Raw genomic sequence first — 72089 nt, forward strand, 5'->3', positions numbered from 1 at the left:
TCTTTGCTCACTTATTGCTGTTAATTCTATGAACATTTGCCCATTTAGCGACTGTTTTAATGAATAGGGAAGTGTGACGATGATTTACCATCGACACTCCAAGGAGATAAGTGAATAATCTTCAACATGCCAAAGGAGAATTCCAAAAGGGTACAGACTGTGTGTTCACAACAGATACTTTTGAACTGTAAATGTAATACAACATTTATACTTTGCTAATCTTTGTATATTGAGGCAGCATAAAAACATAAAGTGTGGACAACTGTGCAGTTGCAGAACATAAATGATTTCAAAAGCCAGTGGAGTAATGGTTTTAATTAGATTTCCAGTCCTGTGCTGCCTGAAACTAAAACATCTTTCAAAGCAAATATTGCACATCTGCCATTAATGAACCCGGCAATATATATTACAATTTCACGGATTTGAAAAACAGTGTTTGATAGAAGCCAATTTTATAACCACTGTCTCCCAGCAATTATAGAAGCTTGGATTTACAAAACATCAAGCATTCAAAATCTTATCTACAATGGTGAGAAAAGACCAAATGGTTTTGAATGACATTTAAAACATAACTTCAAGTTAAACAATGACTCAGAGTTTCCTGGAGACTTGCACTATGACTGTACGAAGCACATCTATAACATTTTATTTGTTTTCTCGTGCCAGAAAACTATACAGTAAGTGAGTTCTGCATGACATTATGAGTTGGGAATGGGTGGGAGTAGTGGATAGAGAATGGCAAATGAGATGGGATTAGGTGCTGACCAGCAGAGGCCTACAGAAATACTGTGAAGTCAATAGGCGCACTTCAGAAGAAATAAGCGTAGAGCTGAAAGGTGACAAAATGTTCAACAACCTTATAGAATAAAGGGAGTTTAAAGATGGGTTGTAACTGGCAGAGTGGGATTTTTCAATGAGAAAGAGTGACAACTTCAGTTTTAGAAAGGCAAGTGAATTTATTCCTGAGGAAAACAAGTCCCTTATAATGACAGCTAAGATGAGACATGGACACATGAGTTAATGCATAGAAATTGAGTGCGGAGGGGAATCAAGAGAGCATCAGCTGGTTTTTAGAGAACACATAAGTTTGGAGAGACCCCATGAAGTCTCATGGCATCAGGTCAAACATTGGCAACGAAAATTCCTGCTTATTACCATATACCATCCACCCCACCCCCCCACCCCCAGCTGATGAATCATTACTCCTCCATGTTGAACACCATTTGGAGGAAGCACTGAGGGTGGGAAGAGCACAGAATGTACTCTGGGTGGGGGACTACTATGTCCATCACCAGGACTGGCTTGGTAGCACCACCACAGACCAACTGGACATAGCTGCTGGACTGGGTCTCTGACAGGTGGTGAGGAAACCAATAAGAGGGAAAAACATACTTGACCTCATCCTCACCAACCTGCCTGCCACAGATGCATCTGTCCATGAAGAGTATCAGTAGGAATTACCACTGCACAGTCCTTGTGGACACGAAGATCCATCTTCACATTGAGGATACCCTCTATCGTATTGTGTGGCACCTGCAATGTGCTAAGTGGGAGAGATTTCAAACAGACCTAGCAACTCAAAACTGGGTCACCATGAGGAGCTAGGGGCCATCAATGGCAGCAGAATTTTACTCAACCACAATCTGTAACCTCATGGCCCGGCATATACCCACTCTACAATTACCATCAAGCCAGAGAATCAAACCTTGTTCAATGAAGAATGCAGGAGGGCATGCCAGGAGCAGCACCAGGCACACCTAAAAATGAAGTGTCAACCTGTTGAAGCTACAACACAGGACTATTTGTCTGCCAAACAGCATAAGCAGGAAGCGATAGACAGAGCTAAGTGATTCCACAACTAATGGATCAGATCTAAGCTCTGCAGTCCTGCCACACCCAGTCATGAGCAGTGCTGGACAATTAAGCAACTAACTGGAGGGGAAGTCTCCACAAATATCTCCATTCTGAATGATGGGGGAGCCAGCACATCAGTGCTAAAGATAAGGTTAAAGCATCTGCAACAATCGTCAGCCAGAATTGCTGATTCATCTCGGCTTCCTCCGCAGGCCCCCAACGTCACAAATGCCAGTCTTCAGCCAATTCAATTCACTCCACGTGATATCAAGAAACAGCTGAAGACACCGGATACTGCAAAGGCTATGGGCCCTGACAATACTCCGGCAATAGTACTGAAGGCTTGTGCTCCAGCAATTGCTGTGGCCCCTAGCCAAGCCGTTCCAGTACAGCTACAACACTGGCATCTACCCGGCTATGTGGAAAATTGCCCAGGTATATCCTGTACACAAAAAGCAGGACAAATCCAACCTGGCCAATTACTGCCCCATCAGTCTACTCTCCATCATCAGTAAAGTAATGGAAGTGTTCATCAACAGTGCTATCAAGCAGCACTTGCTTAGCAATAGCCTGCTCAGTGATGCTTAGTTTGGGTTCTGCCAGGGCCACTCAGCTGCTAACCTCATTACAGCCTTGGTTTTAACATGGGCAAAAGGGTGAGGTGAGAGTGATTGCCCTTGACATCAATGCAGCATTTGACTGACTGAGTGTGACTTCAAGGAGCCAACAAAACTGGAGTTAGTGGGAATCAGGGGGAAATACTATCCGCTGGTTGCAGCCCAACCTAGCTCAAAGGAAGATAGTTGTGGTTGTTGGAAGTCAACCACCTCAGTTCCAGGGCATCATTGCAGGAGTTCCTCAGGGTAGTGTCCTAGGCCCAATCATCTTCATCTGCTTCATCAATCACCTTCCTTTCATCATAAGTGGATATTCACTGATGATTGCACAATATTCAGCACCATTCATGACTCCTCAGATAGTGAAGCAATGCATGTCCAAATATAGCAAGACCTGGGATGGCAAGAAACATTTTCACCAGACAAGTATCAGGCAATGATCATCTCCAACAAGAGAGAATTTAACCATCACCCCTTGACATTCAGTGGCATTGCCATTACTGAATCCCTCACTATCAACATCCTAGGGGACACCATTGACCAGAAGTTAAACTGGACTACCCATATAAATATTGTAACAAAAACAGAATTACCTGGAAAAACTCAGCAGGTCTGGCAGCATCGGCGGAGAAGAAAAGAGTTGACGTTTCGAGTCCTCATGACCCTTCGACAGAACTTGCCTAGGAGGGAAATGGAAAGCAAAGAAGGTGAGCAAGACAACAGAGAGATACGGAAATCTTGTCGCAGAGAGGAACAGAACTTCTTCAAGGAGGTAGGCATTTCTTGAAGAGCAGTAGCAGTCAATTAAACACAGAGATAAAAACAAAAAAACAAAAAAACTGCGGATGCTGGAAATCCGAAACAAAAACAGAATTACCTGGAAAAACTCAGCAGGTCTGGCAGCATCGGCGGAGAAGAAAAGAGTTGACGTTTCGAGTCCTCATGACCCTTCATGAGACCCTTGGCAAGTTCTGTCGAAGGGTCATGAGGACTCGAAACGTCAACTCTTTTCTTCTCCGCCGATGCTGCCAGACCTGCTGAGTTTTCCCAGGTAATTCTGTTTTTGTTTCGGATTTCCAGCATCCGCATATAAATATTGTGCCTGCAAGAGCAGGTCAGATATTCAGAATTTTGCAGTGAGTACCTCACCTGCTGATTCCCCAAAGCCTGTCACCATCTACAAGGCACAAGTCAGGAGTGTGATGGAATACTCTCCACTTGGCTGGATGGGTGCAGCTCCAACCAACACTCAAGAAGCTTGACGCCATTCAGGACAAAGCAGCCCATTTGATTGGCACTCCATCCACAAACACCCACTCCCTCCAAAGTGCAAAGTGGTAGCAGTGTGTACCATCTACAAGATGCACTGCAGGAACTCACCAAGCCTCCTTAGTGCCTTCCAAACTCACAACCACTACCATCTAGAAGGTCAAGGGCAGTAGACACATGGGATCACCACCACCAATAAGTTCCCCTCCAAGCGACTCACAATACTGACTTGGAAATATATTGCCATTCCTCCACTGTTGCTGGCTCAAAAACTGGAACTCCCTCCCTAACAGCACTGTGGGTGTACCTACACCTCATGGACTGCAATGGTTCAAGAAGGCAGCTCACCACTACCTTCTCAAGGGCAATTAGGAATGGGCAATAAATACTGGCTTCGCCAGTGAAGCCTACACCTCATGAATGAATTTTAAAAAAGCATGGGAAGGATGGAAGCCAACTGTGTGACAATGAATCAGGTCAAGAGTGGGTGAAAGACAGAGGCCTGTAACTTCTGATGGAGTGGCAATTGAGTCGGATTGCCACTCCACTCAAAAGGACTAACCTGTAAATCCAGGCAAAAACAAAAACAGAATTACCTGGAAAAAGTCAGCAGGTCTGGCAGCATCGGCAGAGAAGAAAAGAGTTGACGTTTCGAGTCCTCATGACCCTTCGACAGAACTTGAGTTCGAGTCCAAGAAAGAGTTGAAATATAAGCTGGTTTAAGGTGTGTGTGTGGGGGGCGGAGAGAGAGAGAGAGAGAGAGAGGTGGAGGGGGGTGTGTGGTTGTAGGGACAAACAAGCAGTGATAGAAACAGATCGTCAAAAGATGTCAACAACAATGGTACAATAGAACACATAGGTGTTAAAGTTAAAATTGGTGATATTATCTAAACGAATGTGTTAATTAAGAATGGATGGTAGGGCACTCAAGGTATAGCTCTAGTGGGGTTTTTTTTTTAAATAATGGAAATAGGTGGGAAGAGAAAAATCTATATAATTTATTGGAAAAAACAAAAGGAAGGGGGAAGAAACAGAAAGGGGGTGGGGATGGAGGAGGGAGCTCAAGACCTAAAGTTGTTGAATTCAATATTCAGTCTGGAAGGCTGTAAAGTGCCTAGTTGGAAGATGAGGTGTTGTTCCTCCAGTTTGCGTTGGGCTTCACTGGAACAATGCAGCAAGCCAAGGACAGACATGTGGGCAAGAGAGCAGGGTGAAGTGTTAAAATGGCAAGCGACAGGGAAGTTTGGGTCATTCTTGCGGACAGACCGCAGGTGTTCTGCAAAGCGGTCGCCCAGTTTACGTTTGGTCTCTCCAATGTAGAGGAGACCACATTAGGAGCAACGAATGCAGTAGACTAAGTTGGGGGAAATGCAAGTGAAATGCTGCTTCACTTGAAAGGAGTGTTTGGGCCCTTGGACGGTGAGGAGAGAGGAAGTGAAGGGGCAGGTGTTACATCTTTTGCGTGGACATGGGGTGGTGCCATAGGAGGGGGTTGAGGAGTAGGGGGTGATGTAGGAGTGGACCAGGGTGTCCCAGAGGGAACGATCCCTATGGAATGCCGCCGGGGAGGGTGAAGGGAAGATGTGTTTGGCGGTGGCGTCATGCTGGAGTTGGCGGAAATGGCGGAGGATGATCCTTTGAATGTGGAGGCTGGTGGGGTGATAAGTGAGAACAAAGGGGACCCTATCATGTTTCTGGGAGGGAGGAGAAGGCGTGAGGGCGGATGCGCGGGAGATGGGTCGGACACAGTTGAGGGCCCTGTCAACGACCGTGGGTGGAAAACCTCGGTTAAGGAAGAAGGAGGACATGTCAGAGGAACTGTTTTTGAAGGTAGCATCATCGGAACAGATGCGACGGAGGCGAAGGAACTGAGAGAATGGGATGGAGTCCTTACAGGAAGTGGTGTGTGAGGAGCTGTAGTCAAGGTAGCTGTGGGAGTCGGTAGGTTTGTAATGGATATTGGTGGACAGTTATCACCAGAGATTGAGACAGAGAGGTCAAGGAAGGGAAGGGAAGTGTCAGAGATGGACCACGTGAAAATGATGGAGGGGTGGAGATTGGAAGCAAAATTAATACATTTTTTCAAGTCCCGACGAGAGCATGAAGCAGCTAGAAGGCTTGGTCCTTCACCTTCTACCACCATCACTGGTAGTTGTGCTGTTTGATGTCTATAATAAACATGTACTCTGGTGATACCTTTTACCTGGATTTCTTCATCTATGTACATTTTCAACTTGGCAGATGTTTGTTCCAAATTCAATTGTCAAATACCTTTATTTAAATATCTGAAAGTGTGGTCTCATATTACAGTGGTAGAAGCACCTGTGTCTACTTCCATTTTTAAGGGTTTACCATTTACTTATAATGTGACAGTAATTGGCTCTGTCTTCCCAACTTTCATGTTGAATATTGAATAAATGTCAGAATTGGCTGTTTCTGGCTCTTCTACGCTATATACTTCATTGGACTTTGTTTGTTCCCTGGAAGCCTGTTTTAATTTTGCTTTGCAATGTTTCAATATGTGCCCACTTTTGTGACAAAAAATAAGGCTGCCTTTTTAAATTGCCAATTGTTAGGAGTATGATTGTTTCTACACCAATAAAAATTAGTTTTCTCGAATTTGTTGCTAAGTTGTTTCCTCTAAATTTTCTGTTAGCGGGCACTGTTACTGCTTCGTGGCGGTGTCTCTGCTTTTTGCACCACTTTTGGCTGACTGTTCCATTTAACTAGGAAAACAGCACCATTTTGCAGATCTTGAATCACTTGTGCATCCTTTTCAGTGCTTTCCATCGCAAGCACTATTTCTAACCCTTTCTTAAAATCAAGATCCACATCAGCCAGCAATCATTTTATATCATCCTCTTGCATGCCACAGACCAAACAATCCCTGTGCATATCATTCAGAGTTTCACCAAAATCACAATATTCCGTCAGTTGTTTTAATTTTAACATATAAGTAGCAATGATCTTCTCCACAGCTCTATTCCATGAATTGAACTTAAACCTCTGCATTGTGACTGAGGCCTTGGGTTGGAAATGTCCCTTGATGAGATCCACAAATTCGCTGAAGGTCTTCAAATCTGAGACACTGGGGGCAGTCAAGTTTCAAAGTAAACTGTAGTTTTTGCTCCCACAAATACTCAGGAGAATCACTCTCCACTTTCCCTCCCTGGTAATTTCATTGACTTGAAATTGGAACTCAAGATGTTAATATACTGAGACCAGTCATCTGTGGCTGTCTCAAAGGAATTGGTTCTGCCAACCTGTGGCATCTTGGACGAATATATCTTTCTTTCTTTTTAATTATCTTAGATACTCACAATCACTGGGTGAGGGACAGAACCAGATCTGATTTATCCTCATTGCTAGTTTGCTATAGAGTTGATTTTCCAGGCAACTTTTCTCAGTGGAAACACTAAACTTTATTTACAAGACAGCAGCAGCTACATATGTGCATCTAACTCTATAACTAAAGAAGAACTCTCTCCTAGAGCTTCCCTATGCTGCTAACTTATTGGTTTACACAGATCACATGATCTTACAACACAGGATTATTTTTAACAGTCCTATGTTTACCAGAACTATAATTACTACAGGTGGGACGGTCGCGGTCCAGGTACGGCAAGTATAGCACTTAACAGGGGGGTCATTAAGGGGGACAAGGATGGTGAAATGGACTACAGGAGTTGGGAGGATCAGCGTGGACACAGGAACAGTAACGGGTGGGGCTGGGGGTGGTGGGTGTTCATCAGAGAGGGAAGGCATTTACAGATTACAAGTGATTGGGTCCAGGATGATGGAGGGGGGCTCAAGGGTAACCGAGTGGAGATTGAGAGTGACATCGGGGAGGGTCAACAGTGAGGGCAGGAAGTTGATGGGTGACAGGGGTGGGTAAAAGGTGGTGAAGACAGTTTGAAAAGAAACATGCACCATCCTGAGACAGGGCCAGCTCCAGACGAAGGCAATCCCCTCGATGTCCAAGTGCAAAACATAGCGGCAGAAGGAGGGTCTGCTCAGGTGGATGGAGTTGAAGGTCAGCACAATTGGACAACTAAAGGCAAACCCTAATGATCGTGTGGTGAATGTATGAGAACTCTCTCATTTTCTACTCCTCACTATTTGGTGAATGCCGCAAGGCAGCAGGTCTGGCCCAGAGGGTTCTCAAGACAATGAGATCTCAGCAAGGTGTAGAGCTGTCGTTCACTCTGATTCATGGGCCATCTGCTCCAGAAAGAGTTAGGGAAGAAGGAGGGAAGGGAAGGAGACAGATGCCGGCAAGGGGCATGCAGGTGAATGGCAGCCAAGTCACAACTTCAGCCCTACTGGGGGAATGGACCTGCCCAACAAGGGCTCATGTGGCTACTCTTTCCATTGTGACAAGGTCTCTCTATAGAGTCTGAAGGATACTGGGTGCAAGCAGAATCATATGAGTGGGAGGCCTCTCGCACATGGCAGTCATTGCCCTTGTCAAAGAGTAATGTTTCCATGCACAGCCATGTATTAGGGGGACGAAGACCCATTCTTGGTCCACCCCTGGGAAGGATGGAATCTCCATGACCATTAAAACAACTAGAAGCAACAATGAATCCAGGAGACTTCTAAACAGTGCAAGATAACATAGATATTTGGGAGTGTAGATACTACTTAAAATCACTGAACATCCATGCCACCAGTGCTCAGCCAATACTTTTAATTTTCCTTACTCTACCACTACACATAGGTGCTTCCCTGATATCCACAGCTGAGGTGGAAGCAGCCTGTTCACAACCACATCCCATTATCTGTGATGATTTTGGCGGGCGTCTTTTGGAGGGCTGAGGCCTGGTAGTCCCCAGCCTGTTAAGGTCTCCTGCTCAGGGGCAGGTGCACCCTCCTCAGCCTGAGAAGCTGGAGCTGATGGGGTCACAAGCAGAGGGGATTGGGAACACCTGGATACCCTTGGAGATTCCTGGGTGGGTGCCCCTGGGGTAACCACTGATGCTACTCCTCCTCCCTTTAGGTGCCCAAGGGCCTGTCCCAGACTGCTTGAAGAGAAGCGGCAACAGGAGATAGGTCAAGGTGCCCCATCCCTCTCTCGTATAGTCACTAGGGAAGGTCACCCATGCTTACAACAATGGAGCGTAAGTCTGAGTGTATCTCCAGCAGAAACTGGGCATTCTGCTGGACTGGTTCTCCATGGCATCTATCATCCTCCCCCATGGAAACTTCTATGTGCTCACATGTCAGAGCCAAGTCATCAAAGAGCATGTGGAAGGACTCCTCCACCTCGCATGCCACTCTGTTGAGGGCCTCTGACACCTCTGCCTGATGTTCCACTACGTCTCGCTGATACCCCAGCATCATCTCCATGGCTGCTTCCAGAGGCACATCATCTCACTCAGACTTAGCAGTGGCATCTTCTCCAACAGTCCTCTGAGTGCTGCGGACCTTGGCTGTCACTGTCTCCTCCTGCTGTGGACACATGTGTGTAAGGTGACCTCCAGAGTGTGAGCCTGAGTCTAAGCTAGATATAGTGCCCACTGAAGGGTGTGTCTCTAGGTTGGTGGAGGGTGCAGGTGAGCTCTGTGATGGCTGTACAGGTGAGAAGTCGTCCTCGCCCTCTTCTGAGGTCTCCTGTGGGCTAGGGCTGCATTCAGGTGCGGGGGCTGACCTTACCCTCTTCCTGCTGGCATTTAGAATGGGAGAGGAGAAAATGAGTGATTGTCTAGGCTGGCTCAGTCTTGGCACTCAGCAATCACCTTGATTTTCTGAGGTTTTCTGGATTATGCATGCTTCCTCACTAAATGCTTGAGGGATGCCAACCTCACCATTGGCACTGGCACGGTCACTCACATACCTCCTCTGCCACTGCTTTTCGAATTGTGTGAGGGGCCTGAGCTTGGGCAACCATCCCTCCCATTTTCTCTCTCTCCCTCCTGTTGTGGGCCACCTTGCCCTGCATAAAGACAGATAGATGGATTGTGAGCACGTAAGACATAAAAGCAGCTTGCAGGCTGCTAATTCTGAGGCTGCTAGCTGACCTTGTGACTCCTCAAAACCCGACCACCATGTGCATGGCACAAGTGAGGAATGTGATTGAATCATTTCCATTTGCCTGGATGAGTGCAGCTCCCAAAACACTCTGGAAGCTGGACACCATCCAGGACAAAACAGGTCGCTTGATTGACACCCCATCCAGCACTCTCAACATTCAGGCCCTCCACCATCAGTGGACAGTGGCAGCAGTGTGTATCAAGTACAAGGTGCACTGCAGCAAGTCACCAAGCTCCTAGAACAACATCCTCCAATCCCACGAGCTCTACCAGCTAGAAGGACAAGGGCAGCAGGTGCATTACAGCTGCAGCACCTGCGGTTCCTCACTGCGCCTTCACTGTGGCTGGGTGAAAACCCTATGGTTTCCCCACTAATAGCACAGCACATGGACTGCAGGAGTTCAATAAGGCAGCAGCCTTGTCAGGGATGGGCAAGAGAAATGCTGGCCTTGCCAGTGATGCCCAATTGCCATGAGACAAATACAGATGCTGTGAGGTAGATTGGAAGGGTAGAAGGTTCACTTACCCTAGTGGCATGGACTAAATCATTGACCTTTTTCCAGCACTGCAGAGCAGTCCTCCTCTACACCCACTGGGCGCTGACTGCACAGGCTACCTCCTCCCAGGCTGCAGTAGTCAGCTGGGAAGGCTTCCTGCAGCCATCTCCAGGCAAAAGGACATCCTGCTTTTCCTGAACTGAGTCCAGGAGATGGATCAGTGTAGTTTGGGAGCCACAGCTTGCTGCCTTCTCCTACACATCCTTTCCTTCTTCCCGTTAGTGAAGAGCTGTCCGGGTACCTTTTAAATATGGTGCCCGCACATGATGGCAGGACGTCTGACTTCCTGCCCACCCTGCCTCTACGCAGAATGTGCACGTGCATGATCAATAAGGTGGGAAGCATATGATTGTACCTAAAAGCCTGCCCCGCTCCGTGGCATGAATTACTCCTGTTTTCTCATCCCACATGCTATGGGCGGAACCTTCCCATAGATTCCACCCACAGATTTCTAACTAATTATGCAGGCAACTTTCTTTGTGCTATAGAAATGAAATACCACAGCTGGAATACAAGTACATACTAGACAAACAGGAGTTGCTCTCCTTAGGGAAAAAGAAAGACTTGCATTTATATAGCACATTTCACAACCAGAGGACATCTCAAAGTGTCTTACGGTCAATGAAGTGCTTCTGAAGTATAGCCACTGTTGTAAGGTAGGAAACGTAAGAGCCAAAAACAACAATATGATAATGACCAGGGAATCTGTTTTTGTTCTGATCTGATGAAGAGTCATCAACCTGAAATGTTGGGCTGGATTTTTCCTGTTCCAGTGATGCTGGTCCCCCTCACCAGTTGGAGAACAGGCAGCAACCCAGTGCAAACTGAACTGGGCAGCATCAGTTTCCATGTAATCAAACTCCTAGTGGGTTGGAACTCCCACCCAAGAGCCACTGGTCAATCAGGGGCAGGCAAGTCTCCACTGCCCGCAGCTCCATCAGGAGCGATGGCTGCTGCTGGTGATGCGATGAGGCCGAGACCCAGGATTGTCATTGGATCCCAGGACACCGGTGAGTGAGGGCAGGTGGGAGCCATGGGGAGTGGGTCACTGGAGGCGGAGGGCAGGAAGGTCAGAGCCAGGGTAGAAGAGTGAGTTTCAGTGCCCCCTCCTTCCCGATGTCAAGTCCCTCATTCAGGCACAGAGTGCCTGTCATCAAGGGACACAGCCCCATGAGGCTGCAGACAAACCTGACAGGGTTTGCTGGGGGACCTTCAGGAGACATGGGACAGAGACTGTGCCCCTGTGTTCTAGATGGCCCAGCCAGGGGAAACAACCTTTCAGTGTCTACCCTGTCAAGTCCCTTCAGAATCTTGAATGGTTCATTGAGGTCACCCCATGATTCTTCTAAACTCCACAGAAAATAGACCCAATTTACTCAGCCTGCCATCACAGGACAACCCTCTCATCGCAGAAACTAATCTAGTGAAACTTTGCTATACTACCTCCAGTACAAAAATATCCTTCCTTAAATACGAACAACGGATGTGTCTGCTCCGAGGCGAATATCCAGTGGGCTGCCTTGAATTTTGAGTGTTGCACACATCTTACTAGAGCTTATTAACATCTTCCTAACTGTATGCCGTTTTTGTCCACCCGTGCCTTCTGCTGACTGTGTCAGTTATCGCCAACCAGGCTTGCATAATGTGGGGTGGGTGGCCTTGTCACCTGTAGTATAAAGGTCTGGCATATATAGGGTTAACATGGGACTGCGTACAGTAGCACCCACACGGTGATGTAAGAAAACACATGACCCGCATCTATGGGTCAGTCTATTGTTGGACAGATCCATGTGCATAAGCAAGCATGGAGCCAGCTCCTAGCTTGAACCCTTTACTCTATATATGTACATAGTTCTTGTAGTCAATAAATACATATAGTTAACCTTTTAAGGCTACGATGACTTCATTAATGCCTACCAAATGGAATTCAATACCCTACAACACCACCCTCCAGAAAGTGGATCTTCTCTACTGTGGGCCTCGAGGAGGATTTCTGGGTCTGCATCTACAAACTAAGGGGTCGCCTTGCCGCTGTTTCCAGACCTCTGCCTCACCTGAGACATTCTGTGATTTGAAAATTCTATTACATTCAATGCTGAGGATAAAGCAGTGAAGAGGCAACAGTCTGTTTCAGTTGGGCTTGAACTTGAACAATCCCAGCCCATGAAGGCTAACTGGCCACCAAACCCATCTTCATGCTAATTAAGGGGCCACCCCTATGAACATTTGGACTATTAACTGTTTCACCCCAGCCTCTGGATTTGGGACCAAAAAAATGGTCCTAACTTCTGTTTCCTTCCCTCAGCAGAAAAATTCTGCCCCATATTTCTCATCCACGTGACATTCTACAAACACCTATTAGAAGAACCCTTGGCATGAAGCCATTAAAAATAAAATGCATCCCACTCATGAGCTGGGATAATCATTTAATTCAACCTAACAGGCTCATAAGTTACTCAGCGCTCTTTCTAATGGAATTAATTCTGCACTGGATTTCTTTTCATTGAACGTCTAGTGTTTATTCACTCGGGATCGGGGGAAGAAAATTTATACCAATCATTTTAAAAATAGACCAAGAGAACAGAAGTAAATGGAAATGACAATGTTGAAGCCATTTGCAATTCACTTTGTTCAGTGAGGGCATGTCAGATTATGCACAAGTCAAATCTGCCAACCGTTTCTATTCTGGCACATTGTAGAATTTATGAGATCAGACACCAAGCTGTTGCAGTTTGAAGGTACTCTTAATTAGTCCAGACCATTTCACTTTCATCCTTTAGGAGAAGTAAACCAATCTACAGCAAAGCTAACAGTTGGTCAAGCATACAAGATATTTCAGGCAATTGCCACAAGAAGTCCAAGAGAAGTAATTCGTACAGTAAGAGCTAAAAGAAAAAAAAAATGCTGTTATATAGCACCTTTCACTCAGGATACCCCAAAGCGCTTATTGGCTAATTATCTACTTTTGAACTCCTGCTTTAATAGAGGTAAGGGTTATTGATTCTTTCCTTTGCAGTATCCATTATAAATTAGCAGATTATGTTTAAAAAAACTTTCTCATGTTATTTATAAATAGTCCATTATCATTGTGCTCACAGGTAATGAATTGTTAATATTTCAGAATTGCAGTAACTGAAGTTATAACTGGCTTTATAACTGTTCATTTGTAAAATGTGTTATGATTTCATAACATATGCAAAGATAAAGTTCAGTTTATTTTCCTAACTGTGTACCCAACCTATTCCCTGGGGAAAAGCAAAGGTAAAATGGGTTGGTTATCCTTCAAGCCTCCTGTGATGCAATGAAAAGTATGCAATTTTTTCATCACATTTACTAAATTTGCCCTGCCTCAAATTTCTTTAATGGTTAATTGCTTTGATATTGAAGTGTATTGCTCCTTTTGGCTCAAAGAGAATAGCTTACTGACAAATGTTGGGGAGAATCACAATGACAGAACTGTTGGACCACACCCTGATCGTTTAGATACCACATTCCTGTGATCTGAGATGGGATCTGTCCCCTTGTGTGCCCAGGTAGCGGTGTCCCATTCCAAGACACTTTCACTGCTGAAAATAGAGCTGCAGAATTTCAGGGTCAGAAAGTCCAGCATTTGTAAACGTAACTATGCAGATGTCACACTTGGTTACTGAAGCAAAACAATTTTAAAACACTGAGTGCTTCAGATCACCATTTCTAATCGACAATCCTAAAGCTGATAAACTGCCAAGCACCTTAACTAAACAATAATTAAACTCTGAACACCTGAGACTCTATGATGTAATAACAACTAAACATTATGCTCTTAAGAAAACACAGGTCTCCTTTAGGAAAGTAATATATCATAGGATTATCAATGTATTACATGTGATATCACTAATATTTAAATAAACCCTTAAAGTGTAAAAAAAAACACTTAATACATTATTGAATTGTGTCGCTGGCTGCAAATACTCTAACTTTATTGTAACATTATTTACAATTATGAGAACACCCACTTAAAGTAGTCTCTTCCCTATCCAAAAATTTTGATGTTATTCTATACACAGCAGTGTTCATTTGTACTCGTTCACAGTTATCTGCATTACAAAGTCATCTTTCAGTTGTTATTTGACATCCAATAGCAGTCAACTGAAACCACTAACATGGAATAAAATCACACAGTGCTCAAACTACATCAGTTGCAAACATTTATTGGCCTTCAAAAAGTGGTCAGAAGTGATCAACTGACATCCTTAGAGCTCAGCCAACATCACTGGTGATCAACTGACATGGAATGACGCTAAAACAGCATCATTAGTATCAGCAAAGGGCATTCAGCTGACCAAAGCTTAGGCTGTGGGAAATTGTTAGTGATCACAGTTAACAGATATCAATTTTTTCTAGGTGCCCAGTGTGTAGATTGTTGAACATCAGTGCAAATTCACTGTAGTAATTATTATGGGGCACAAATATGCCCACCTCCCAATTTTCAGGCGATTTCGCCATCATCCCCCTCTCAAGCCGCACCCCCCTCCCACCCAAGCCTAGAGCCACTTCTCCCTCCTGCCCCCCACCCCCGACCAAGCCTCAGGCTGCTCTTACTACCCCCAAATCTCGGGCTACTTCCCCTCATCCCAAACTTTGGGTCACTCCTCCTCCCCCACAACAAGCCTCGGGTTGCTCCCAACTGCCCTCAAGCCTTGGGCCACTTCTCCCCAACTCAAGCCTCAGGAGTAGGAGAAAACCGAGGTTGCGTAGGGGTGGAGTGAGTGAGGGGGGTGAGGAGTGGCCAGAGGCCAGGGGGTTGGTGGCTGCCTTTTGGGAAGGGAAGGAGGAGTAGCTCAAGGCTTGAGGGAGTGGATGAGCAGCCTGAGGCTTGAGGGTGGAAAGGAGCAGCCCGGGGCTTGTGGGGCTGTGGAGCGGTTCAAGGTTTGGGGGCAGGGGCACAAGTCTTGAGGAGGTAGCCCAAGGGCTTCAGGGGCAGTGGCAGGGAAGGCAGCCCAAGACTAGAGAGGAAGGGATGGCCCAAGGCTTGAATGGCGGATGTGGTGGCCTGAGACTTAATGGGGGGGCTCAAGACCTGGGGTGGAGGGGGGGTGGCGGTGGCCCAAAGCTGTGGGGGCTGCCCAAAGCTTGTGCGAGAGCAGACCGACGCTTGGGAGTTTGGGGCAGAGGGGGACAAAATCACTAGAAAATCACCGTTATAATAATCACTACAGTGAATTTGCACTGATGTTAAACAATCTACACAATGGAGACTTAGAAAAATCTGATATCTCTTAACTGTGATCACTAGCAGTTCCCACAACCTAAGCTTTAAGATGTAGGTTGAATGCCTTTGCTGATGCTAATGATGTTGTTTAGGCATCATTCTATGCCAGTTGAACAATAATGATGTCAGTTGAATGTTTCTGACCGATTTGAAGGCACAGTTCACAGTTTTTGTGGCTTGAGCACTGTGTGATTTCATTTTAGGTCAGTGATTTCACTTGATCATTATTAAATGTCAAATGATGTGACTGAAAGCTCAGAATGCAGATCATCACAAATGAGTACAAATGAACATTATTACATGCAGAATAATGTTAAAAGCTTCAAATAGGGGCTTGGTGTTCTTGCAGAGATTGAAATATGTCCCCAATACATGACTTCAGCATATATGGTTCTACAGTCATCAGTTCCCAGGGTAACCAGGATGTCGTCCACGCAGTTGCCTATTGCGTGCAAAAGTGTATTGAACTCCTCACAGTGTGACTTTGCTGCATGACCCACAGTGTGAAATTGAACAAATCTGTTGTCACACTTTGGCTATGCTTTGGACTGATTTAGGCCTACAACTTTCTTAAAACTCTCTGGTAGAAGTAGATTTTTCTATCGCCATCTATATCCCACTTGCAACCATATATTATTGTGTGGTTGAGTTAGAATAGTTTCAATGACTCTTGAAGAGTGCCAGCTGCAAACACGCTAAATACATTGTACCATATTTACAGTTATATGAGAATATTCCCTTACGTGAGCTTCTTTCCATGTTGCTTTCTCCTAGACTCTCAGACCACATGAGTATATGGCATTTCCTTCTATGATATTGTGGTATAGAGCTTTAGTCAGCTAAAGTGTCTAATGGGTTAAATGATCTAAAAGTGATTACATTGCAGTAAGGAATGATGTAAACTAATTGAGCAGTATAAACTAATCAAGCAGTGTAAACTAATCATGCGGAGTATCTTTGAAAAGTTTGTGGTTACAGCTGCATCCTGTTATATGCTAGATGAAACAATGATGCCCTGATTGAATCTGCTGATTTGGTAATTTATGTAATCTTTATCTACGTGGTTGTAGTTAAACTGTCTCCTGTCTTATTGTGAAATGTACCGTCTCCCTGTAATTGTATTACTGCGCTCGCACTATGTATGTGCTAACCATGGCATAACAGTGATTTCCTGATGTACGGACCTTATATGGTATGAATTTCCTGTTCTGAGCTGTATAAACAACGCTAGATTCTCGGTTTAAGGTAGTAGAATGACTAGGAAACACGTGTGGTATCCTGAGCAGGCTACTCCCAAGCATGCTTGAATAAATATAGTTTTGCTTCTAGTAAGTCAGTGTTCTCATAGTTGTGTCATGATTTGACAATTTCACAAACTATTACAGTTAACCTTTTGTGGGACTTAGTCTAACATACTCTATTATATTATGCATACCAGTGTATTGCTCTTGCATGCACTCTGAGGCATATGGATCTCCATGAGGTTGACCACACTCTTAACAGAGGAGGTCATACAATCAAAGCCCTAAGCCAGTGTCAGGCACATGATCTGATTGGACTCCTGCATTCTCAAACCATGGCAGTGCACGGCCTCAGGGAAGTCTGACATGTGGGACACATCTGTTGCTGCTGGTCAAGTAAAGCTTCCTTTTCTGTGATGGGCTTGGCTGTGTGAGACCTCCATCCTCTGAGGGGGACTGCCTACATCTGCCTCTGCAGCTGCGTCACTGGCTAGGCCAGCATTTATTGTCCAACCACAATTCCCCTTGTGAGCTGCCTTCTTGAACCGCTGCAGTCCATGTGGTGTAGGTACGCCCAAAGTGCTGTTAGAGACGGAGTTCCAAGGTTTTGATCCAGGAACAGTGAAGGAATGGTGATATAATTCCAATTAAGGATGATGAGTAGCTTGGAGGGGAACTTCCAGCTGGCAGTGTTTCCATGTGTCTGCTGCCCTTGTCCTTCTAGATGGTAGTAGTTGTGGGTTTGGAAGGTGCTGTCTAAGGAGCCTTCGTGAGTTTTGGCAGTGCATTTTGCAGATGGTACACACTGCTGCTACTGTGCGTTGGTCATGGAGGGAGTGGATGTTGAAGGTGGTGAATCAAGTGAGTTGCTTCACCCTGGAAGCTTCTTGTGTGTACCCATTCAGGCAAGTAGACAGTATTCCACTTTTGATTTGTGCCTTGTATATGGTGGACAAGCCTTTGGAAGTCAGGAGGTGAGGTACTCAGCCCCTGACCTACTCTTGTAGCCACAGTATTTACATGGCTGGTCCAGTTCAGTTTCTGATCAATGGTAACCCCCAGGATGTTGATAGTGTGGGATTCAGTGATGATAACGTCATTGAATGTCATAGGCAAATGGTTGAAATCTCTCTTGTTGGAGATGGTCATTGCCTGGCATGAATGTAACTTGCCACTTATCAGTTCAAGCCTGAATGTTGTCCAGGTCTTGCTGCATATGAGCACAGACTGCTTCAGTATCTGAAGAGTCATGAATGACTCATAGAGTCTTATAAACTCATAGACATTTACAGCACAGAAGGAGACCATTCAGCCCATTGTGTCCACGCTGGTCAACAAAGATCTGACTACACTAATCCAATTTCCCAACGCTTGGCCTATAGTCCTGGAGGCTATGACAACACAAGTAAATACCTAAATACTTCTTATATGTTACCAGAGTTTCTGATTCAACCACCATTTCACGCAATGAATTCCAGACTCCCACCACTCTCTGGGTGAAAAAAATTCTCCTCAACTCTCATCTTAGCTTTCCTGACCTCTTACCTTAAATCTATGCTCCCTGGTTATTGACCCCCCCCACTAATGAAAAATGTGCCTTTCTATCCATCCTATCTATGTCCATCATAATCCCTATACACCTCTATCAGGTCCCCTCTCATCCTTTGCTGCTCCAAAGAGAACAACCCCACCCTATCCAATCTTTCCTCTTAGCTCAGACCCTCCAACCCAGTCAGCATTCTAGTAAATCTCCTCTGAACCTTCTCCAGTGCAATCATGTCCTTCCTATAATGTGGTGACCAGAACTGCATGCAGTGCTCCAGTTGTGGCATTTTATATAGTTCCAGCATAACCTCCCTGCTCTTGTATTCTATGCCCTAGCTAATAAAGGCAAGTATCCCATATGCCTTCTTAACCACCTTATCCACTGCCCTGGTGTCTTCAGGGATCTGTGGATATGCACTCCAAGGTCCCTCTGATCTTCAGTACTTTCCAGGGTCTTACAATTCATAGTGTACTCCCTTGACTTGTTATCCCTCCCCAAGTGCATTATCTCTCGCTTTTCTGGATTGAATTCCACTTGCCACTGCTTTGCCCACCTGACCAGTCCATTGATATCCCTGATTAACCAGAGTCTCTCCAAGTGAAGATATATTCTGTCCCTTAGAATTCATTTTAGTAACTTCCCCACCACCGAGGTTAGGCTGATTGGTCTGTAATTTCCTGATCTATCCCTTCCTCCATTTTTTAATAATAGGATAATGTTAGCAGTCCTCCAGCCCTCTGACACCTCACCTGTGGCCAAAGAGGATTTGAAAATTACTGCCAGGGCCCTTGATAGCTCTTCCCTTGCCTCCCTCAATAGCTTGGGATACATCTCATCTGGGCCTGCGGATTTATCCACTTTTAAGGCCACTAAACCCGCTAGTACCTCCTCCCTCTATGTTAATTTCCTCTAATGTTTCACAGTCCTCCGCCCTGATGTCTATACCTGCATCGTCCTTTTCTATTGTCAAGACCAATGCAAAGTATTCATTGAGAACTGTACCCATGTCCTCCAGTTACACACACAGATTACCTCTGTAGTCCCTAATTGGCCCTCCTTTTTCGCTAGTTAATCTCTTGCTCTTTATATATTTAAGAACCCCCTTTGGGTTTTCCTTTATTCTACCCACCAATGCTTGTCTCATGTCTCTCTTAGCTTTCCTAATTTCTTTTTTAAGTTCCCCCCTGTACTTTTTATACTCCCCTAGGAACTCTGCCATATTGAGCCCTCGGTATCTGCCATAAGCTTCTCTTTTTTTTCTTAACCCTAACCTATATGTCCCTTGATATCCAGGTTTCTCTGGATTTGGTCCCCCTCTTTGTCTTTGCGGGAACATAGTTGCCCTGGACTCTCGCTGTTTCCACCTTGAATGCCTTCTACTGCCCTGATACTGTTTTATCTGCGAATAGCTGCTCCCAGTCCACTTGGGCCAAATCTTATCTCATATTAGTAAAATTAGCCTTTCCCCAATTTAGAACTTTTATTCCCGGCCCAAACTTATCCTTTTCCATAACTATCCTAAATCTAATTGAGTTATGGTCACTATCTCCAAAATGCTCCCCCACTGATATGCCTTCCACCTGCCCAGACTCATTTCCAAATATGAGGTCCAGAATTGCCCCCCTCCCTTGTTGGGCTTTCTGTGTACTGGCTAAAAAAGTTCTCCTGGATGCAACTTAATAAAGACAGAATTACCTGGAAAAACTCAGCAGGTCTGGCAGCATCGGCGGAGAAGGAAAGACTTGACGTTTGGAGTCCTCATGACCCTTCAACAGAGTTCTGTTGAAGGCTCATGAGGACTCGAAACGTCAACTTTTTTCTTCTCCACCATTGCTGCCAAACCTGCTGAGTTTTTCCAGGTAATTCTGCTTTTGTTTTGGGTTTCCAGCTTCCGCAGTTTTTTGTTTTTATATTTGCAACTTAATAATTTAGCTCCCTCTCTCCTACACACTAAAACTATTCCAGTTAATATTTGGTTGGTTAAAAACCCCTACTATTACTGCCTTATTATTCTTACACTTCCCTGAAATTTTGGTTACATATTTGATCCTCTCCCTGACTGTTTGGAGCCTATAGTACACACCCAACAGCATGTTTGCCCCTTTTGTGTTTTTCACTTCTACCCATAATGGTCTCATTTGATGATCCTTCCAGGATATCATCCTCCTCACTGCTATAATTGATTCATTGATCAATATTGTGACCCCCCACCCCCACCCCACCTCTTCTTCTATCCCCTTCTCTATCTTATTTGAATACCCTATATCCAGGAATGTTGAGCTGCCAATCCTGCCCTTCTTTTAGCCAAGTCTTGGTCATAGCTATAATATCATATTCCCATGTGTCTATCTGTGTCCTCAGCTCATCTGTTTTATTCCTCAAGCTCCTTGCATTAAAATATATTCCATTTAGCCTTGCTAAACTCACTTCTTTCTTATCTAGCCTATATTTCCTCTGCCTTCCTGACTCGCTTACTAGCGTTTAACTTCTAATTCCATCTCACCTTTCCTACCCTTTGAACTACTTTTCAGGATCCTAACACCCTGCCAATTTAATTTAAATCTGCCCCAAGAGCATTAGTAAACTTCCCTGCAAGGATGTCACTCCTGTTCCTATTCAGGTATAACCTGACCAATTTGTACAGGTCCCACCTCTCCCAGAAATGGTCCTAATGGCCCAGGAATCTAAATCCCTCCCTCCTGCACCATCTCTGCAGCCACACATTTATCTGCTCTATCATTCTGTTCCTATACTCACTACTGCATGGCACCAGGAGAAATCCGGAGATTGGTTCCATTTGAAGTCATGCTTTTCAGTTTCCTACATAACTCCCTAAAGTCTTTCTTCTTATGGTACTAAATATTGTGCAATCATCAGCAACCATTACCACTTCTGACCTTATGATGAAAGTAAGGCCATTGATGAAGCAACTGAAGATGATTGGTCCTAGGACATTACCCTGAGGAACTCCAGCAGTGATGTCGTGGGACTGAGATGATTGACCTCCAATAACTACAACCATCTTCCTTTGTGCTAGGTATGACTCCAGCCAGCGGAGAGAGTCTGATTCCAACAATGACTCCAACTAGTGGAAATCTTTCCCCCGATTCCCATTGATTTGAGTTTTGCTAGAGCTCTTTGATGCCACACTCCGTCAAATGCTGCCTTGTGTCAAGGGCAGTCACTCTCACTTCACCTCTTCAACTCTTTTGTCCATTTTTGGACTAAGGCTATAATCAGGTCAGGTGCTGAATTGACCTTGCGTAACTCAAACTGAGCGTCAGTGAACAGGTTATTGCTATGTGCATGCTGCTTCACAACACAACACTTTCCATCTCTTTGCTGATGATGGAGAGTAGACTGATGGGGTGGTAATTGGCTGTGTTGGATTTGTCCTGCTTTTTGTGGGCAGGACATACCTGAGCAGTTTTCTACATTGCCAGTTAGATGCCAGTGTTGTAGCTGCACTGGAACAGGTTGGCTAAGTGTACAGCCAGTTCAGAAGCACATGTCTTTAGCACTATTGCCTGGAATATTGTCAGGACCCATAGCATTTGCAGTATCCATTGCCTTCTGCCATTTCTTGATATCACATGAAGTGAATCGAATTGGCCAAAGACTGGGATCTGTGATGCTGGGGAGCACCAAGATGGATTATCCACTCAGCACTTCTGGCTGAAGATTTTTGCAAATGCTTCAACTTTATCTTTTGTACTGGTGTGCTGGTCTACCCCATTATTGAGGATGGGGATGTTTGTGGCGACTCCTCCTCCTGTTAGTTGTTTAATTGTCCACCACCATTCAAAACCGGATGTAGCAGGACTGCAGAGCTTAGATCTGATCCATTGGTTGTGGGATCACTTAACTCTAACCATCACATGCTGCTTTTGCTGCTTGGCAAGCAAGTAGCCCTGCGTTGTAGCTTCACCATGTTTTGACACTTCATTCTTAGGTATGCCTGGTGCTGCTCCTGGCATGCCCTCCTGCACTCTTCTACACTCTTCATTGAACCAGGGTTGATCCCCTGGCTTGACGGTACTGGTAGTGTGGTGGGTATTCTTGGACCATAAGGTTACAGATTGCAGTTATATACAATTCTGCTGTTGCTAATGGCCCACACTGCCTCATGGATGCCCAGTTTGGAGTTGCTAAATCAGTTCAAATCTCTCCTATTTAGCACGGTGCTATTGCCACACAACACGATGGTGGATATCCTCAATGTGAAGGTGGAACTTCATTCTGCAAAAAGACTGTTGGCGGTCACTCCTACCAGTATTGTCATGGATAGCAGCATCTGTGACAGGTAGATTGGTGAGGACGAGGTCAGGTACGTTTTATTCTCACTACCTGCCGGAGATCCAGTCTAGCAGTTATGTCCTTTAGGACTCGGCCAGCTTGTTCAGTAGTGGTACTACTGAGCCAGTCTTGGTGATGGACATTGAAGTCCCCCACCCAGCGTACATACTGTGCCCTTGCCATCCTCAGTACTTCCTCAAAGTGATGTTCAACACGGAGGACCACTGCTTCATCAGTTGAGAGAGGTTGGTACATGGTAATCAACTGGAAGTTTCCTTGCCCGTGTTTGGTCTGATACCACGAGATTTCTTGGGGTCCAGTGTCAATGTTGAGGACTCTCAAGGCAACTCCCTCCTGACTGTATACCACTGTACCACCACCCCTGGTAGGTCTGTCCTGTTGGTGGAACAAGACATGCCTGTGACTGTGACAGTGATGGTGATGTCTGGGGACATTGTCTGTCAGGTATGATTCCGTGAGCATGACTATGTCAGGCTGTTGAGACAGCTCTTCCATTTTGGCACAAGCCCCTAGATGTTAGTAAGGAGGGCTTTGTACAGTCGACATGGCTAGATTTTCTGTTGTCATTTCCAATGCCGAGGTCGATGCCTGGTGGTCCATCCATCAGGTGGTTTCATTCCTTTTTGTAGGCCTTGTAGCAGTTTTGATACAAATGCTAAGCCATTTCAAGAGGCATTTAAGAGTCAACCTCATTGTGAGCCTGGAGTTACATGTAGACCAGACCAGGTAAGGATGGCAGATTTCCTTCCCTAAAGGGCATTTGTGATTGGTTTTTACAATTGACAAAGGTTTCATGGTCACTATTACTGAGACTAGCTTTTTAAGTTCCAACTGAATTTAAATTCCACCAGCTGCCATGTTGGGATTCAAACCCATGTCCCCAGAGCATTAGTCTGGCCCTCTGAAGTACTAGTCTGGCAACTTTACCACTATGCCACTGCCTCCCCCTCATGACTGCTCACTCATGAAATGTCCTTCAACCCATGTCACCCTATCTAATCACACGCGTTATCCACCAAGGTGACTGTATCTGAGCTGGTGGAGGGTGCATATGTGAGACGTGGCTGTGGTTGCTCTGATACCAGCACTTGCTCCAGTTCTGACACAGGGATCTGTCTTCCCCCCTCACACTCCCGTCAACCCCCGGCCCTGATGTCAGAACCTGTGGGAATCTCAAGGAGAGATCATTAGAACTAGCCTAGGGTGCACTGCACCCACTCTATTTAAGGATTGCAATATCATTTCACACTCTGCACCAGGAATGTGCAACTCACCCTCCCCAACTTGCTCCTAGGAGAGTCATACTGGCAATCTCCATAGATCCCTCCTCCATGGCAGACTTCATGTGCATGTAGCATATCTCCTCCTGTCAGCACCAATTCTCAAATCCTTTTGTCCTGTAAGGATAAAACAGAGAGAGAAGGCACTGCTGGCTTATGTGATCGATGCCATTGGTTTGTTGATATAGGAAGCTGCATGTATCAATTCTGGCAAATCCTTAGCTGTGCAGAACTCTGAGTCTTGTTGAGAGGTGAGTAGGTAACCTGGACACACAGCTCTCCCATGTTCAGGAACAACATGTGTCCTCAGACTCCTCAGCTGTTGTGTCTGCTGGAGGTTGAATATCTAGAGGCTAATCATGAGGGGTCCCTGAGGATGCTAATTAAAAGTGAATGACAAAAAAGCCAGAGGCAACATGAGGAAAAACGTTTTTGCGCAGCGAGTTCTTAGGATTTAGAATGCACACCTTGTAACTGGTGGAGGCAGATTCAATCGTGGTTTTTAAAACAGAATTTGAGAATTACCTGAAGTTAATTTTCAGGAGTATTGGGAAAAGGAGGGGGAGGAGGACTAGGTGAGCTACTGTCAGAGAGCCAACATTGACACAATGGGCTGAATGGCCTCCTTCTTTGCTGTATGATTGCTGGGTGGAGTATGCGCACTGCAAAATATTGTCTTATCATCATGCTATTTTGGAGTTTATTGAATAAGATATTTGCAGGGAACATTTAGCTACAAAAACACTTGTAACTTTTACTTTTCTTAAACTTAATCTTCTAGAAATGCTCAACCAAAAACCCTTGCTCCTACTTGTTGCTCCATGGTGCAGATGCTTATGAATACACTTATGGTGGCCTGCTGCATGGCTACCCTGAGATCAGTATGTCTCTTAACAAAAAGAGGTGGTACATAAATGGTGTGTTGAAGTGAGCTCTGTCAGCATGATTGTATTTGAATTATTGGCCAGGTTGGCCTAGAGGGTGCAAAGTAAGTGAATGAATTAGAGACAACTCCCAGCTCAGAACCTGTATTTTCAATTTCTTGTTCTTTAACCTCATGGCACTCATACTTACAGACACTCACCCAAGCACAATAACTTGTGACACGGCACCAGATCAAGGTAAAGTCAGTGCTGGTATGAGGACCGAGCCATTTGGAGACACGAGCCTCATCAGCATATGGCCAACATCCTGCAGGTGTTGACTGGTTTCCATGCAGAGCCAACAGGCAGGTCCTGGCTTGAAGAGAGGGAGGGTGATCCTTGGGGAAAGGGACAAGCTTTAATTAGTATCATAGAGGAGTTTGGGCTCACATAAGAGCCCACCTAGAGCTTTTCCTGAGTAGCTTCTTTAAGGTCCTCTAGTTAGACCACACAATAACTTGTACAACTGAATGAAGAATGAACAGTATATTTTTACTTAAAATTGCAAGTGGGGCCCTGCAACTAGCATAGGGCTTTTCTCAGGTAAGGAGTTGAGGTTGCCCCACCCCTAACTCTGATTTTAATTGCTGAACACTCACTTTTCAGATGAGCAATAGATGGCTGGCAGACCCTCAGCGTATTCGCATATGAAGGCTGGATGCAATGTGTTAAAATATTGTTTGGCACAATGCATTCAATTGACAATAGCATATTAAACTCAAGTTATTTAACAGAACACACATTTCAGAGGCACATTAATTTTCTTCAACATTTCAGACAAGGATCTTTAATCCTTTAATTTACAAAAACAACCACCAAAACTTATACTAACCTTGTGCATATCATAGAAGCCAAAATAATCTAACCCAGAAAAAAAATCTGGTTTTGAATCCCACCATGATAGATAGTGAAATTTAAATTCAAAAGTCTGAAAATGACCGTGACACCATTGCTGATTGTCATAATAAACCCATCTGGTTCACTAATATCCTTTAGGGAAGGAAGGAAATCTACTGTCTTACCTGGCCTGACCTACATGTGACTCCAGTCCCACAGTAATGTGATTGACTCTTAAATGCTCTCTGAACAAAGGCAGTGCAGTTAGTGATAGGCAATAAATGCTGGCCTAGCCAGTGATGCCCACATCCCATGAATGAATTAAAAAAAATTGTTCTAAGTTGGTTCATTTGATCACAGTGCTGAATGGCTGGGAGTTTCTTCTAAAACTCAGTAACATTTGCATGAAATTGTATTTACACCCATAATTGATCTATTAATATGCTTTATGTAGCCTATTACCAGCAGCAGCTTTAGAAAAGTATCTCCTAATTCTTGCACAAGTAGTGTGCAATTTAAACTTGTGCTAAAAATAGATTCCAAGTTTGCTTCGACAAAAGGAACATGAAATTCAGTGATGTGTAGATTATAAGAATGGCCACTGTTCAGTGAGCTTTAAATCTTGAAATGCTGATGATCACTGTTTCAAGATCTTAGCAATTACCTATGCATTCTGTCTGGGTTTCTAATTTGCAAGTATGGCATTTTAAATAAAATGTATAAAAAAAAATATTTGTTAGACTTGCTTCAGTTTCCAATGTTTGCAGGAGCTTTCCAGATCCATAACAGTGACAAAAGGACATGTCTCCTCTATGTTGAATATTGCTGTAGATTATCATCCATGATGAGACATAGCCATAATGCAAAATATAAAATCAAAATGATTTGATCTGAGAAAGATTCCCCACAGACTTTTCCTGTTCATTCTATACTGAGAGCACATTGGAAGCTTTCTTCTTGTGCTGGGAATTGAAACATGGTCTTTAATGAGGTCTTAATGGAGGGGTGGGGGGGATCATTCAATGTGCAATTTTCATCCTGTTTCTTATTAACACTTCACTTCAGTCAGTATTACCATTAAGCATTAACTTTCCCTTTTCCGCGCCTACGTTCGCTGCTGGATGTCCCTGGAGAGGGAACATGCGGTGTCTGCTGGCACGCTCGAGGCCTTCCGTACTCGGTGGGCACTGCGGGGACTGGGGTGTTTTGTTGACCCCTTTAATCACATTTTGATTTAAAGTTTGTAAGATTCCTTTAAATTTTGTTCTTGGTTTTACAGCTGACCTGAATTAGGGGCTGTGCCTGATTTATCCCAATTTTGTTGATTTGGTTTAATTGGTTTCACCTGAAAGATTATTAAGCATTAACTTACCTCCATTATTCTCTATGTAGTTACCTGTGGGATTTGGGTCATTTGAATACGACCTTGGCCATAATTTAATGAATAAATACAGAAACACATTACACAGACATGTTTTGCTGCTAAATATAATAAAACATACAAGCTCAACTTCCAAAAGATCAAGTCTTTTTAATAAGCATTATCACATGTAGAGAATAATTTCTTGTGCAACTTATTATTCATAAGGTCAAATCCCACTTATGTGCCTTATATTTTCCATTAGGAAACAAGGCAGCTGTTAACACTGGTGAATGTGAAGTCTTGCTATTTATAAACCAGCAGGTTTAATGATAGTTAATATGGAAGATTAAATCAGGTGTCATTAATGCAAAAAAAATTAAGCAGCCATAGAAGTGATTTATTAATGCATTTATATTATTAATACATAAGATCATGAGGAACAACAGACTGCCATTACAAAACACACCACAGTCAGAACGTCATATCTGCAGGTACTTACAGCTGCATCATTTACTTTTGGGAGCAAAAAATATACATTTAAAGTATCTGTTCTTCCAAGAATGGATGGATATATTTTGTGTTTTTGCATAGTCAGACAAACCAGGAAAGCCTTATGTTTGATAATAGGTCCGTGCTGAAGCATTGCAGCTATTAAACATTGGCTACAAAAACAGGGTTTCCATTTTGATTACCATCCAGTCCTCATTGAATTAGATTTTTTACAAAACAGCATTTGGAGCCCCTGTCTGCATTGATTGTGTTTGGAGCCTCAAATCAATGGGAATTCATTCTTCTGTTCACATCTTTTTAGGCACATCCATTGCATTTCACAGCGAGATCAACGGGTTGAGAACCAGAAATGTATCGTCTTTAACCTATCCAACCAAAACGTATCTGTTGAGCCTCAACATTTGGTATCAGATCCCTTCAAGCGAGGTCCCATTTCTCAAGCAACAAGAATTTCAAAAGAGAACGCAACCCTGGCCCAATCACCAAGGATTCTGCGTTCTCACCTGAATCCTTAGCTTACCTGCAGGAGTGCATGTTCTTCTGTGTTGCTGGCATTGCATTTGAAAGGATTACAGAATTTCCAGCTGTCTCTCTGAAGTTGGAATAGACCTTCTTTACATTTAAAACTGTGGCATTGGGTTTTTCGAAATCTCTGACTTTCCACTCCCTACCTATGTTTGATGAAATGCACCTGTATCTCATTTCATGACACAGCATGTCATTGACTTAACGTTTCTTGACCTAGCACAGAATTATTCACATCCTGCTGAAAATCACTGATTGATATATGCAGGAATATGATTAAAATATTTTGTTATAAAGTTGTTATTTCAGATTTAATGCCATTTATTATTTAACATAACTTGTAATTTAGAAATAAGCTACAGTTTCCGAGAATGATAATTTACCAATGCTGAACAGGAGGCTGGATCAGAAGCATATTTTTTCTTCTCATTACTCACAAAATGGGGAGGTGATAGCATAGTGGTGTTGTCGCTGGGTTAGTAATCCAGAGACCCAGGGTAGTCCTTTGGGGATCAGGGTTCAAATGCCATCATGACAGATGGTAGAATTTGAATTCAATAAAAATATGGAATTAAAATCTAATGATGACCATAAAAACCATTGTTGATTGGTAGGAAAATTTCATCTGATCCACTGATGTCCTAAAGGAAAGGAAATCTGCCATCCTCACCTTGTCTGACCTACAGAAATGTGGTTGACTCTGAGATAGCCTAGCAAGCCACTCAATTGCATCAAACCACTACTAAGCCTAAAAGGAATGAAACTGGACAGACCACCCGGCATTAACCTAGGCACTGGAAATGACAATGACAAAGTCAGCTCTGTCGACCCTGCAAAGTCTTCCTTACTAACATTTGGGGACTTGTGCCAAAATTGGAGTGCTGTCTCACAGACTAGTCAAGTAACAGCCTGACATTGTCATACTCACTGGATCATACCTTACAGACAATGTCCCAGAAACCATCATCGCCATCTGTAGAGGTGGTGGCATAGTGGTATACAGTTGGGAAAGAGTTGCCCTTGGAGGTCTCAACATCAACTCTGGATCACATGAAGTCTCATGGCATCAGTTCAAACATGGGCCAGGAAACCTCCTGCTGATTACCATGTAACATCAACCCTCAGCTAATGAATCAGTGCTCCTGCATGCCGAACACCACTTGCAGAAAGCACTGAGGTGGAAAAGGTGAAGAATGTACTTTGGGTGGGTACTTCAATGTCCATTACCAAAGAATGGCTCAGTAACACCATTACACACCAAGCTCACTGAGTCCTAAAGGACATAATTCCTGGACTGGGTCTGTGGCAGGTAGTGAGGGACCGAACAAGAGGGAAAAACATAATTGACCTCGTCCTCACCAATCTGCCTGTCGCAGGTGCATCTGTCCATGACAATATCAGTAGGAGTGAGCATCACACAATCCTTTTGGAGACAAAGTCCCATTTGCTGTGTGGCATTACCATCGTGGGATAGATTTCGAACAGATCTGGCAGCTCAGGACTGGGCATTCATGAGGAGCTGTGGGCCATCAGCAGCAGCAGAATTGTACTCAAGCACAACTTGTAACCTCATGGCCTGGCATATCCCCCACTCTACCATTAACCCCAGGCCAGGGCATCAATGCTGGTTCAATGAAGAGTGTAGAAGGGCATGCCAGAAGCAGCACCAGGCATACCTGAAAATGAAAAGTCAATCTGGTGAAGCTACAACACAGAATTATTTACGTGCCAAGCAGAATAAGCAGCAACTGAACTGGACTAGCCATATAAATCAAAAACAGAATTACCTGGAAAAACTCAGCAGGTCTGGCAGCATCGGCGGAGAAGAAAAGAGTTGACGTTTCGAGTCCTCATGACCCTTCGACAGAACTTGCCATATAAATACTGTGGCTACAAAAGCAGGTCAGAAGCAGGTCAGAAACTGACCTCCGCACACCCCAAAGTCTGTCCACTATCTACAAGGCACAAGTTAGGAGTGTGATAGAATACTCTCCACTTGCCTGGATGACTGAAGCTCCAACAGCACTCAAGAAGCTTGACATCATCTAGGATAAAGCAACCTGCTTGATTGGCAAGATACACTGCAGGAACTTACCAAGCTTCCTTAGACTGTGGCTTCCAAACACATGGCCACTTCCATATAGATGGACAAGGGCAGCAGACAGATGGGAACACTACCACCTTCAATTTCCTCTCCCAGCCACTCACTATCCTGCCTAGGAAACATACCACCATTCCTTCACTGTCACTGGGCCAAAATCCCAGAACTCCCTCCCTAACACCCTCCCTAACAGTGCTGTGGGTGTACCTACATCACGTGGACTGCAGCAGTTCAAGAAGGCAGCTTACGTCCACCTTCTCAAAGGCAATTAGGGATGGGCAATTACTGGGCCCACATCCCATGAATGAATTTTTAAAAATCCAGTTGATAAAAGCAGTTCACTCCATCTGAGTTCTCCTTCCTATGAGTCCCCTACACAGACCAACTGTCTCTTTCTATGTAATCACCCTTAGGGTGGGGTTTTAACGATAAAGCAAGTGGGTTTGGATCGGATTGTGGGTGGTGGGGGTGGGTAGTGAGGGCAGGGAGGGCGGTGTTATGATCCACAAAGAACCATAAACCAAAATAAACAAATTTGTCAAACGGCTCCCAAATGAAGCAATTATCAAAAGATTTCGCTCTTTATAACTTCTCCTTTAACACAAATCAGAACCAACATAACATTCCCATTGATTAAACATGAAATATCAGGCAAATGACATCACAAATAAAAAGTAAAATTTAACTTTAAGTAGTTGATAAACAAACAGCCATCTTAACCAACCACAAGCAGGTGCATCACTTCCCACAGACATGTGGTTCCATGTGCAGTTCCAAAGTTCCCTATCTTGGCCTCTGACACATGTGGAAGAATTTTAGTCCTGTGGGCAGGCATGCACCTGGCCCGATCGGGTGTAAAATAGTGTGTGATGATGTTGGGCAAGCGTCCTGTGATATTTCGGTCAGCGAACGCACACGAGAGTCGGCAGTGCACCCGCTGACAATTAATAGAGAGATTTTTAAGAGAGATTTTCCACTGCCCGTCCAACCTCACGGTTGGTAGGTGGGCGAATCAACTAGGCAGCCTTTGCATTTTTGAGGAAGCTTCATCCATGGGTGGGATGAGGTGTCTGACATTAATTTTAAAATATTAAAATTTTTTGATATCATTTTTATTATGTTCATGTGAGTGAGTGAGTCCTATGTGGGGACATTTTTTTTCCAAATTTCCAACTCTTTATTTTTGATTTTAAAATCCTCCAGCTCCCTGAGGCAGCTCCTTCAGCACTCGCCCTCCACCCATCCGGTCCCCCAGCAGCGCTGAGCCTTTCAATCAATTTGGCCCCCAGGCCATGTTTGCCAGCAGCTGCATTCCATCTGGGGTCCGTGGAGACTGTCATCACCCAAATGGCATACTGCTGCAGAACCTCCTTAGTTAGTTTCACAACAGTCTTGACGGTACAGATTCACCAGAGATTCCTTTATCAACTCCCTTAATAAACTCCATTAAACAGTCAGGTCGGCTCTGGCAAAACCAAAGCAGTAGCAGCAGCAAAATTGTCCAATTCATGATCTCTGACCTAACCCTGTCTTTGGCTTTCTGTCCTGTTTAAATATATGTCTTAAATGGGTATATGTGCCTTTCCTGTTCTCCCCTCTGCTGCAGCTTTCCTAAGTCTGCAGCTCTCTTTTCTGTCTGCCAGTCACAGGAGTTTCATATGCTAACATCCTTCCCGTTAGTACTGTTTTCAGGTAAAGAGTCGCCAAGCCACATGGACCTGTATTTCTTATTGTTAAAGAAAATTACAATTGATCCCTTTATAGTTGATGAAGAGCCCTTTTCAAGCATTCTTAAAACCAATTATAAATTCTATGGACATTTTAAATAAATTGTGAATTTTCTTTTCTGTACTGCTTCCAGTTCAAAGGTTGTCACATGGGTAAGTCTTAAAAAATTAGATTGCCAACTCAAATCCATCCCCAACCTGCTCACTTTTATCTTTAACTGAGGCTGAAAGGTGGATGGGCAGTCTACCTACTCTAATGTGACTGGTTGGAATGTGGCTGCTAGCCTCATTGTCATTCAGATTTTCAACTTTAACCCTGGTCTCTGGATTTCCTGAGCATCGAAGAACCTGGCATCTTCACAGAGGTGAGGAATTTGCCGATTCAAGAGGTATCTCCTGGATCGATTGTACCTGCCTGAGGAGCTTCCATGATCATGCACCTGCCCATGACCACCCCAAACGCCTCCAATTCTACCATATTGCCTCCAAACTGCACCCTAATCTAGACTGCCAATTTTCTTCTAGCACCACTGCCCCCCACCCTGAACACCTGCACACTCAGAGGCCTCAAATTTTCAACAACCACCCCCCCCCAAGGACTAAGATTTTTTTTTCCTTCCCCCCTCCCCCCAATACCACTATGAGGCATCCAGTCCCCTACCTCAGGCCCCAACCACATACCCACACTCAACCTCGCGATCGACAGTCCACCTAATTGATTCCCCACCCTCCATGATCATCCCATGGATTTACCTGGCACTACAAGCTTCACCAACCAGTTTCCATAACCAGCACCCACACACAACTCTCTCTCTCTCTCTCTCTGTCTCTTTGTGCAGTCTTTCCCCACAATGCTCTGTTAATATCGAGGGAAAGTAATGTAGAACAAATTTGTGTTTTCACAGCACAAATTGCAAATCCTCAGGTAAGGAGAGCGACATACATCAAAATCTGATTCATTGCAGTGCATCAATAGAAATTCTAATCACTAAGGATGTTTTCTGAAGAGAATTTTTCAAAGAATAATTAGCAGAATGCATCAAAAGATTGTGGGGGCTTCAGCTGTGTACATTTTATTTTAACTAACATGTTAGTGATTTAATACTATTTTCAATTTAATTACCTTCTCCTAGACTTAAATATATCTTTAATATTTTAGTAAAATTGAATTTGTTCAAAAATACAAAAATATTTATTACATTCATGATTAACATTTAAAAGAAAATATTGGGATTTCTTAGTTTCCACATTACAACACTATTATAAACAATTAAACTTCAACAGTTCTACTAGACACTGACATTTACACAAATTCTGGTGTGGCGCAAAATCAATAGGGCTCGATTGACCTTTTCATCAGGGTAAATTTATTGTAATGTGGGCTAGGTTGAACTTTTTTGAACCTCCATTCCTTGTTCACATTCTTTGAATGTCATAAAATGCTCTCAACAGTTTTCTTTAAAGGTTTATTCTCAGTGAAACATACTCGTGTGCAGTTTCCAAATCTATTTTTTTGTGTTCATTGGATGTGGGCATCACTGGCTAGGCCAGCATTTATTGCCCTTCCCTAATTGCCCTTGAGGAGGTGGTGGTGAGCTGACTTCTTGAACCGCTGCAGCGCATATAGTGTAGGTATACCCACAGTGCAGTTCGGCAGGGAGTTCCAAGATTTTGACCCAGCGACTGTGAAGGAAAGGTGATATATTTCCAAGTTAGGATGGTGAGTGGCTTGGAGGGGAACTTCCAGGTGGTGGTGTTCCCATCTATCTACGACCCTTGTCCTTCTAGATGGTAGTAGTCATGGGTTTGGAAGCTGCTGTCTAGGTGGCTTGGTGAATTCGTACAGTGCATCTTACAGATTGTACATACTGCTGCTATTGTGCGTAGGTGGTGGAGAGAGTGAATGTTTCATGGTGGGGTGCCAATCAAGTGGGCTGCTTTGTCCAGGATGGTGTCAAGCTTCTTGAGTGTTGTTGGAGCAGCACTCATCCAGGCAAGTGGGGAGTATTCCATCACACTCCTGACTTGTACCTTGTAGATGGTGGGCAGGCTTTCGGGAGTCAGGAGGTGAGTCACTCACTGCAGGATTCCTAACCTCTGACCTGCTCTTGTAATCACGGTAATTATATGAGTAGTCCAGTTCAGTTTCTGGTCTATGGTAATTCTCAGGATGTTGATAGTGGGGGATTCAGCAATGATAATGCCATTGAAAGTCAAGGGGCAATGGTTAGATTCTCTCTTGTTGGAGATGTGTGGCACAAATGTTACTTGCCAATTGTTAGCCCAAGCCTGGATATTGTCCAAGCTTGCTGCATTTGGACATGGACTGCTTCAGTATCTGAGGAATCACGAATGGTGTTGAACATTGCGCAATCATCAGCTAACATCCCCACTTCTGAAGGTCATTGATGAAGCAGCTGAAGATGGTTGGGCTGAGGACACTACCCTGAGGAACTCCTGCAGCGATGTCTTGGAGCTGAGATGACTGACCTTCAACAATTACAACTATCTTCCTTTGTGCTAGGCATGACTCCAACCAGTGAAGAGGTTTCCGCCTGTTTCCTATTGACTCCATGTTTGTTAGGAACCCTTGATGCAACACTCAGTCAAATGTGGCCCTGATGTCAAGTGTAGCCACTTTCACCCCACCTCGATGTTTCAGCTCTTTTGTCCATCTTTGAACGAAGGCTGTAATGAGATCAGGAGCTGAGTGGCCTTGGCGGAACCTAAACCTAAGTAATTGCTGCTTGATAATACTATTGATGCCTCCTACGGTTACTTTACTGATAATCAAGAGTAGACTGATGGAGCGGTAATTGGCAAGATTGAGTTTGTCTTTCTTTTTGTGTACAAGACATACCTGGGCAATTTTCCACTTAGCCAGGTGCATGCCAGTGTTGTAGCTATACTGGAACAGCTTGGTTAGTGGCTTGGCAAGTTCTGGAGCACAAGTCTTCAGTACTATTTACAACAAGAGAGTGAGAGGGAAACAACGTGGTAATTTACAGTGAATGAGTGTGAGAGAAACAACATGGTCATTTACAGTGAGAGATTGTGAGAGAAACAAAGTGGTCAATTACAGTGAGACAGTGTTTTGGGCTTAGGACACTGTCTGAGGAACTCCTGCAGTGATGTCCTAGAACTGTGAACTGAGAACTGTAACTCCTGTAGTAATGTCCTAGAGAGTGAGATAGAAACAAAATTGATTTACAATGAAAGAGTGTGAGATAAAAAACGTGGTCATTTACAGTAAGAGAGTGTTTTGGGCTTAGGACACTGCCTAAGGAACTCCTGTAGTGATGTCCTAGAACTGTGATGATTGGCCTCCAACAACCACATCTATCCTTTTTGCTTGGTATGACTCCAACCAGTGGAGAGTGTTCCCCCTAATTCCTCTTGTCTCCAGGTTTTCTGTGGTCCATAATGCTACACTCGACCAAATGCTGCCTTGATGTCAAGGGCAGTCACTCTCACCTCACCTCTGGAGTTCAGCTCTTTTGTCCATGTTTGAACCAAGGCTGTTAAGAGGTCAGGAGCTAAGTGGCCCTGGCAAAACCCAACTGAGCATCTATGAGCAGGTTATTGTTAAGCAAATGCCACTTGATAGCACTGTTGATGACCCCTTCCATCACTTTACTGATGATCGAGAGTAGGCTGATGTGACAGTAATTGGCCAGTTTGGTTTTGATCTGCTTTTTGTGTACAGGACATACATGGGCAATTTTCCACATAGCCAGGTAGATGCCAGTATTATAGCTGTACTAGAATGGTTTGTATAGGGGCACGGCAAGTCCCAGAGCACAAGTCTACAGTACTATTGCCAGAATATTGTCAGGGCCCATTGCCTCTGAAGTATCTAATGACTTCAGCCATTTCTAGATATCATGTAGAATGAATCAAATTGGCTGAAGACTGGCATCTGTGATGCTGGGGACCTCCAGAGGAGGCTTAGATGGATCACCCACTCGGCACTTCTGGCTGAAGATTGTTGCAAATGCTTCAGCCTTATCTTTCACACTGATGTGCTGGGCTCCCTCATCATTGAGGATGAGGATAGTTGTGGAGCTTTCTCCTCTGGTGAGTTGCTTAATTGTCCACCAGTATTCACGACTGGATGTGGCAGGACTGCAGATTTTAGATCTGATCCATTGGTTGTGGAATCACTTAGCTCTGTCTATCACTTGGTGCCTATGCTGTGAGGCATGCAATTAGTCCTGTGTTGTAGTTTCACCAGGTTGACACCTCATTTTTAGGTATGTCTGGTGCTGCTCCTGGCATGCCCTCCTTCATCACTGAGCCAGGGTTAATCCCCTAGCTTGGTGGTAATGGTAGAATGGGGGATATGTCGGGCCATTGTGTTACAGATTGTTGCTGAGTGCAATACTTCTGCTGCTGATGGCCCACTGCGCCTTATGGATGCCCAGTCTTGAATTGCTAGATCTGATTGAAATCTATCACATTTAGCATGGTGCTAGTGCCACACAACATGATGGAGGATATCCTCAATGTGAAGGTGGGACTTCATCTCCACAAGGATTGCACGATGATCACTCCTTCCGATACTGTAATCGACAGATGGATCTGCACCAGCCAAGTTGGTGAGGATGAGGTCAAGTATGTTTTTCCCTCTTGTTTGTCCCTCACCACCTGCCACAAACCCGGTCTAGCAGTTATGTCCTTTGGGACTAGCTAGTTCAGTCAGTTGTTTTACTTGCGAGCCGCTCTTGGTGATGACATTGAAGTCCCCCATCCAGAGTACATTCTGTGCCCCTACCACCCTCAGTGCTTCTTCTAGGTGTTGTTCAACATTGAGGAGTACTGCTTCACCAGCTGAGGGTTGGAGGCCTTATCAATAATATTAATTAATTGATATGTATTATTAATAAGGCCAATATATTACTGACAGAGTATAGGGTTACAGTACACAGTGAATAAGGTTGTCAATTAATTCTGAATTCAGCCACATTAACTATTTTATAACTTATTGTTACGATCGGCCCTTGAGCGACGTTCGCCCAATTTGTTATGATGCTGGATGAGATACCTTGAATTGTTACGCTCCCGGGTGAGAAGCGAATGAATTAGCTCCCTTTCTTTATACAGCCCCCATGGTTGGTCGTAACATGGTTAATTTAAAAGGGATCCCTTCCCCTGAGGATATCTTTCCCAAGTCCAAATGTATTTATATCTTAAAAGGAACCAAGTTAACCAGGCTGTCTTGTGTTAAAGAAAGAGTGACTTTATTAGTTACTAAAACGTGAGAAAATAAACTAATAAAAACTCAACACACATACACAGAAATGAGAAATGAGAGTAAGTCCAGAAATACAAGTTAAAAAGAAATACGAATTGGTCTTTGGCTGGTCCATGAGGGGTAGATGATGAAACGCTCCGGCTGTTAAGTTGGATGATTCCAGTACAGCTAACTTTGGGCAGTTGAGCAGTTGGGTTTGGAGATGCTTGGTTCTGCAAGTTAACTGAAAGGGATTGTCGTGTTTCCTTTTCAACTGTGGCTTTCCTGACTTGTGACTTGCTTCCAGCAATCAGAGAAAGATTTTTTTTACCTGTAGGCGCAGGGATGTCTAGTTGATGTTCCTCAGCTGTGACCTTCATAGCACACCCTCGCACAACAGGCCTGGAACACCAAAACCAGCACGCAAAGATCAGCATTACAGTTGACTTTTTAACCCCCTTTCTTCTGTATACCTGGAGAGGAAAAAACAAACTTGTCTTTCGCCCAGAAACTGCTTTCTTTCAACTCACATCATGTCCACAGCCTAGGATATAACTCACAGGAGATGGTTTCTGCTAAGATGGGTAATCAGCCTCCATTATCTCTGCAACCACAGGAGATTACAGTTCAGATGTTTGCATTGCATCTTTTCTTTTGAATTGTCTCTGTCTGAAGTAGACCTTGACACCTTTTTAAGTGCAACATTTCGTTTTCCGGACCAGTTGGTCAAGTGTAATCCATGTAGGAATTATCCAGTAAGTGGTTACTTTATGGTTTCAGCCAGCTTTTACTTGTATGTTCTTTTACTTAAGCATTCAATATGCCCGTAAGTAATTTGGAGCTATGATCCACGGTCATGACATTATATATAATTTGTGTATTAATCTGCCACATGTGAACATTTAAGGATATCTGTCAACTCGAGACCAGGAGCCAGGATATTTTGTCCAGAGACAACCCATATAAATTGTACAAGGTTTCTGTACAACATTCATATATCAAGCTAGATTTTGTACTATGCATTTGGCCTTTCAGTTCAAGGGATCAGTTTTACATTAGTAAGTTGCTAATCAGTGGCACCTTATTGCTTTCGAAAATGCTTTCATAAAAACAATCAAGCCTCTTTGCCTGAGTTTTTTTAAAATTCATTCATAGGATGTTGGCTTCACTGGCTGGGCCAGAATTTATTGCCCATTCCTAGTTGCCCTTGAGAAGGTGATGGTGAGCTGCCTTCTTGAACCACTGTAGTCCATGTTGTGTAGATACACCCACAGTGCTGTTAGGAAGGGATTTCCAGGATTTTGACCCAATGACAGTGAAGGAATGGTGATATATTTCCAAGTCAGGATGTTGACTGACTTGGAGGCGAACTTCCAGATGGTGGTGTTTCCATCTATCTGCTGCCCTTGTCCTTCTAGATGGTAGTGATCATGGGTTTGGAAGGTGCTATCTAAAAACCCTTGGTGAATTCCTGCAGTGGATCTTGTAGTTGGTCCCCATGCTGCTACTGTGCGTCGATGATGGAGGGAGTGAATGTTCGTGGATCTTGTGCTAATCAGCCGGGCTGCTTTGTCCTGGACAGTGTCAAGCTTATTGAGTGTTGTTGGAGCTTCACCAACATCCATCCCCACCAACCTCCACCCCCACCCCTCCCCCTGGCATGGACGTATCTGATCTTGCGGCCTTGAGCGACCGGCTTTTGGCCCAACTGATAGCCAAGCCTGTCGACCAGATTTGACCACCAGGTAGGAACTGGTCAGTGACAACACCCACAAGGAGTGGAATAAAAACTCCACAGCATGTTAGGGTGGCCCAACTACTAGGTCCCCTGTAACTTTCTGACTCACTCACTCACATCAGGTCAGTTAAGAAAAAGTTCAACCCTTTGTATTTTAACTAAGTGATGGATGCCTAGCTGTGTTGTCAGCATCCCTACTTTGAAATTGGCATAAATGGAAAGTCCCCATATTCCTACAAAGTCACGTCGGAAACTCCCATGACCTGTTCTGCACTTATCCAATATGCTATGCCTGTACTTCACAGACATGGAGAACTAGAACAGCCTGAGGAGGTGAGGAAAGCTGGATCAAAGTTGAAATTAGAATTGTAAAGCAGTATCCAAGTGCTAAGCAGACCTACTTCATACCATAAGTATAAAAATGTAGGGTACAATTTTCTGTGCCCGCTGGTGTTGGGCATTATGGCAGGCTTAAGTGGACAATATGGCAGGAAGGCCAAAAATCAGTTTCACAACTTCGTTAACAACTGTCCGCTCTGCCTGTCAATAACAGGCAATGTTTCCCACTGTCAGACGTCAGGAACTTGGACGCCGACATGTTTCATGACAGCACTTAAGGGGTGCGCCTGGCGAGTTGCACTTCAAGGGGAACATGGAGGTGAGCGCACAGTAACATTGCATAGCGCTCACGAGGATTGCCTGTTGGGCCTCACAACAAAGGCGCTGCTCATTCAGGCAAGGGCACAGGCAAGTTGCTTTTTCCCAGCTGGTTGAGAGTGCGGTGCCAGGGCTGTACTGTGGTTAAGGTGGGTTAGGGGATGGGCATGATCTGCTGAGCGGTTGAGGCAGGCTGTGGGGTGGGCAAAGGCTGCCCTGCAGTTGAAGTGAGTTTTTGGGGGGCAAGGGCAGTACTGCTTTTGAGGAGAGTTGCGAGGGAAAGGGCTGCCCTGTGGTTGAGGAGAATTTTGCTGGGGGTAGGGCGGCCCTGCAGTTGAGGTGAGTTGTGCAGGGGCTAGGGCTGCATTGCAGCTGATGTGTGGGGAAAAGAAGCAGCAACACATTAGGGAAATTTTGTATAAAGTGACCATTCCTCCACAGCTGAGACAGTTCTGGCAAAGCCACCTTGATATGATTGGAGTTGGAATTCTACCTTATCTGCCCACTCCAGCAACAAAGAGGCATGAAAGTGCCACCTAGTGCTCCAGAGCTTTTCACTCCTCGGGCACAGACTGTAAACTAATGAGCGTTTCAGTGGACTGCAGACCAGTTGGACGCCTGCGCATATTGTACAATCTCTTTGCTAAAGCTGGTCATGGAGCTGCCACTGGTGGAGGTGCTCACAGTCCCTTGCAATGTCATCATTCAGGTTTGGAACAGTCTCCCTCATGGTTAAATCTAACAGTGCAGCCTTTCAGTGTGGGTTCGGAGAATGCCTGCGCCTGAGCTGAGAGCACAGCATGCAGTCAAGTGGAGTGGAGTGGAAGTGGGATGCGTTAAGGGGCCTTCACGCTTAACCAAGAGAGGTTCTTAGTACACCCATGCTAACCCTCGGGTCTCTCTCTTTCATTCTGCCAGAGGAGTACATCAGGAGCACAGAGCCTGGTGACCTAGCTGTATGCCTCATGGCTTACAGAGAGCGGAGGTGATGGAGAAGAGAACAATGGAGGCACCTGGCCGCACAGAGGGAGGAGCAGCACCCTCAGGAAGAAGGGGCAGCTGGGGATCCCGCAAATGCCACTGAAGAGCCACAGTGAGCTGTTGCTGGTTGGCACCGAGCTGGTCCCAGGGTCTACAGATACAACATTTCGTCTCTGCAGATGACCGAGACCAAGTGTGGCTGAAGACTGCACAAGTCCACAGAACTAGTCGGTCACACCTGCCACCTGCTGCAGGGTTTGGCGCTATGGAGGGCATCCACTCAATTTTTACGTCAGTGGCTCCTTTCAGGGCTCCACAAGTGTCCTCTGTGGGATATTGCGAGCTTCCACACACAAATGCATCCAATAGGTCACAGATGTCATTCTCGCGACAGCACACAACTTTGTGCATTTCGCCTGGGACCAGGAAAGACAGGAAGCAAGAGCGCCGGGGTTTGCCCAGATCTCAGGTTTCCCATAGGTGCAAGGTGCCATTGACTGCACTCATGTGGCATTCAGATCTCCGTGGCAACAAGCGGTCAGCTATGTCAACAGCAAGGGCTTCCACTCATTGAATGTGCAGCTGGCGTGCGCCCACCAGAAATGCATCCTGCAGGTCTGTGCATGGTTGCCAGGGATTATCCATGAATCCTACATTCTCAGTTGGTCTCAGATCCCTGATATCTTCCAGGATCCACAGAGGCTGTAGGGGTGGCTCCTCAGGGACAAGGGCTACCCACAGAGGATGTGGCTGATGACACCCATACGGCGGCCTCAGACTGCAGCAGAGCAAAGGTATAATGAGGCTGATACTGCAACTCGCACTTTGGTGACAGAAACCATCGGAATGCTGAAAATGAGGTACCAGTGCCTGGACCGGCCTGGTGGAGCCCTGCAATATAATCCACAGAAGGTGTTACACTTCGTAGTCACCTGCTGCGCCCTTTACAACTGGCGCTGTAACGGGAAGAGGAGCTGGATGAGGAGGAGATGCAGGAGCTGGAGATCTCCAATGAGGAGGACGTTGACAGGGATGAGGGTGAGGAGGTCCTCGAAGGTGAGGATGATGGCGATGAGGCCCTTGCATTGTCCAAATGAGGCAAGTGTGCTTGGGAGGCCCTCAAGGTGCTAGATTCATGGAGGATGGTGACGACATGCAGTGAAAAGACACCATAGATTCTCACATTGTACCTGTGAACGTTTGACTCCAGCCTGGCTTTTAACAGTGCACATGCCCTCTGTGATAAGGCGCCTGTCATGGGGACACAGCAGAGGCCCTAATAGTTGTTAGAATCCAGGAGGACAATGACAACATGGAATGAGGATGCTCCATAGATCTTCACATAGCCTCTGAGAATGTCTGACTCCTGTATGGCCAAGGGCAGCTCACTTGTGCCCTGTGATCAGGGTCATAACATAGAGACGCAGCCGCAAAACTTTAAATGCACCTGATCCTTTGTCATCCTTCGGCACCTGGCCGCTTCAGGAGCACAGCATCACCAGTCACAGATGTGGTAGAGATGGGGGTGCCAGCCCCCCCTCAAAGGTGCTGAGAGCACACAGAGAGAATGACAGAACTCTAGGACACTTGTCTACGACATTCTGGCAGTAATGACAAGCACTGTAACGGTGCAGGCATCAGGAATGTTTCAAGGCAGTGTGGCGCCGGACCATCACTTTGGTCTGAAAGCTCCACAGGGAAGAGGCCCTGAACTGAGGCACCTTCCTTTATCTTGTGCAGGAACCAAGCTTTCACACCTGAGTGAAACGAACACTGCTCATCAGAACAAAGAGCCATAGGCAGGGAGACATTCTTGAGAGTTCATTTACAATAGTGAACATTATGTACAAGTGATTAACACCTGAGCCCAGGCTGCACAATTACATCTTCTTCACCTTCCTACCCCTGTTGCTATGTCTTGGTGCTCCCAGACATCCACAGCAGAGGTGGAGGCAGCCTACTGATTGCTACTCCTATGTGTGATGACCTTGACAGATGTCCTCTGGAGGCCTGAGATCTGGAGGGCCCTGCTTACTTTTGGGGTCCTGCTGTGTGGCAGTGGCTCCCTCCTCGGCCTGTGGAGTTGGAGCTGCTGGGATCATAGGAAGAGGGGACTCGGAAGAGCAAGACACTCCTGGAGTCACCTGGGTTGATGGCCCCAGGGTGTTCACCTGCCTATGCTCCTCCCTATGGGTGCCCAAGGGCCCCTGGCTGACTCCTCGAGGAGGGGGAGTAGCTGGAGTGAGGTCAAGCTGCCCCCCACCCCTCTCACATTGAAACTACTGGAGGCCAACTATGGAGTCAGCGATGGAGTTCAGCCCACGCAGCAATGCAGGAGCAATGTACTGGACCAAGGCCTCCATGGCAGCCGCCATCCTACTAGTGTTGACCATGGTATGCTGGCGTGCGAGCGCTATCACCTCTGACTAAAGGTAGATGGACTCCGCCATTGTGCCTTGCAATCTGAGGAGTGCAGTGGCATCCCTTCCAGAGGTTCCTGAGCTTGCTTTTGCAGCTCCAGCAACTGAAGTATGACCAAGTCCAGAGGATCATCACCTGACTTGGACTTAGTGGATTTCTGGCCTCCAGCAGTCCTCCGAGTGCTGGAAAATTGGGAAGTCCCTGCCCGCACCTGCTGTGAGTCAGACAGTGCGATGTGACCCCAAGGCTACTCATCAGATTGTGACCCCAAGGCTACTCTAGAACTAAATCCCACCGAGGTGTGTGTCCCTGCGTTGGTGGAGGGTGTGGGTGAGCGCTATGACAGGTCTTCAATGAGGATGCCTTCAGATTCTTCTTCAGAGGTTTCTTCAGGGTTTGATTGGAGGCCCTGGGTCATGGACTCCCTCGGCCCTTTCCCAGATGTGCCTTTGAAAGCAAGGGGAGATAATTAGTGCATGTCAGTGGCCTGTGAAACAGGACACATCACTCACATCATGGTTGATTGATAGTTGTTGTACTGTTAGATGCTCACTTTTAGAGCACCGCTGAACTCGCTATCAGCACAGGAATGGTCCAGATCCTCGCTGGCCAGCTGGATAGCTCGATTTTCCAAGTCTCTTAGACCTTGATGTCGGGCACTCCTCCACCAGTCTGTGACCTGTCCCTCTTTTAATGTATCAGCTTGTCCTGCACAAGTACAGATGGAGAACGTGTAAGCAGGATGCCTACCAGGCTTGATGATCTGCTTCTATCACTGCTTGTTTGTCCCTACAACCACACCCACCCCCCCACCTCTCTCTCTCTCTCTATCTCTCCACACCCCCACACACACACCTTAAACCAGCTTATATTTCAACTCTTTCTTGGACTCGAACTCAAGTTCTGTCAAAGGGTCATGAGGACTCGAAACGTCAACTCTTTTCTTCTCCGCTGATGCTGCCAGACCTGCTGAGTTTTTCCAGGTAATTCTGTTTTTGTTTTAGATGACAAGTATGCCTGGCATGTGTGGGTGGTGAGTGGTCCCATGGATGGGATGAGGACAATAAGAGGAATGTGTGAGAGAGTGAATGGTGATGTCCCTTGAACTGGCAGTGAGTGTGATCCCTGCGGATGTGTGATGGGTTTGTGAGTGTCTGAGTTGAGAGTGACCAGAAGAGTGACTTACCCTGATGAAATGGAAGAGATCATTCATCCTCTTTCGGCACTGGGTGGCTATCCTCTTTTGCAGGGCATTGGTGCTGACCACCGATGCCACTGCCTACCAAGCTGGATTGGTGATATTGCTGCCCCTCCTGCAGACAGAGCAGGGTTAAAGGACATTATGGCGGACCTCCACGGCATCCAAAAGGCACTCAAGGGATGCGTCATTTAACTGGTGGCTGCAGTCTTCTTGCCTTTTTGGGCCATGTCTTTTATGCAGCGGCCCTGAGCTGGAAGCACCGAGAGATCTGCCTGAGAGGTGGCGGGCGAATTGGAGGCTGCCCATCATCGAAGCGGCGTGTTTCCTCGGAAAGCATTATTAATGAGGCAGTATTGGGATGATACAGCATGAAAGGCTGCCATTGCGCCAACGGGTAAAATATTTTTCCTGCCTGCTACTGAGCTTAGTGCAAACGGGACAATCTTAGCGCTTGGAAATTGAATTGAACATCAACACATAAATGAACACTCCTTTGGTTACCTAATGAACTATAAAGTCGATTACAATAAAAATATGAAATTTGGTCTGCACCCGTTTCATTATATTTATTTGGTGTGATGCTTTCCTCAAATTGATGACTGTGAAATTGGCAAAAGGATATTTTATGTACAAGTGCATAGTTTGTTAAATGTGTGTTTTTTATATTAGGCATGAATTTGAACATTTCTGAGGCACTTAGTTGTGTAGTTGTGTGTCCACAATAGGCTTAAGAAGTACACCCTCAGGTTTAGAAAGAAAAATTTTTTGGAAAGCACATAATCTCTTTGTATATAGAAGTTCTTGTTATCAGTACCATGCTGTATCATTACAGTGTGTGAATTGTGTATCTATTGAGCTGCTTTTCAAAGCTATTTTGAAAAAATGATGAATAGACTTGGCTCTCCCATTTAAGACTGAGATAAGAAGAATTTTTTTTCGCTCAGAGTTTCATTAGTCTGTGGAACTCTCTTCCCCAGACAGCAGTGAAGGCTGGATCACTGAATATATTCAAGGTTGACTTAGATTTTTGATTAACAATGGAGCCAAGTGTTATGGGGGCTAGACAGGAAAGTAGAGTTGAGATCGCAGTCAGATCAGCCATGATCTTATCAAATAGTAGAACAGTCTCAAGGGGCTGAATGGCCTATTCTCACTTCTAACTCGTTTGTCCTTGTGTAGATTGGAAAAGTATCATGACTGGCATCATTAAATTCTTCAGTATTTTCTTGGATAAATATTAACCAGGACACCATGTGAACTCTCTTGTTCTTCAAATAATACCATGGGATACTTATGTCCAGTTGAATAGGCAGATGGGGCCTCAATTTCACATTCCACCTGCAAGATGGCACATATAGGTGAACCAGGATGCCTTGAAGTAGTGGGTAGGTGGTGGGACGGTGGGTAGGGGTGGGAGGGGAGGATGCCAGGAAGACTTGAAAGGGGAGGTGGGGGGGGTGGGGAAAAGTAGGAGACCTGAAAGGTGGGGGATTGGAATTTGTTCAGAGGGAGGGGTCAGTGCTATCAATGGTGGAATCTTTGGGGGTTGAATTGAAGCTACTGGCGGTGGGAAGGCAGTGTGACTGTGAGAGGGGCAATGGGATACAGTAGGGTGGGAGGGTGAGGGTGCATGTGTGCTTCCTCATCTGGGACGTCGTTGAGGTAGATAAGAAGTTTCACGTGGATCTGGGGAGTAGGCAAAATCAGGTTTGGCATGGGGTCTATGATAGGTGTGAGCTCAGCAGGGAGAGAAGGTCACGGTGATGTGCTTTAGGGTGATGGGTGGGCGGTTCAAGGTAACCAATGGCAGGTTGAATGTAACACTGGGGAGGTCGATGGTGATGGGTGTAGAGGGTGGGTTACAGGAGGAAGGTTAAAGGTGTTGGACATTGTCTGGAAGGTGGCACACACCATCCTGAGGCAAAGGCAGATCAGGGTGTCGATGTCTTTGATGTCCAACAGGAAAAATTCCAGGTGGGAGGAGGGTCGTCGGGTGGGTGGAACTGAAGGTCAGCTCAACTGGACAACTGAGAGACAACCTTGATAATCTATTCTTACAAGGTAAAGGTCTTTCTATAGGGTCTAGAGGGTAGTGGAGGGAAGTGGACTAATGTGAGTAGGAGCCTTCTTGCTCATGGTTCTCATAAGTCTTGGCAAGAATGATGTCTCCATGTGCAGTCTTCATCAAGGGGACATAAACCCAGCCATTGTCCCCTATGGAACAGTTGTTGGTGAGGGGGTGGTGGTGGTCGTATGCATAGCCATTAACACAAACAGCAGCAAGAAAGACGCAGAACTCCATGAAGTGCAATGTCTCTGATGACTATGGCGGGAGCCCTCTGGAGGCCGAGGCCTGGAGGGCCCCAGCCTTCTTTGAGTTTCCTGGTCAGGGGCAGATCTCAGAGGCTGAAGGACTTGGAACACATGGAATCCCTTAGACAGTCTTGGGTTGAACCCCCAGGAGTGTCCGCTTGATTGTCCTCCCTTTGGGTACCCGAGGGCCCCTCCCTGACTCCCTGAGGAAAAGGGACACCTGGAGGGAGGTTGAGGTGCCCCACCCACTTCTCACACAGCCACTGCAAAAGATCACCCATGGCTACAGCAAAGGAGCGCAGGTGTGAGTGCATCCCCAGCAGAAACTGAGCATTCTGCTGGTCCAGGTATTCTATGGTGTCTGTCATCCTTCCCTTGGAGACTTCAATGCACTCACATGTTGGACCCACTACATCAGGGAGCACAGAGGTGGATTCCTCCGCCTCTCATGCCACTCTGTTGAGGGCCTCTGTCACTTCTGCTTGATGTTCCCCTGCGTCTCGCTGATTCTCCAGAATCCTCTCTATGGCTGTTTCCAGAGGCTTGTCGTCTGACTCAGACTTAGCAGAGGCTTCTTCTCCAGCAGTCCTCTGAGTGCCGGAGACATTGGCTGTCACTGCTTCCTCCTGCTGTGGACACATGATTTTGAGATGACCTCCAGAGTGCGAGCCCGAGACTAAACTAGATATAGGGCCCACTGACGTGTGTGTCTCTAGGCTGGTGGAGGGTGCAGGTGAGCTCTGTGGTGGCTGTAGAGGTGAGAAGACGTCCTTGCCTTCTTTTGAGGTCTCCTGCAGGCAGAGGCTGACTTCAGATGCGGGGGCTGACCTCACCCTCTTCTTGTTAGCACCTGGAATGGAGAGAGGAGAAAACGAATGACTGCCCAGGCTGGCTCCCACATTGTATACAGCCTCACCCTCAGATTCCGGTTTGCAGAGATTGAGCATGCTTCCTCACTGGGTGCTTGGGGGAGGCCAACCTCACCATTGGCACAGGCATGGTCACAGTCCTCCTCTTCCAGCTCAGCAGCCTGCTGTTCAAATTGTATGAGGGACTGGACCTCAGGCATGTACCCTTCTGTCTTCGCCCTCGCACACCAGTTGTGTGCTGTCTTCTGCATAAAGATAGATAGATGGATTGTGAGTTTTTCTGATGCAGGAACAGGTTGCATGTTACTAATTCTCCGGCAAGTACATTTTTTTAAAATTTATTCATGGGATGTGGACTTCGCTGGCTGGGCCAGCATTTATTGCCCATCCTTAGTTGCCCTTGAGAAGGTGGTGGTGACCTGCCTTCTTGAACCACTGCAGTCCATGTGGTGTAGGTACACCCACAGTGCTGTTAGGAAGGGAGCTCCAGGATTTTGACCCAGCGACAGTGAAGGGACATTGAAATATTTCCAAGTCAGGATGGTGACTGACTTTGAGGGGAACTTCCAGGTTTAAGGTGTTCCCATCTATCTGCTGCCCTTGTCCTTCTAGGTGGTAGTGGTCGTGGGTTTGGAAGGTGCTACCTCAGGAGTTTTGGCGAATACATGACCTCCTTACTTTCCAAAGCCTATCCAACGTGTACAAGGCACAAGTGAGGAGTTTGAGGGAATACTGTTTTCTTTCCTGGATAAGTGTAGCTCCAACTGCACTCAAGGAACTGGACACCATCTGGGATGAAGTAGGCCGCTTTATTGAAACCTCATGAAGCACCCTCAACATTCAGTCTCTCCACCACAGACCCATTGCCAGCTGTGCCTGCTACGTGAAAGATCCACTGACTTTTGATTATGGCACCTGGACATGATGGCAGGTCCCGCCACTTTATGCCCTATGTGCCACAAGACACATCGTAAGCGGTTCGCGTGCATTACTAATGTGGCATGGATCGCACAACTGGGCATAACATCCTGCGCTGCTCATCACGGGGAACATTCCAGCCTCCCGCTCCTGCCACACAACTTAGGACAGATGGGGGAAAATTCTGGCCATAGTCTGAGATTTTGCAGTCAATGGTGAACAAATGCACCAGCTTTTTTATTAGACTAACATGGGGCCACAGACTTTCCATGGGTTTTTGCACTGGAATCCGAAATAGCATGATACTCCCTGTGTGAACAGAGTGAACAACTGTTTATTTCCTTAACCAATCATATTGGGGAGCCCTTATTAAGATACATAGAGCCTGAACTGGGAAGTATCAGTTAGAATAGTTAATTCAATCCCAAATCATATACATCCAGCAAAGAGTAGAAAACAAAGATGGAGTTAAGAGAGGATTAGGAGATATAAAGAATAAGTTTTTAAAAAGCTATCCATTTATTCTAAATCTACAACAAACATTTAAATTCTGAAGCATGAGACGCCACACTTGTGAAAGTTACTTTCAGTACCAGAAATGTTGGTTGACTACCCTATTTAAAAACTGTTGCACTTGAATGGACAAACTCATATTCAGAAAATCTTAATGCAATCAGGCAGAGTCAACATGGTCTTGTGAAAGAGAAATCCTGTTTGACTAAATTATTAGAGTTCTTGGAGAAAGTAACATGCAATGTGGATAAAGGAGATCCTGTAGATGTGGAGTATTGGATTTCCAAAGGCATTTGACAAGGTGCCACATCAAAGGTTACTACACAAAATAATGGGGCAGGATTTTTCACTCAGCATGCAGGCACACACCTGGCATGCCCGAGTTTAAAATAGTGTGCGACAACAACAGGCGAGTCACACATTCACACAATATTTCAGTTGGCGGACGCACGCAAGAGTTGGCAGCACGCCCGCCAACAATTAAGAGGACCGTTAAGGCCATTAATGTATTAATTAAGCTGGATTTTTTGCTGCCCATCCAACGTTACTGTTGGAAGGTAAGTGAATCAACCAGGCGGCCTTTGGATTTTTGAGGAAACCCCATCCAAGGGCGGGATGAAGTTTCCGACCTTAATATAAAAAAAATGTTTGAGCAGAATTTTTATAATCTGTATGTTTAGGTGAATGACTCCGATGTGTGGACATTTTTTTTCCGCAACTTAAAATCTTTATTTGATTGTTTCGAATCCCTGAGCTCCCTGAGGCAACTCTCTGTATTCAGGGAGCTTTCATTACATGATCCCCTGCACCCATGCTGACTTTAGAGCTCACCATCCTCATGCCCCCTCCCGGGCAGTGCTGACCCTTTCATCATGCGTTTCGGCATGAAATTGCAGTCGGGTGCTGATTGTAGGCAGCCGTCTGTTTCTTGGCTGCTCCTGGGCCTGCCCACTGTGCCCGCCTGACAACCTCAAAATTCAGCCCATGGCGTAAGGAGTAACTTAGTTGCATTGAAAGAAGATTGGTTCATTAACAGGCAACAGCAAATGGAAATAAATGGGTCATTTTCGAGTTGGCAAGATGTAACCAGTGGAATGCCAAAGGGATCTTCTACAAGGCACAAGTCAGGAGTGTGATGGAATATTCTCCACTTGCCTGGATGAGTGCAGTTCCAACAACACTCAAGAAGCTTGACACCATCCAGGACAAAACAGCCCACTTGATTGGCACCACATCCACTAACATTTACTCCCTCCATCACCGATGCTAAGTGGCAGCAGCGTGTACTATCTACATGTTGTGGTAGCTTTGACAAATGGACCACAGGAGGCTCAGGTACAGGTTACAATCATTTATTGGAGCAATTGCAAGGAGAGATCCACCTCAAGCAGCTTGAGGTAGCACTCTGCTAAATTAGAAGTATTCAGCATTTTTACACATTACTGGTCATGTACAAGAGCATTGTTCAGATTCCAATATTGTCAACATATAGATACACACATCCCCTACACCCAGGCAGAGCTTTCTCCCCCAATCTAAGTTGGAACCAACTGTTGAAAACAGGCTCAATCTTAGTTGTTTCTCCACCTACGTCTCCAGTCTGACTCCTAGGACACCTAATCTATCTTATTTGCATTCCCCTATGTCCAGCCTGGCTCCCAGGACCTTACTAATGATCACAGGCCCCGAAGGTGGACAATGTTCATATGGTGGTTTTTAACTGGTTATGTATTTGCTGGCACAGGCTGTTTGGAGATTCAAGCAATTTCATTCCCTTACAATAGATTCTCCCTGTATTCCTATGCTCCCCCTAACATACAAGATGCACTGCAGGAACTCACCAAGCCTCCTTAAACAGCACCTTCCAAACCCAGGAACACTACCATCTAGAAGGACAAGGGCAGCAGACACATGGGAACACCACTTAGCATCCTGACTTGGAAATATATTATAAATTAATTTTAAGAAAAGGCACAGAGGAACATTTTTTTTAAATTCTTTCATGGGACATAGGTGTCATTGGCTAGACCAGCATTTTTAATGCCCATCCACAATTGCACTTGAAAAGGTGGTGATGAGCAGCCTTCTTGAACCGCTGCAGTTCATATGCTATAGGTAAACTCACGGTGCAGTTAGGGAGGGGGTTCCAGGATTTTGACCCAGCAACCTCCCAGGGGTACTCAGGCTCCTCGAGCCTGCTCTACCACTTGATAAGACCATAGCCGATCTGATTGTGACCTCTACTTTCCTGTCTAGCCCTAATAGTCTTGACTCTCTTGTCAATCAAGAATCTACCTAAGTCAGCCTTAAAAATGTTCAATGACCCAGCCTCCACTGCTCTCTGGGGATGAGAATCCCACAGACTAAGAACCCTCTGAAAGAGAAACTTGCAGGTGGTGGTGTTCCACTGCATCACTAAAATTTAGTATGTAGGTACAGCAAATGATTAGGAAGGCACATGGAATGTTGTTGTTTATTGCAAGGAGAATGGAATACAAAAGCAGGGAAGTTTTGATACAGTTGTACAGGGCATTGGTGAGAACACAACTGGAGTACTGTGTACAGTTTTGGTTCCCTTATTTACAAAGTATATAATCATATTAAAGGATTGCAGAGAAGGTTCACAAGACTGATTCCTGGGATGAACAGATTGCCTCGTGAGGAAATGTTGGACAAGTTGGGCACATATCCATTGGAGTTCAGAAGAATGTGAGGTGATCTAACTGGAACATATAAGATTCTGAGGGTACTTGACAGAGTGGAAGCTGAAAGGATGTTTCCCTTTACGGGAGAAACTCAAACTAAGGGGCACAGTTTAAAAATAAGATGTCTCCCATTTGAAATGGTGATGAGAATTTTTTTCCCTCACAGGGTTGTTAGTCTGCGGGATTCTCAACCCCAGAGAGCAGCCGAGGCTGGGTTATTGAACATTTTTAAGGCTGTATTAGATAGATTCTTGACTGACAAGGGATTCAAGGCTATAAGGGGTAAACAGGAACGTAGAGGTCACAATCGGATCAGCCATGGTCTTATCAAATTGTGGAGCAGGTTCAAGGGGCCTGAGTACCCGTGAGGGGTTGAGTACCCCTCTCAGTTGTGCATCCTTTTACGGGCCCAACTAGTTGAATGGCAAAACTATGACTAGTTCCCCATTGTGTTGCCAGCTCCTTGAACTTGGACTGTTTCTGATCCATCATGTAACCCATCGCCACAAAACTTCAATACTAGTCCTTGGTGAACAGGCAATAAACTCATTAACAAGCTCAAGTGAGCAATAATTTGAAATGGGAAAGTTGCAGGATTCTGCCTTTCCCCCACCAAGCAAAATTGCAGACAGAACAGCGAAGGCAAACTGGCACAATGGTCAGCGATGGTTTACACTTGCCTGCCTCCATCAGCCCAGGCATCATTTTGGTAATTCTACTCTGTATTCCCTCATACTTCAGTATACTGGCGAGGTGGTGGAGAATGGACTAGTAATCTAGAGACCCAGGGTAATGCTCTAGGGACCTGGGTTCGAATCCCACCGCAGAAAATGGTGAAATCCAGTATTCAATTAAAATCCAGAAATAAAAGTCTAAAGAAGACCATGAAACCATTGTTGATTGTTGTAAAAATCCATCTGATTCACTAATGCCCTTTAGGGAAGGAAATTAACTGTCCGTGCCTAGTCTAGTCTGGCCTACATGTGACTCCAGACCAACAACTCTTAAACACCCTCTGGAATGGCATATCAAACCGTTGGGGGAGCCCAGTACATTAGTTCAAAGGATAAGGCTGGAGCACTTACTACAATCTTCAGCCAGAAATGCTGAGATGATCCATTTCGCCTTGTCCATATGTCACCAGCACCACAGATGCCAGACTTCAGCCAATTTGATTCACTTCATGTGATATCAAGAAACAGCTGAAAGCCCTGGATACTGCAAAGGTGATTGGTCCTGACAATGGTCCAACAATAGTATCGAAGACTTGTGCTCCAGAACTTGCTGCGCCCCCTAGCCAAGCTGTTCCAGTACAGCTACAACATTGGCATCTACCCAGCTATGTGGAAAATTGCCCAGGTATGTCCTGTACACAAAAAACAGGACAAATTCAAACTGGCCATTTCTGCCCCATCAGTCTACTCTCGATTATCAGTAAAGTGATGGAAGGGGTCATCACAGAGCTATCAAGTAGCAATTGCTCATTGAGCTCAGCTTGGGTTCCACCAGGGCCGCTCAGATACTGACCTCATTGCAGTCTTGGTGCAAACATGGACAAAAGAGCTGAACTCCCGAGGTGAGGTGACAGTAGCTCCCCTTGACATCAAGGCCACATTTGATGGAGTGTGGCATCAAGGAGCCCGAGCAAAACTAGAGTCAATGGGAATCAGGGGGAAAATTCTCCACTGGCTGGAGTCATATCTAGCACAAAGGAAGATGGTTGTGGTTGTTGGAGGTCATTCATCTCAGCTCCAGGGCATCACGGCAGGAATTCCTTAGGGTAGTGTCCTTGATCCAAATATCTTCAGCTGCTTCATCAATGACCTTCACTCCATCCATCATAAGGTTAGAAGTGGGGATGTTCGCTGATAATTGCACAAAGTTCAGCACAATTCATGACTCCTCAGTCCATGTCCAAATGCAGCAAGAGCTGGACAACATCCAGGCTTATATTGACAAGTGGTATGTAACTTTTGTGCCACTCAAGTGCCAGGCAAGAACCATCTCCAACAAGGGAGAATCTAATCAACTCCCCTTGACATTCAATAGCATTACCACTGCTGAATCCCTCACTCTGAACATCCTGGGGGATACAATTGACCAGAAATTGAATTGGACTAGCCATATAAATACTGTTGCTACTAAAGCAGGCCAGAGGCTAGGAATACTGCAGCGAGTAACTCAACTACTGACTCCCCAAAGTCTGTCCACAGTTTACAAGGCATAAGTCAGGAGTGTGATAGAATACTCTCCACTTGCCTGGATGAGCACAGCTCCCACAACATTCAATAAGCTTGACACCATCAAGGACAAAGCAGCCATTTGATTGGCAACCCATCCACAAACATTGACCCCTCCACCCGGATGCACAGTAGCAGCAGTGTGTGCCGTCTACAAGATGCACTACAGAAACTCACCAATGCCCCTTAGACAGCACCTTCCAAATCCAAGACCACTACCATCTAGTAGAACCAGGGCAGCAGACACATGGGAATGCGACCATGTGGAAGTTCCCCTCCAAACCACTTACCATCCTGACTTGGAAATATATCACCGTTCCTTCACTGTTGCTGAGTCACAATCCTGGAACTCCCTTCCTAACAGCATTGTGGGAGTAACTTCACCACATGGACTGCAGCTGTTCAAGAAGGCAGCACACCATCTACTTCTCAAAGGTAATTAGGGATGGGCAAAAAACACTGGCCTAGCCAGCGAAGCCCACATCCCAAGAATGGTTAAAAAAGAAACTCTTCCCACATGTGCCCAGGACTGCTCACAATACTCTAGGTGTGGCCTGCAGGCTTTGTATAGCTGAAGCATGCCTCCTACTCCCTTGCATTTTAGTCCTCTAAATATAAAGGGCAACATTTCATTCAGCATCTTGATTATTTTTTGTATGTGCTGTTGACATTTTAATGATCCGTGTACATGGACCCCAAATTTCTTTGTATCTCCACTCTTTTTGGCTTTTAAATTGCAAAGTGGATGTCCTCACATTTGCCATCTAATTAATCCATTTGCCACAGTTTTGCCCATTCACTTAATCTATTAATATCACTTTATAATGTTATGCTTCCATCTACACTTTTTACAAAATTGCCACATCATGTGGTTTTCTATCCCAATTAGTATGCTGCTAATAAATAAGATGATTTGTTGAGGTCCCAACACATAGATAAGTCCCTGTGGAACACCAGCAGTTGCATCCTGCCAGTTAGGGTACCAGCCATTATTGTTACTCCGTTTTCTGATGCTCAGGTAATTTCCTCACCGGGTTAATAATTTGCCTTCAATTCATCATCTTCAACTTGAGATAACTGACTTTATCAAATGCCTTCTGGAAGTCCATATAAATAACATCCATCGACATTCCCCTATCCACTATTGTGATCACCTTTCCAGAAAGCTCAATCGGTTTATCAGGCCTGAGAAAAATTTCAATTTGTCCAGTCACTCTATCTTTAGTTATATACTGTAGTAGCTTCTTGATAACAGATGTTGGGCTAGTAATTCCCTGGTTGTTCTCTCTCACTCTCTTTGAGCTGCAGCTCAGTTGGTACTCTCTTCCATGCGGGTGGGAGTTTCCTGCCCCATCATGTCAGAACCCACCACAGGAGGTTCAGTAGCCCAGCGAATAATCCATTGACTTTTGGTGGGAATGGACAGTCCCAGCAGTGGGTGGGGCTGGAAAGTCCTACCCAGAGCCAGTAAATTATGGGCTTGAGTCCCACTCTAGGACTTAAGCACAAAAATCAATGCTGACACTCTAGTGCAGTACTTAAGGAGTGTGCTGCAATGTTGGATGTGCCGCTTTTCAGATGAGAAATTAAACCGAGTTCCCATATGCGCTCTCAGGTGAACATAAAAGATCCCATGGCACTATTTCAAAGAAGAGCAGGGAGTTAGCCCTGGCACCCTTGCTAATATTTAGCCACCGCGAACATGACAAAAACAAATCAACTGGTCACTATTGTGTCTCTGTTTGTGGAAATTTATTGTGATCGTGACCATACTTCAGAAGCACTTCATTGACTGTAAACTGTTTTGAGACAACCTCTGGTAATAAAAGGTGCTATATAAATGCATATCTTTCTTTTTAAATAAGAAATTGACATGTGCAACCCGTTCATGAATCAAGTAAATTTTGGAGGTTTATAATTAGGACATCTGCAATGTCCTGCATCCTTTAAAACCCTAGGATTGAAAGCACCTCATCCTGTGGCTTTGACACTCATTCGTGCCATTATTCTCTTTAATGTTATTTTGTTTATGTTAGTTTTGGTGAGTCCCAATCCCTGACTTCATATTAATTCTGTGGGCTGTCCAGCATGCAATCCTCTTCCTCTACTGTAAATACTGATGCAAAGTAATTATTCAGCATATCCATCATTACCTTATTTTCATTTACAATACCATCATTATTAGTTTCCAAGGGGTCCACAATGCTCCTTAGTAGCCTCCTTTTTCCTAATATTGTAAAAAAAAATTGCATTTATTTTGCTATCCCTTACAATTCTTTTCATACTTCCTTTTTGTAGCTCCTATTGCTAACTAAATCTGACTCACTACTCATTACTGAATTTAATATGGCATGCTGCTTTGTTTGTTCGAAGACATATTGTTTGAGAAAACTATTGTCACAACTCAGTGGGGATAGTGCACTGTAATATCAAGCCCCACTGCTCCCTGAGACATGACAAATGTGATAAGTTTAACCAAACCATCAGATTGCCCCAATTCTACCTAACTGTTTAACTTAGGTTAACAGAATACGAGTACCAGGTTTGTAAATTTAATAAGTATATAACTGTTTACTGAACAAACTGTCGTTAACCAGTGGCAAAAGAAAGAATTAAATCCACTCACACACACACACAGACACAAAACACATAAGGCACATGAAAAATGGATTTTAAGGGTGGGATGAAACAGTTCAATAGCACCAATTCCAGAGTACAGGATTCAATGGGTTGATTTTGATTGATGTCTTCCAAATTCCTTTCAGCTCTTGTTGATGACATGAGTTGGTCTTCCAGCACTTTCAGTATTCAGTTCAATGATTGAGAACTTGCTTTTCAATGTCTCTAACAGCAGTTTTCCCTTTTCCCTTATTATAGAGGTTTCCTCGGAGACAGCAGCTTATAGATATATGAGGAAGAGGGATTTTAGATGTTTTCTCTTCACAAGCCAGGAGCTTTCTGATGCCCTGCTCTTCACACAAGACCTTGGTCACCTGGTCAAGAGCCAATTAAAATGCTGTTGTCAGGCAGCTCCCTTGGTTCAAGACTTCTTTCCGGCACCATCCTGTCTTTTTAAAAATTCATTCATGGGATGTGGGCTTTGTTGGCTGGGCCAGCATTTACTTCCCATCCCTAGTTGTGCTTGACAAGGTGGTGGGAAGCTGCCTTCTTGAGCTGATGCAGTCCATGTGGTGTAAGTACACCCATAGTGCTGTTAGGGAGGGTGTTCCATAGTGTTCCAAGGTGTCGAGCTCCTTGAGTGTTCTGGGAGCTGCATTCATCCAGGAAAGTGGGGAGTATTCCATCACACACTTGAATTGTGCTTTGTAGATGATGGACAGACTTTGGGGAGTCAGGAGGTGAGCTATTCGTTGCAGGATTCCTACTCTCTGACCTGCTCTTGCAGCCACAGTATTTATATGGCTTGCCCCGTTCAATTTCTGGTCAATGGTAACTCCCAGGATGTTGATTATGGGGGATTCCGTGATGCTAATGTCTTTGAATGTCAAAGGCCGGTGGTTAGATTCTCTCTTGTCGGAGATGGTCATTGCCTGGCACTGTATGGCGTGAATGTTACTTGCCACTTGTCAGTCCAAGCCTGAATATTGTCCAGCTCTTGATGCATTTGGACATGGACTGCTTCAGTATCTGAGGAATTTCGAATAATGCTGAACATTGTGCAATCATCAATGAACATCCCCACTTCTGACCTTATGATGAAAGGAAGATCATTGATGAGGCAGCTGAAGATGATTGAGCCAAGGACACTACCCTGAGGAACCCCTGCAGTGATGTCCTGGAGCTGAGATGACTGACCACCAGCAACCACAATCATCTTCCTTTTTGCTAGGCATGATTCCAACTAGCAAGAGTTTTTCCCCGATTCCTATTGACTCCAGCTTGGCTGGGGATCCTTGACGCCAAACTCAGTCAAATGTGGCCTTGATGTCAAGGGCAGTCACTCTCACCTCACCTCGGGGGTTCAGCTCCTTTACCCATGTTTGAACCAAGGCTGTAATGAGGTCAGGAGCTGAGTGGCCCTAGTGAAACCTAAACTGGGCATCAGTGAGCACATTATTGCTAAGTAATTGCCACATGATAACACAGTTGATGACCCCTATCATTACTTTACTGATAATCAAGAGCAGAATGATGGGGTGGTAATTGGCCGGGTTGGATTTGTCCTTTGTTTTGTGTACAAGCCATATCTGGGCAATTTCCCACTTAGCTGGGTACATGCCAGAATTGTAGCTATACTGGAACAGCTTGGCTAGGAGCGCAGCAAGTTCTGGAGCAAAGGTCTTCAGTACTATTTGCAGCAAGAGAGCTGAGAGAGAAACAGTGTGGTCATTTACAGTGAGAGTGTATGAAAGAAAGAACATGGTTATTTACCATGATAGCATGAGAGAGAAACAGTGGGTCCATGTACAGCAAGCGAGTGCAAGAGAAACAGAATGGTCATTTAAAGGGAGAGAGTGTGAGAGAAACAGCATGGTTATTTACAGGAAGAAAGTGAGAGAGAAACAATGTGGTCATTTACAGTGAGAGTGTGAGAGAAACAGTGTGGTTATTTACAAGGAAAGATTGTGAGAGGACCAGGGCCTTTAACAGTGAGAGAGTGAGAAAATAGTGTGAAACTATTAAAGAGCGTGAGAAGGAAAAGAATGTGAAGAGCAGCTGATTCATGAGTAGGATTAGTGAGTATTTCTAGTGTTTAAAGTAAGGTAAGGTCTTTAGTTTGTGCTTAGATCTCTAGTCTTTTTTTCTCTTTTTCTTAAAAATAGCTTGTTAAGTATACAATCAATACTGGTGTGTATAAAAATAATTATAATAAAGTGTAAAGAGTGGGGATACTAGAGTAATTAATTAATAAGTTGAATAAAATATGAGTGATGGCAGGACAGGTGACGTGTTGCCACTGCAGCATGTGGGTGCTGCTGGTCAACAAGGTGATCCAGAGTGAACACATCTGTACCAAATGTTTGCAGCTCGAGGAATTTTGGATCCGAGTTAAGGAGCTGGAGTCCATGCTGCAGAAATTGTGCTATATCAGGGAGGGGGAAAGTTACCAAGACGCTTTGCTCCAGGAGGCGGTCATACCCTCAGATTAAGTAATTCAAATTTGGTCTGTGATCAGAGACAGGAGGGTGTGACTGCAGGTGAGACAGGTTTGGGGACCCAGGGGTAGCATTTGAGGAGCCTCGGTCCCTGCAAGTCCAACAGTTACAAGGCTCTTGCAAGCTGTGTGGACAAGAGTGGGGTCTGCAGGGAGGATAAGCGAACTGACCATGGCACCATGGTACAGGGAGACATTCAAGTTGGGGGAGGAAATGGGAGCATAGTAGTGGTAGGGGACAGTATAATTAGAAGGATAGATACTGTTCTTTGCAGCCTTGAGCATGAGTCCCAAGGGCTGTGTTGTCTGCCCTGTGCCAGGGTTAAGGGCATCTCCTCAGGGCTGGAGAGGAACTTGGAGTGGGAGGGGAGGGATCCAGTTGTCACCATCCATGTTGGTACCAACGACATTGATAGGACTAGAAAGGAGGTTCTGCTGAAAGAATTTGAAAAGTTAGGAGCTAAATTAAAAAGTAGAACCTCCAAGGTAATAATCTCAGGATTGCTAACTGAGCCACGGACAAACTGGCATAGGGCAAATAAAGTCAAGGAGTTAAATGCGCAGCTCAGAGATTAGCATGAGAGGAATGGGTTTCAGTTCATTGGGCACTGGCACCAGTACTGGGGTAGAAGGGAGCTGTTCCGGTGAGATGGACTTCATTTGAACCATGCTGGGACCTGTGTCCTGGTAAACCGAATAACTAGGGCTTTAAACTAAATAGAGGAGGGATGGGTTCTAGATAGGGAATACGTAGGCTTGCAAAGCAAAAGGACATGGCAGCCTTGCAAGGCAGCTATTTAGATCATGATACCCAGAGTGTGACGGGGGGACAGAGTGTACAAACTTTAAAAAATAGCAGCAAATAGGGCCAAAGGGGAAAAAGATAGTAAAAAGGCAAAATTAATGTCTCTTTACTTACATGCACATGGTATTCAGGACAAACTAAATGAAATAATGACACAAAAATAGAGGTTAATGTGTTTGCTCTTATAGACATTATGGAGATGTGGTTACAAGGAGATCAAAGCTGGAAACTAAATATTCAGGGCTATGTGACTTTTCGAAAGGACAGGCTGAAAGGAAAGGGTGGTGGGGTAGCGTTTTTAGTACAAAATTGTATAAGTACAATAGCAAGAGCTGATCTTGGATCGGAAGATGTAGAATCCATACTGGTGGAGGTAAGAAATAACAAGGGGAAGAAGACACTGGTGGGAGTAGTCTGTAGGCTCCCTAACAGTAGCTATACTGTAGGACAGAGAATAAATCAGGACATAATGACGGCATGTAAAACAGTCAGTACATTAGTCATGGGTGACTTTAATTTTCATGTAGATTGGGAAAATCAAATTGGCAGAGGTAGTGACGAGAAAGAATTCACAGAGTGTATTTAGGACAATTTCCTAAAACAATGGGCAGAATTTTCCCCTCGTTGGGGGGGGGGGGGGGATGTTTCGGAGTGGGCACGTGGAGGCGTGCATCCGATTGGCACCCCAAAGTGCCACCAGTTTACGTGGGCAGGCCAATTAAGGCCCACCCAGCGTGACGTCCACAAGGAAGCACTATGCGTTCCCCGTGCAGGCAGGAGGGATAGCCTGAGCCGAAAGTGCGCTTTCATGCATGCGCACGAAAGAGCGCATTCATCTCCCTGAGGCTAAGTGCTACCTCAGGGAGATCGGCGCCAAATTTAAAAATGTTAACAATAGAAAAAAAAATTCCCCTGACATGTCCCCTCATGTCACATGATTTGGGGCTTGTCCATCACTTTCATTAACACTTCTATTAAAATTTAAAAACCTACATGGAACTTCATCCCTCAATTGGCCATTGACAGGTTGGCAGGTGCACAGCTGATTCTGCTGAGCCCCCACCCACCTGAAAATTGAAATGAAGCGGGGTGACGTCCAGAGTCCATCACCCGCTCGCCGACCAGGAAATCCTGGCCAGTATGTTGTGGATCCAGCCAGGGATCAGGCTGTTTTGGACCTGCTAATGTGTAATGAGGCAGGCTTATTAAATTATCTCAGAGTAAAAGATCCCATAGGAAACAGTTGACCATAACATGGTAGAATTTAGCATTCAGTTTGAGAGTGAAAAACTTGGTTTAGAAATAACTGTGCTAGACTTAAGTAAGGGTAATTACAAAGGAATGAGGGCAGAGTTGGCTGGAGTGGACTGAGAAAGGAGTTTAGCAGAAAAGATGGTTGATGAACAATGGCAGATGTTTAAAAAAATAGTTCATGACTCACAACAAAGTTATATCCCTGTGAGGAAGATGGATTCTAGGATGGGGTTAAACCAACCATGGTTAACCAAGGAAATTAAGGATAGTGTCAAATTGAAAGACAAAAAAAACATTCAATGTGGCAAAGATTAGTGGTAAGCCAGAGTATGTGGAAAGTTATAAAAACCAACAAAAGATGACCAAAAAAAGTAATAAAGAGGAAGGAAAATAAACTTTGAGGGTAAACTAGCAAATAATATAAAAATGAACAGTAAGAGCTTCTTTAAATATATAAACAGGAAGAGAGAGGCCCAAGTAAACATAGGCCCCTCGGAGAATGAGGCCATGGAAATAATAATGGGGAACCAGGAAATGACAGAGGAGCTGAATAAATACTTTACTTCAGTCTTCACAGTAAAGGATACTAATAGCATTCCAAAAATACTAATTAATCAAGGGGCAAAAGTCAGGGGAGGAAATAAATCCAATAACTATTACTAAAGAAAAAGTGCTAGAGAAACTAATGGGTCTAAAGGCCAATAAGTCCCCTGGACCTGATGGGTTGCATCCTAGGATATTAAAGGAAGTAGCTACAGGGATAGTGGGTGCAAAGATAGTAATCTTCCAAGAATCCTTTGATTCTGGAGAAGTCCCAGAGGATTGGAAAATGGCAATTGTGACATCCTTATTCAAAAAGGGAGGGAGACAACAAACAGGTCAGTTAGCTTAACATCTGCCATTGGGAAAATGTTGGAGTCCATTATAAAAGATGTAATAGTAGAGCATTTAGAAAGACATAATCTAATCAAGCAGAGTCAGCATGGCTTCATGAAGGGGATATCATGCCTAACAAATTTATTAGAATTATTTGAGGAGCTAACAAGCAGAATAGATAAAGTGGAACCAGTAGGCATAATATATTTGGGTTTTCAAATATAAGGTACCACACATAAGGAAATTTAATAAGATAAGAGCCCATGGTGTTGGGGGTATAATATTAGCATGGATAGAAGATTGGCTAACTAATAGAAAACAGAGAGTTGGGATATGGGGGGGGCATTTTCAGGATGGCAACCTGTAACTATTGGAGTGTCACAGGGATCAGTGCTGGGGCCTCAATTATTTACAATATATATTAATGACTTAGATGAGGGAAGTAAATGTACTATCGCCAAGTTTGCAGATGATATAAAAATAGATGGGAAGACAAGTGGTGAAGACAACACAAAGAGCTTACAGAGGGATATAGACAGGCTAAGTGAAGGGGCAAAAACTTAGCACTTGGAATATAACATGGGAAAATGTGAGGAAGAAAAGAGGAGCTGAATATTATTTAAATGGAGAAAGACTGCAGAAAGCTGCAGCACAGAGAGATTTTGGAGTCCTTGTGCATGAGTCCCAAAAAGCTAGCATAGAAACTCAGCAGGTAATAGGGAAGGCAAATGGAATGTTGGCCTTTATTTCAAAGAGAATGGAGAATAAAAATAGGAAAGTCTTGCTGGAACTATGCAAGGCACCAGTTAGAACACACCTAGAAACTGTGAACAATTTTGGTCCTCTTATCTAAGGAAAGATATACTGGCATTGGAGGCAGTCCAGAGAAAGTTCACTAGGTTGATCCAGAGTATGGAGGGATTTTCTTATGAGGAGAGTTTGAGTAGGTTGGGCCAGTGCTCATTGGAATTTAGAACAATGAGAGGCGACCTTATTGAAATATATAAGATTCTTAGGGGGCTTGACAGGGTAGATGATGAGAGGTTGTTTCCACTTGTGGGAGACTCTAGGACCAGAGGGCATAATCTCAGAATAAGAGGGCACCCATTTAAAACAGAGCTAAAGAGGAATTTCTTCTCTCAGAGGGTAGTACATCTGTGGAATTCTTTACCACAGAGGGCTGTAGAGGTTGGGACATTAAGTATATTCAAGGCTGAGATCGATAGATTTTTAATCAGTAAGAGAATCAAGGGTTATGAGTAAAAGGCAGAGAAGTGACTTGAGGATTATCAGATCAGCCATGATCTCATTGAATAGCAGACTCAATAGGCCGAATGGCCAACTTCTGCCCCTACGTCTCATGGTCTTATTGCTGGGATATTGTCAGGACCCATAGCCTTTGCAGTATCTAGTTCCTTCAGCCATTTCTTGGTATCACTGTTAGTGAATCAAAGTAAGTGAAGACTGGCATCTGTGATACTGAGGACCTCCAGAGGAGGCTGAGATGAATTATCCACTCGGCACTTCTGGCTGAAGATTGTAGCAAATGCATGGATGTGCTGGGCTCCTCCATCATTGAGGAAGGGGATATTTGTGGAGCCTCTTCCTCCAGAAGATGCCTCCAGCGGAGAGCACAGAAATGTTCTTCCCTGGCAGCAATCAGGGAGCTGCCTCTGCTGATTTTAAACCCCTTGCGGCGTTGCCATTGACCCGGCTCCCGACAGGCCCCCACCCAGCCCTTCCCAGCCATTGGGAAGACATATTTCACGCTGAGTGGGCCTTAATTGTCTAGCCAATGTGAAGTCGCAGACAGGGGCTGATTGCGGTCGGAGGCCTGTTTCCTGACCGCTCCTGGGCCCTCCGATTGCTCATGCCCACCGAGGGAAAATTTCGGGCCTCTCTATAAATTGCCAGCTCGTCCTTTGCTTGTCCTTTCTCAAGATCAGATAAAACCAAAAGCAAATTGTGGCAGACATTTACTTCCTCTTCGTCTGCATAGAGATGTTTTTTTTTACAATATACGTATTGAACATCTGGCGCCCTACTTATAGTTAATTAGGAGGAATGATATACCTTTCAGTTGTATTTAATACAGGCCAAATTGCTGGGCAGACTATGGGACTCATGATGCAGTGTGGTGAGAGGACTGAATAGCAGTTGTTACAGTGTTACTTATTGAAATAAATTCTATTAAGTGTAGTATCATGGAGTATGTTAGATTATGTCCCACAAAGGGTTAATTGTAAGAGTCTGCGATGCCATAGAAGGATGTGACATAGGTTCCCAGGTAATCTAAGAATCCAGGGCAGGATTTTCCCATCGGTGAGCGGGAGGGAGGGGCCCGCTCACCAATGCGTAAAATGACACGCAGTGATGTTGGGCGGAACTCCCGACGTCACCGCATCGCATTTAAATTTTCAGGTAGGTGGGGGCTCAGCAAAATCAGCTATGCGGCCAATTGAGGCCATTGACAGAGTCAGTTAAGTAATTAATGGACCTGCCCGTCCAACCTGAAGGTTGGTGGGCAGGCCAGGAGCCCTGGTGGGCATTAGAAACAGCATGAAACCTTATCCACGGGCTAGATGAAGTTTCATGTAGGTTTTAAAAAGTTTAATAAAAGTTTTTTAAAAAGTTATGGACATGTCCCAACTCATGTGACAGTGTCACATGAGGGGACATGTCAGTGAATTTTTTTTTTCTATTTTTAATAATTTGTACCTTAGAACTGATCTCCCTGAGGCAGCACTTAGCCTCAGGGAGTTGATTGCACTCTTTCGTGCGCATGCGCGAAAAAGCGTACTCTTGGTTTAGGGATATCCCACCCCCCCTACCCCCCCCCCCACCCACACAGGGAGCATATAGCGCTTCCGTGTGGATGTTACGCTGGGTAGGCCTTAATTGGCCCGCCCACGTAAAACGGTGGTGTGCCCCCAATTGGAGGTGCACCTCCACGCCCCTGCACTTCACCATCTGCCCCGACAGGGGGAAAATCCTACCCCAGGAGAAAGCAGCATGAAAAGAAGCTCATATAAGGGAGTGTTCTCATAACTGTTAATATGTTATAATAAAGTTTTGGTGTTTGCAGCCAGCAGTCTTTGAGAGTTATTAAAAGTACTGCAACCCAACAATAACCTAGTATGCACAGAATGCATGGCACACTCTGTAGCCTTGCCTCGTCAGTGGCACTGATGCCGCAGAGATGTTTGGAGTGGATGTCAGTTGTGCCAGCTGGTGCTTCCCTCCAGCCATCTGGAGCCCCAGCCATGGGCTGAGGCAGTAATTGAGGAGGATTAGGGTGCTACCCCTCATGAGGCTTCATCATCATCATATGCCTTCTTAGCCCTCTAACTGGTCCCTGTGATGGAGGCTGCCCATGGAGATGCCCCCACTTGCACCTCTATGATAAAGACGGCCACCACGTGTATCTCATAGTCAAGCAGAGATGAGTAAGCAGGCTGCCTCCAAGTCACCCACGGACACAAGGGCAATCCACATAGATGTGGCCGAAAGCAGAGGCCACCATTTTGGGCAGACCCCTGATTGGGTCACTGAGGTTTGCCTCACCTGTAAACCTACATTTCTCTTTTTCAATGTGTTCTATTATTGACTCATGGTGCCAAATTTATGAATTCCCATTTTTGTTTTAGTGCTGGACAGGAAAGAGGGATGAGGCAATGAAAGAAGCAAGGGCTGTGAAACCTCTAGCCAGATGTGCATCATTCATTGGCAGTAAGTGGATCTATTGCAGGCTGTATTTTCAATGGATCTGTTCTCACAGGCAGTTCAAAGTGAGTTCCAGACAATGCTATCCTCCTGGGTCACAAAGGTTCAGCTGCAATGTGCCTGGATCAAATGATTCCTGAAGTTGAAGGCATCCTGTTAAGACCTTAAGTCCTGCGCTCATCCTGGCTACCTCCCTCAGCAGCTGTTCACCATGGTGTTGTGCATCTTCTTCCCCTTTGTTGAGTTGTGTTGTTTTAGGGTCCCACCCTCATAAAGGTCCACACCACTCAGGAGAGCTATATTACAGAGAGTGCAGCAGACTACCAAAATACGTGAGACCCTTACAGAAGTATACAGTGGGGTGTCACCCTACTGATCCAAGCATCCAGAACTACATCTTCCAAAGCTGGATGGCCTGCTTGATGGTGGTCCTTGTGAGCAGATATCTGCAGTTGGACTGTTTCTCCGGCTCTGTCTTGTTATCACATAAAAGGTTGAGTAGCCATCTCTTCAAGGGATTGCGCTTGTCTCTTAGAATCCATCAATGTAGATAGGAGAGTGGAATGAAGTGCTGTGGCAGCCTGGACTACTGGAGGATGAAGGTGTTTTCCCAGCTGCCAGGAAAGTGACCATCTGGAGGAAGCACTTGCTATGGTCACAGGCCAGTTGAAAGTTAAGGGAGCAGATCAACCCTTCCTGTTGGGGAATCTCGTTTACTGGTCACTAGTGCCTTGATGGCCACATGGGTGTAGTTGATTCCACCTTGTGCCTGGGGGAGTCCAGCATTGGAGGTGAAACCCACTGCCTTCTGTGCCTGGGAGACCCCATCTGTATGGAATTGAAAGTACTGTTGAGCTCTAGAGAAAAGTGACCAGTGTTACAAATATGACGGGTTATAAGGTGGCTATGTTTTGGACCAGCTGTTCAAATTCAAGGCAAAATTACATAAGAAAAGGGATATGTGACCTCCTGCTAGTTCTACCTGACAAGAAGCCAATGTGAGCTGGTTACCATGGTGCCAGGATGCCCAGGTCAGGTGTTATTGAAATGCATGTACCAAGTTTAACAGCTGAATACAAAGAGAGTGGCAGTTGTTTTCGCTATTGCAGGATTACTGTCTCAGAGAGACTTCCGGTGGAATCGTCCCAGATTTGCAGTGCAGTAGCAGTTGGGTAAAACGCCGCTCGCGAAGGCAGGTTTTTACGCGGTAACATCCCAAACCCGCCACATTATTCATCCACTCCCGGGAAACACGCTATTTCCATCACCTCACCGCTTCATCACGCCGACCGCCATATTTAAAGTACAGCTGTAAGCACACATCTCAGTGCTTCCAGACCACCACCGGTGCACGGAAGACATGGTCCCAAAACTGAAGAAGATTGCAGACCCCAGGTTCAGTGATGTGTCCCCCGAATGTCTTTTGGATGCTGTGAAGGCCTGCCAGGATGTCCTCTACCCACAGAATGGGCAGCAACAGCATTAACCCGTCTTGGGAGGCAATGGCAGCGGTGGTCAGTGCCAATGCCCTACAAAAGAGGACAGCCACCCAGTGCTGTAAGAGGATGAATGATCTCTTTCACTTTGCCAGGGAAAGTCACTCTTCTCATTATTCTCAACTCACACAATCACAAACCCATCACACATCCACAGTAATCTCACTCACTGCCAGTTTAAGAGACATCACCATTCACTCTCTCACCGTCATTCCCCTCATCCCATTCATGGGACAACACACCACCCACACATGCCAGGCATACTTATCATCTGGCCTGGCAGGCATCCTGCTAACACTTTCTCCATCTCTATTCATACAGGGCAAGCTGGCACACAACAAGAGGGAGAAGTGGCAGACTGGTGGCAGAATGTCCGAAATCAAGTCCTCATGGATTTTAAACAGGTGAGGAACTGGGCCGATCCTGCGATGAAGGTGAGGTCAGCGGTGCTCTATCAAGTGAGGATCCAGCAGTGCAACATCCATCAGATGCTGTGAGTGATGTGTCCTGTTTCACAGGCCATTGCCATGCACTAATTATCTCCCCTCGCTTTCGCAGGCATTTCCGCCAAACAGCCAACAGAGTTCATGACCCAGGGCCTCCAATCAATCCCCGAAGAAACATCTGAAGAGGACTCTGGAGGCACCCTCCCTGGAGTCCTGTCACAGCGCTCACCCACACCCTCCACCAGCGCAGAGACATGCACCTCGACAGGACCTAGCTTTAGAATAGCACCAGGATCACAATATGGTGAGCACATCACATCGTCTGATCCACTGCAGGTAGAGGCAGGGAATTCTCAGGTCCCCGGCACTCGGAGGATTGCTGGAGGTCAGAATTTTGCTGAGTCCGGGTCAGATGATGAGCCTCTGGACTCGGTCATATCACAATTTCTGGAGCTGCAAAGGCAAGCTAGGGAACATCAGGAAGGGATGTTCGTTGCACTCATGAGATTGCAAGGCACGATGGAGGATTCCATCACCTTCAGTCTGTGGTGATAGCGCCGGCATTGCAATGCATCGAGGTCAACACTGGTAGGATGGCGGCTGCCATGGAGTTCTTGGTTTGGGAATTTGCTCCTGCACTGCTGCACCGGCTCAATCTCTGCCGCTTCTGCGGACCCTAGAAGACTCCAGGGATCTGTGACTGACTGAGGATGTAGGCATCGTGCACAGTCCCTGGAAACCATGCGCACACCTACAGGATGCATTTCTGGTGGTCATGTACCAGCTGCACATTCAGCGAATGGAACCCCTTGCAGTTGATGTAGTCCATCGAGTGTTGCGATGGAGGTCTGAGTGCCACATGAGCACAGTTGATCGCACCCTGAACCTGTGGCAAACCTGAGATCTGGGCAAATCCAATCGCTCTTGCATCCTGGCTGTCCTGGTCCCAGGCAAAATGCACAAAGTTGTATGCCCTTGTAAAGATGGTATCTGTGGCATCATGGAAGCATTTGAGGGTGGAGGCTTGTGAGATCCCACAGAGGTCACCTGTGGAGCCCTGAAAGGAGCCGCTGGCATAGAAATTGAGAGCCACTGTCACATTCACGGCCATTGGCAGTGGATGCCCTCCATGTCCCTGTGGCAGAAAATCTTACAGTAGCTGGCAGACATGACCGACCAGTTCTCTAGACATGTGCAGTCTTCAGCGATGCTGGTTCTCGGTCATCTGCAGGACTGAAAGGCGGCATCTATAGACCATTGATGTCGCTAGGTGCCAACCAGTGACAGCTCGCTATGGCTGTTGGGTGTATGTGAGAGCCCCAACCGGCCCTTCAACTTGCGGTTGCTGGTCCTGCCTCTGTGCACTTTATTCAACAGTACAGCTGCCCTTGTCACCTCCCACCACCAGTTGCCTCAACGGCTGCCATTAACTCCAAGCCCCCAATGCCCCTGAAGGTTGAAGTCCAACAGGCTACCCTGGTGAGCACTGCACAACGTTACTCTGTACTCATCTCCGAGTTCCCCTCAAAGTGCAGCCGACCGAGTACACACCATTTATGTGCTGCTGTGAAATGCATCAGCATGCTTTCGCACTGCTATGGACGGTGATCCAGCGGGGAGGGGAACGATTCCAGTGGCTGGCCTGATAATGACATGCTGATATATTACAATGAGGTTCCTGATGTCCGATGGCGGGGAATGTGGCCCCCATTGGCGGGCTCAACAGACGATCGCGTACTGGTTTCCCGCTGTTGTAAAACCGATCGCGCCATATTGTCCACTCACACGACCGATCATGCCTGAAGCCGGTGGTATGGAAAACTCCACCCTTTGAACTCGAAACATTAACTTTGTGTCTCTCTTCACGGATAGTGCCTGACCTGCTGAGTTTTTCTGGCACTTTCTATTTTTATTTCAGATCTCCAGCATACAGAGTATTATGCTTTCATTTGCCTTTATCTTTTCTGTAGTTTAAAGCATTAGTTGCCTACTGAGTATTGTTTATTGTTTTGTTCTTGGTTTTGTATTGTTGGTTTCAACAACAACTATTGTTTGTTACAGTAAAATTCTTGAAACCTGAAACCATCCTGTGTGATTCCTTTAAGTTGGTCACTCAGAATTCAAATATTTTTTAAAAGTTATTGATCTCTACAAGGATCATAACACCAGCATGATACAGTGGTGTGCAGCCATTTGCGAGAAGCCACCAAGGTCTGCAGCTGACCCTTGGATGGAGTCAGTGGCAAGGAAGTTTAAGGTTGCAGTGACTTTGATGGCTACTGCCAGGGCATGGCGAGCAGTGGTGTGAGGTGTGAAATCTTCTGTTACAAGCCACAAATCCAGACCATCTGTCTGAAAATTCTCAGTCTCCTGTAGCACTTGTTCTCTAACATCTCCGCTAGCTTTGTCTACAGAGATAGATCCAATGCTGAGGGTACGGCTTCTGTTGCCTTCCTGCCTCTTGGTCCACTCCTTTGCCCTCCTTGTGCCCAGGGCTCCACCTGTCCTGCAGAAATCTTGCTCCTCATCACCACTAGTTGCAAAGTTTGAGAATTGAGCTCCCATTGAGCTCCCAATCATAACTGGAAGCCTTCCCCTATGAACTTCCTATATTCAGCTAGTTATTACTGGTATAATCATCTTGACAACTGTCATATACACCCTTCTCAGCTTCATCCAGGCTTTGATTGTCCTACCTATGCTTTTCATAAGAATATACTTCAACTGTACCATTAAAAGCAGACCATTGTTCCATTACAGCTTTGCCTGCCAATCTTTGATTCCATTTTGCCTGGGTTCGGTTTGTTTTCACCCCACTAATATGGTTGGTACCCTTAGCTGTTTTAGCGGTGTCACTGAACTTTCTTTTCAGTTACAGCTCTACCCTCTGCCTGGTTGATACAGTATTTATATAATGCACCTCCGACCCTATGCCTTCTGCACAGCCAATATGAATGTTGTCTTTCTATGCTGCATAAGGCCACCCTGCTCTGCCACATTTTGACCAACAGCACCTCTCTAAATGCATTAGTGAACCTGACTGCTCTAATTCTCTTCTGCTCTACTTTCTCCAAGCTGCATGGGCCATAGAGAATTTTCACCAACCATGAAACCATCTTTAAACTGATTCTGCAGCCCTTTAATTTGCTCCAGCAGTGTCAGATGTCTTGCCCCCAACTGGTGAGATTTTGATGTCATGCATGACTCAGATCTGGAGCTGGTTATGATTATTTAAGTACACCTGACCTTAGAAGATGTGTAATTCACGCAGGTACAAATCTCATTGATGTCTATTATTGTTTGCACTGCAAAACTCAAGGGGCATGAGGTTTTGGATGGAAAATAATCTTCTGTGTTTAGGAATCTTTCATGTGGCCTCTTGGCATTAAGGTATTTGCATTAACTGAGCTGAGGGCTTGTATTATCCATTTCATGTTTTTTATTGTCACTTCACTCAATGCTTTCAAACGCTCACTCAAGCATGATGTCATGTGATATTCCACTGTTAAAATGCAGTTACCTCTGGTTTGAAAGGAATGCTAGACCTATAATTATTTTCTCATTACCCAATATTGTAAAAATTGATGCATATTCATTGCTATTTGCATGAACATTCAAGGGGAAATGTATGTATAAATATATGAATGGATTTATTAAACTCTATTTCTTGCTCATAATGCAGTCTGCTCTACACTAGTGAGACCAAGCATACATTGAGTGACAACTTTGCAGAAAACCTCTGTTCAATCTGCAAGCATGCCCCCAAGCTTCAACTTCCTATAATTCTAATTATCTAACTTGCTCTCACCTCCTTGTTCTTGGCCACCTGCAGCATTCCAATGAAACTCAACATAAGCTTGAGGAGCAATCCTTATTTTTCAACTCACTACTCCACAGCCCTCTGGATTCAAAATTTGAGTTCAATAATTTCAGACCATGATCCCTGGCCCCATTTTGATTCCTTTTCCTTTGCAGGGTACAGTTTCTTTTTAAATTTTTCTCTTGTTTTTGCTTTCAAAATGGTAGCTGTTCATCATTCTGTCATTCACACCTCCTCTGGACACTTTTTTGCTTCTTTACTTTTCCTGTTACTACTCTCTATGGCCTTGCACCACTTCTGCCATTTAATTTCTGCTGTCTTCCATGCAAGCACAGATCTCCCCTTTTGGCCTTATTCCACCCTCTCCCCTTTCACATGCTTAAACCTAATACATTTCTAACTATTCCTAATTCTGAAGAAAGTTCATTGACGGGAACTGTCACTGTTTCTCTCTTCACAGGTGTTGCTTGTCCTGCTGAGTATTTTCCAACATTTTATGTTTTTATTTCAGATTTATAGCATCTGGTATTTTGCTTAAGGACTGAACTGCCACCTGATGTCCTTCACTGAATTTCCTCTCTGTTCAGAACTGACGAATCACCGTTGTTGAGGTCAGGAAGTCACTATGGTGGAAAAAATAGGGAAAAATTATAGCTATCACTCAATACTGTAGTACCTCAGCATACTGGCATTGCTGATGATCCTAGGTTGTACATTTTAAAAGAAAAGCCTGCATTGCTGCTTCATTTTCAATGTGTGCTATTTCTTTAAAGGTCAGGGTATGTTCCTTCTATTATTAGTATATCTCTATCGT

The sequence above is a fragment of the Carcharodon carcharias genome, chromosome 2 (genome assembly GCF_017639515.1).
Source record: "Carcharodon carcharias isolate sCarCar2 chromosome 2, sCarCar2.pri, whole genome shotgun sequence".
Classification (NCBI taxonomy): domain Eukaryota; kingdom Metazoa; phylum Chordata; class Chondrichthyes; order Lamniformes; family Lamnidae; genus Carcharodon; species Carcharodon carcharias.